Raw genomic sequence first — 72,089 nt, 5'->3', positions numbered from 1 at the left:
TTCCCTAGCAGTGATACAATGGTTGTATTATGTGACGAGGACTCAAAGGTTTCTTGCTGCAACGTTTTCTCTATATGACCTTGGGGAACGTAAGGAAGCGCTGAGTCACCAAATAACTCTTCTATTACTATTGAGGAAAAAAACAAAGACAAATCCAAATTTTCCTTCTCCCAGATTTAATGAAATTAGGCAAAGGAGGACTTTATTCAGGTTCTTATCAGGTCAAGAAAGACTTCTGGTTGGCCTGGTTTGGGAATGGAGCTAAAGGAATTAAAGTAGAATGCTGTAGTGGGGAATTTTAAAAGGTTAAAACTGCAATATATTTATTTTAAAATTATAAAGGTATACATAGGCTCAAACACACAGTGTCTAGCAAGAAATTCTTATGATTTAAAAAGAAAGCCTTTGAACTAAACCCAAATCTCTTGCAGCAAAAGTGAGAAGAATTTTTGTGTTCAGCAAAGGAAATACTTTGTGCGTTTTTCCTTTGTGGAAGCAGCACAAAGAACAATTCGTACTGAATTGAAGTTTTGTGGTGTCTCAACTTTGTTTAAAACATTTTGGAGAGTCCAACTTTATACTGTCTGGTAAAAAATCTATTTTTTCAATCATTTAGCTGACACAGTGTGGTCTCCTTTGAAGGATGCAGAGCAGCCAGAGCAGTCAAAGAGCAATTGCCTTTAAGACAAGAAAAGGCTTGATTCTTTCTCAAAAGGCCTCATCCTTTGTTTATCGAAATACAGAACATTTCTTACTCCCTTAGATGAATTCTGGGCCTCAGAAGTCCTGTAAATAGTTTTCTGTTTTAATATCTAAACAAGGTGAATGAATACAATTCACACATTCAGTGACAAACCTCCTTTGCAATGAAAGACTCCTAAGATGCAACTAAATGCATGATTTTGACTCCAAGTGATGCAGGAAACCTGCATTTAATCCATATATGCACCTGTGGCTGGATGGGCACCTCCAGTTATTACTTCTGCTCACAAAAAACCACTACCTTGGCTGAGCTCAGCATTCAGAAGCCGTTCTCCTGCCTAGGGCTGTTCAGGATTCATACAAAAGGAAACTGCAGCCATAAATTGCTTGATTCATTGGGTGTGCTCACAACACGAGCGAAGTGCACCGAGACCTGCAGCCACAGCCACCTTCATTTAAAGACAGTGGGAAGAGGCGAGCTACACGGTAACAGGGAGGTTATGGTACTTGCTCAAGTAGGAGAGTTGGCTTGTGGACCTTCTAGGATGATAGACCCTGAGTCCATGGCTCTTGCTTCACAGGAGAGAGCTTAACCATGAAGTCACAGGACACTCTGAGTAATGAGCACGCTATCCCTTCTCGTTGAAATCGGGACACTCTGCAATCTGAATTTGCGATCCATGAGTCCAGAGAGACAGCAAAGAGGAGACCTGCAGTTGGTAACTCAGCAGTGCGGGAGCTCTGCTTCTGAAGCAGGGATTAGCTTTCAGGTGCTCAGTATCAAAACACTCAAACTTTTTTGGTCTTTTGACCCTTTTACCTCATGAAAGAGTGAATCTTCCAGTAGTGCTGCTTCTTTGTAGCAGAGACCAAAGTGTGCACTGCATAGAACTGGATTGAAGTGAAGAGCCATTGCAAAACTTGAAATGAAACATAGTTAGGCTCATAAAATTATCCTTTACCCCCCAAAAAGTTTCCTTTCCACCTCCCCCCACAAAAAGATTGACTTTTGTTGGGCATACTTACAAAAGTCTTAGCAACTGCTGCAGACCACCTATGTGATTTCCCTGCACTGGGTAATTTAAAACTAGCCACAGATATAAGTCATCATGAAGTGTCTAAGAATATAAGCACATAAAATTCACAGATGCATTGTTCACTTACCATACAGCATAGTCAAGCATTCCTCCCTGTTATTGCCATCTTATTATTGGGAAAATGCCCAATCCTGCTTATTCTTACAACTCAGCAGTTTCATTTAAGCCAAAAGAGTGTTTCAATGAGAGATGAGCTGCCAAATTCACTTTTAAGTTTTTGTTAACTAATTTCATGTGACCTTGGCAACAAAATACCTGTTAAATAATTTCACATGACTATGATGATCAACGCAGAATGAAGATTTGCAGACAGTGAGCTGGTAGAAATTGCTGGATGTAAGGTTGAAACAAAGACGCTCATTCTTCCAGGGGAAAAAAAGGGATACTACTTTGCCATCCCTCTGGTTTTGCAATAAACTTTTCCATTTGTGCTGTGCTGTTTGCGTCTTCTGCACTGGTGATGAGTTAAATTCAACAGACAACAACAACAACATCCTGAACATATCAAGCAATATTTTATTTTGGTCTAAGTCTATTGAAGTAGATAGTATTAAAGGTGAATGGATGGAAACAAGTGTAATACGCTGAAGAATCAACTCCTTTGAAAGCAGTGAAGAAACAGAAATTGCCATTAGAAGTACTTTAGTAGCAGGCTGGAAGGAGTATTACCGAGACACACAGAACAAATGGAGAACTCATTAGAGACTGACAGCAGTGAGCCAAGCAGGTAGGCTGGTTGGGTATTTCCAGCTCCAGCTCCTGAACTTTAGTCATTCAGGGTACCAGAAGAGTGACTTTTCTGAAGTTGTGTCTAAAATAGACACAGCAAGCTGAGCCAAACTAGCAGATCTCAGTAGGCAGAAAGTCCCCATTACATTCGCTCAACCAACGAACCACTTGATACAAACTGCCTTCACAAAGAAGCGACACCACTTCTGCTATACAGCTCTGACCAGAACAGTTATGACCACTTAATTTGACTTTGCATCAGTGGTTTCTCATTGTGTCTATGTTCACAGCCACCCACACATTGCTACTTCCACCAAGACAGTAACAACAGAGAAGTTCTTTCTAGTCTTGGGGCTGTTTCAAAGACCGGAGTAGCGAGGAACTGATCTGCATTGCCTAGACAGAATTTGGCTTGGGATCTTGGCAATGAGAAATATCATAAACCCACAATACATGTTTGGGTGATCTGTAAGTAAAAAATTTGCATTTTGGCATCTAGTTTATTCGCTTTACTGGTCATTCAGGAACGGGCATAGTTTAGAATCACTAATTCATTCCTCAGTTAGTTCCTCTTAACAGAAGCTGTTGTTTCTCAGCTTGTGTATAAAGTAAGGTTGCAGGCTAGAACGGATATGCCTTGTTTCAGTTTCACCCTGTTACATTTCTCAGGGCTAAGCTAGGGACTGCAGGGAGTCCAGCAATAGCTCTCCTTCAGCGGCGAGAATAAGAGAAGCCTTGGCACTGAAACATCCATCAAAACAGAATTCAGTGATGACAAACATAAAGGGATCCATTATCTGCTTTCCTGTATGTATTACAGACCTTGGACCTCCCTGGTTTTCAAGATCAGAGAGACTAAAATGTGTGGCAGGATATGAGGCCGTAAGTACTACTCAAATTCTCCATGTAGCACTGAAGTAGGGCTGAGGCAGTACCAAATTTTACACCGGCTTCCTGGGCAGGTGTGCTTTTCACCCTGGCTAAAGGACATAACATTTGCTTAACTCCTGACAGTTGTGGAATGCATTGCTAACCTCACCACAGCCCGCCACAAATGCGAACGGCAACCTACGGCAGCATGACAAACCTTCCTCCGTGTCTAGCTTACAGCCTTCTTCTCCTTCCAGCCACACGCAGCCTGGCAATCATTCAGTCCCTTACTGTCCCTCACCTGCTTTTTGTGAAAACAATATAATTTCCATTACTGGCATCCAAACCCCAATGTTACAAATATAAAAATCAGACGGCTATTCCCTCTTTCTTTATGGGATTTTCCAAGATTGTCTTGGATATATTTAGTATTCATGTGTAATGAGTCAGAGTGTCCACCTGTGGTCTCCATAAACCGATTTTGTAAATAGCATTGACTGATGTGACTCAAAAAAAAAAAAAAAAAGGCCAGTTTCTGTTTTCCAGTTTTAGTCTGAATTCAAACACTGTTTGCAGTTCCAAGAACTCTGTGGGTTTCATGCTCTGGGTCAGTGGGTGGGGAATACTGGAAAAGGCACACTCCATCCTGTCCCCTCGTTCCGGTGGGCTGTAGCTCTGTAGAAAGATGACCTTATTTTATAGCACAGCAAACCACCTTTTCATTTAGAAACTGTTTAATATGCAACCTGTAGATGAGGCCCTGGCATACATACTTTCCTGTGTCCATTCCTCACTTGGAGGTTGCTATTGAAAAACATTGAATTTTGATCCAGCGCAAATGAATGCACAAAATGACCTGTGGTCTGGTTTTTATAGGTATCAAAAACCATGGAAGGATGTAAGTCTCACTGACTTTTCAGTAACACTTTGAAGAATACAGCAGAACAACTTGACTTCAGTGTTATTGTATCTAAGCTCAATTTAGCCTCATGCTAATGGAGGTGGCCATGCTCTGAAGTGACACCTGAACTGCTTAGCATGGACTGGAGTCACCTGTGCATGGTTTGAAGCTCTTTAGGGCTTTGGTACTCGTCCTCAGTCTTCGGACAGCTGAACTGTGGGTCTGAAATGCTCCTGTGTGAATGGAGGGGGAACTTCCAGGGAAAGGGAGAGGTTTGGGGCAGACAGTAGAACACTAGCAGCAAAGAAGAGGAGGCAGCTTGTGTCCTGTTAATAACTGAAGAGTTGAGTTAACTGAAGCTTAGACTAACCTCTAGGATTTCAGGATAACTGAAATCAGCTCTGCAATGTGGGCAAGCCCCATCTCCAGAAAAAATATACCTGAAACAGGAACTCAGGTTCCATTTTAATATTTGGCATTTCTTAAGCCATTCTTAAGGCTTTTCTTAAGTTCTTGCCTTAAGATCTAGTTTCATCTGCATCCTTTGTAATCTTTGGACAAAATGAGCAACTAGACAGCTGTCCTATAGTTGCCAAAGGACAGTATAAAACGAGTTCAGATGAAGGTATTAAACGGACACATATAAGTGTATACATGTATACATGCATTAGAAGGCTGTAAATGTTCAAAAATAACCAAGGAAATAAAGTAAGAGGATATGCTTGCTGAGTGCTTAAATAGTCTGTTGACTTTAGTGGAAGTTTTGGCAAAAGCTGAAGGCAGACTGGCCCATTACTAAAGAGAAGTGAATGAAATAATTGCTGATTATGGCAATATCAGCTGTGTTTCTTTCAGGTTTCACATGAAGTGTGCTGTGTTTGGGGCTTAGAAAGAGACGCCTAACTCACAGCACGTGTATGAGAAGGTTCATTAAGACTCACAGAGCTTTTCAACCTGCTCTGAGTTGCAACGTTAATAATGCTGCTTCATTTTCCTTCACCAAAATTTTATGAAATTTACAGTTAGCACGTTTTCATTATGAAAGTCAGGTAATGTGATACTGTGAAGGATTTTTTCATTAATGCTTCAGAAACACTTGAATCTGGAGCTCAAAGCAAACTTCAAGGCTTGCAAAACCACTTAGGTTGGAATGTATAATACAATAAAAGGCAATAGTCTGCATGTCTCTCTGCCAACTGAAACCACCAAGCACCACACAGATCGATTAGGACATGATTCTGCCAGGTGCCAATGTGTCTTGTGAGTCACTGTGTACTCCCAGCTCTTTGAAATCAACAGAACCAACTCAAAAGACACTCAGTACTACCGAGATCAGGTTTCTAAAAGATCAGTAAAAGAGTGTTTTCTGCTATATGCTTTGAATAGAAGAAGAAACTCAAAACACCCACTCTCAGACATCAAAATTAATAAAATTACCAAGGAACCAGCATTTCTCATATTGTAATGAATGCAAAGCAAGCAGCTGAGCTAGCAGATAACACGAGGCATGTTAATTTGGAATTACAGCAGCATTTGATAGCAAGGCAATGGCTGAAGTTCTATCAGCTTTTCCATTATAAGCCACCATAAAAACCTACTGAAAGCAGATATTTGGTGTGTGGTTTCTAAGCCTCAGAGTCATTCTAAAATTTGCATTTGATTAAGTAGTTTCCACTGAAATCAAATCAGTTATTATTATGGTATTCTAGATAAAAATTCAACTGAAGTTTAGGAGAATTAAGTTTATTTCTGCTTTTATTACCTAGCAAACTTTGGTCCTTAACGTTAATTGCAATGCTTATTATTCCATAACTATAAGAAAGAGCTTCGTTATTTTAAAAATAACCTGCAAAGGAGTAGAGTAATTGCTCATTCTTTATGAGTATGTGCTAAGTGCTCCTGATGTAGATACATGTGGCTGACAATTTGCTGGTAGTGTTAAAATATGCACTAGAAATAAAACATAATAACTGACTCAAGCCAAGTATGTCTTCTATGTGGGAATGGCATCTTCTGCCTATTGTACTTTGTGCTCTTTGGTGCCTGTGATGCTATGTAAAGATTATTTTTATTTACTGGCATAGCACAAATTTCCAGTGTTCCTCAGGCTAGCAGTATTCTTACTTGGATACAAACCCCAGTAAGTTGGGCAATTTCCAAACAGGAAAGGCAGTTCAGCTTTTGTTTCAGTGGTGTCACAAGCTAAAAAGGCACAACACAGAAGCAGCAGCTCAGAAATCACTGAAATCTGGCCAGGTCCCCTTGGGCATCAAGCAAAGCCAGTCACCCCTAGAAACACAGCAGCTATTATAACAGTGCCAGCAACATGACACAGACCAAGGGGAAGGAAGTACAGAAGAAAGAACCATAGGCAATTAAAGTAAGCAGAACTTTAATGTAATTACCCAGTTTGTAATATAGCCAAAAGCCAGGATAAATGCTGCTATTCTTGTGAAAAGTGTCATCCAATATTTTATGGCATGGAGCGGTCAGGACTCAGAGCCTCAGTGCTGGGATTCACCTGCAGGAGAGCACCCCAGCAGGGCACGAGTGACTCAGGGTGAAGAATGTCATCTTCTGAATCACAATGCCACTTCCTTGGGCACTTCGTTTTTCCTTCCAGGATTCCCCCTCGCTGCCTGATACTAGGTAGATTGTAAGATCTTTGGAGAGCTGAATATATCTAAGGTCTCGGACCAAGTTTGTGCCTGGTGCAATACAGGCAGCATTGCTGGCTTTGCCTCCAGGTTGAAGCTGAACCATTTAATTCCCTCTAGTCCTCATAAAGGTAGGAATGGTAGGTCTAATTTTAAAATATGCCCTTGTTTTTGTTAAGTGTTGCCTAGCCTTCTGGTTCCATAGTCATTTAAGGAGCAGTCAGTGTTTCCATTACAAACTCCTCTTTCAGGGATTTATCATTGCAATAAAAACATATTCTTATGGCAGAAATACACTCTCTGCAGAAATTCTCTGGTGAAGGAAGGTGAATTTAAGTGTCAAAGATTGCTATACCAGAGCAGGTAAAAGGACTAAGGACTTTTACAAGGAAAAGGACTAAGGACTTGATTCTGAAAAGAATTTCAAATGCTTGGTTTTAAGCACCTCAGGAATTTTGTTGAGTTCCAGACCTTTGTTTACATTTTTAATAAGCAAGCACAGGGACCAGAGTAACTAATAGTTGTTAAAAACAATTAATAAACAAAATAAATAGATAAACAGACACCATACATATGCCTAGCATTCATGCAAGTAAGAGCCACATCTGCCCGTAGAAGAAAGGATGAAGATCACAATCCTAATACAGAAAATAGTGCCATCTCAGTTGTGTAATGAATTTCAGGTGTGCTTTGTACCCTCAGCTCTTGTTCAATTCAACTGTAAGAAACTCAAGCTGTGAAGAAAGAGGATTGTCTCCTACCCTCTGAAGGAGATGGGTTTGATAATGCAATAAATCTTATGCATCTTCCTTCTACCTGCTCATAATATCTATCTTACATAGGTACAATAGGAAAAATTAACATATATTACAGTTATTGGAAGAAGACTAATGTGCGACAGAGAAAAACTGAATGATGTTTCTGTAGATAACCAATTCTTCTGCTGAGACTAGAACTCTAATCCAGCATTGCAACAGTAGAAATTGTTCCATCTCTCATTAACATGCTCACAAAATGGTATCTCTTTTGTCAAACGTATTTCCCTACACAAATCTAACAGAACTGCATCTGCACCATCCTGTGATGCAGGTAGAGGCAGACTTAAAATAAAGCCCGAAACTATTGTCTTCTGATACATAGAGCTACTTACTAGCACAAATTTTACTGTGTATATAGTATGTCAAAGGAAGAGCTGAAACTTTTCCTAATTAAGAGGATAGTTGCAATCCTAATTATATATCTAATGGATATAATAAAATATTGATTTTGTCTACCGTAGATACAAAAATTGTATAAGACATACTACAAAAATTTAAGCATAACAGATGCACAATATTACTTCAAGATGAAAATAAGAGACGGAATACAGAACAGACAGTGGAAAAATATTTCCTGAATTTTAACATCATAACTATAGACCTTGCAAGAAGTAGAGATCAAGAGACATTGATAGAAAAGCAAAGGGAAGCCAATGAAGAAAGAAAGATCCATAGACATTTTGAACATATTTCTAGAGTTTATGGCTCGTAATTAAATTCTCTACTGCAGTTACCACAAACCCACATCAGATATTCAAAGAAAGTGCCATACCCAACAGATTTAGTAAGCTGCAGGCCAAAAGCATATGCCTGTGGAAATCAAAGAAAAAGGTTTTTGACAAGCAAGTGTACCAACATTTTATCATCTCCTCTCCTATTGAATTGAGCTGTAAGTACTGATAAACAATAGCAATCATATCTAAAACCAAAATCCCACTTTCAACAGTATCCATTAAACTACATTTTGAGAATTATTTTCTTTTTTTTTCTGTGCCGTCCATCTTATCTATAGAAATATCAGAATAAGAACGCCCCTGGCATATTAAAATACCACGGCACACTTTAATTACCCGTACTTCCTGAGTGAAATGAGGTGAAGTGACTGCAGACAGACCTGCTCCTGTCAGCCCTCCTCATAACGCTGCATCTATCAGCTCTCGTGCTTCAATCTCATTCCATGAATTATTTTTAAAAGTGCTCATTTTTAGTGTAAAATCACTATATAATGTGGCAAAACTGTTACATAATATGGCATGCCGAAACTTACCTTTCTTTTCTTTTTGTTTTTTTGTTTTTTTTTTTTTTTCCAAGAGAGACGATCCAGTTCTTCATATACTGGAACGGCAGCCTTCTGGGAAAAGTACAGAGTTTTCTCCAACTCAGCTCCTGACTAAACTGCTCTACAAATTCAATTTTAGCAGGCTTTGATCAAACTTACAGAGACCTTACTGAAACAATTTTTTTCATATGTTTGGCCTGCAAGGTTTGAATTACCACAGAAGTTAGTCGTAGTAGTTACTGGCAAATAATTTTGAATAAACTTATAAAAGACCCATAGTATTTAAAAAAAAAAAAAAGAAAAGAAAAGAAAAGAATACGCTGCAAATAACAGAAGTAGCTTCACAAGTAGAAGTGTTGGGAACAGGGTATGAAGAAGCTGGCCGGGCGCACAGAGTATGGTGCTGTGTTTTAACTGTATTGGGACTGAGTCCTATTTTTTGTTTCACATACAAACTTGAGAGGCTGAAGAGTATAAAATTGAAAACAAATTTATCTAAACCTGCTCCTGTTTCCAATCGGACTTCTAGTTCACTGGACAGTCTACTAGAGGTGTTCAGGGAAGTGAGAGTCACCTGAGAAATTTTTATAGGAGCTCTCCAAGATAGAAAGAGATGCCTTAATAACTAATCATTTTTTTCAGCTCATCTTCTTTTTAGCTAAGGGAACACTGCAAGTAAGAGCAAAACAGATAATAAAGCTGACCAGGAAGGGTTGTTCAATGCTGAACACATCAACCCATCCCTGACAGTCTGTGAAATCAGCCAGCTGTGATACTGAACTGACGATTAAAGGGTTTTATTTCCCTCAATTAGGTAGAATAAAGGTGTCTCAGGCTTTCCACCTGCACTTCCTAAGGGGACTTCACTTTAAATGCTGGCTTAGTAAAAGTCATGCAGAGATTCTATGCATGTGGTACCTATTACATGCACTGGAAGCAGTGCTGCTTCTCTTGCCATGGTATATGTTTCTCCAAGCAAGGAAGCTACCTACTTTCATCTTGTACCAAACATGCCTGCTGAAGGGACTAAAGACACAATTTGTAAGAGTTGCTTTGAAGCATAAGGTAAGAATCTGGGTAAAGCCTCATCCCTTTTACACAGCAAAAGTGCAATAGCCTGAGTGCTTTGTGCATGTTTTGCACCCAGTCCCAGGAGTGGATGTATCCCCAAAATAACACAGGGGTGCACTCATTTTGCTGAAATAACAAATAAACCAGCAGAAGATACTGTGGTGAACAAAAAACCTCCTAAAAATTGTCCCTATGGAGGTACTAAGCTGTTTCTTTAATACTCGAATATATCAAAATGGTGCTTAGGCACATTTAGTCTGAAAATGTTGTCAAGTGCCATGCTGCTTCAGCCAAGGAGATATTTTACAGTAATATCTTCTCAAAACTCAAGTCACTTTTAACCAGTAGTTTCTAGTTACAAACACTGGGAACTCACATGCCTTTGGGCACTTGCGTCAAAAAGCTTTTACTGAGAAGGGGTCAACACACTCAGACCCAGCGAAGCACTGCTGATGCAGAAAACTTTGTCATATTTAGTCAGCATGTTACAATGAACAAGAGCCATTTGGGAAGGGCTCTGTCTTAACAATTCAACTACATCTTGGGGAAGGGCTCTATCTTAACAGTTCAACTGCATCTGTTCACTTCCACTGGCACCACAATACACAAAACGTCAGAAACAGATTCTTTGTGGAAAAGGAAAATAAACTAGAGCTGAAAACTTGTAATATATTGTTATTATTGGATTAATCTTAGGGGTAGGCATCCACATGAAGGAAAATTCATAGGAAAGGGACAATCTGCCATAAAAGCCTACTTGGTAAACAAGCAAAACGCTGAACGTCTGGGTCTGCTTGTGTTATGCAACAGCTCAGTGACAAAACCAAAACCAAGGTATAGGTTCGCCAAGCCTCAGCTCAGCAGCCTGGTGTAAGACCCAAAATAAAAAAAGTGTCTTTGATATTTGGTCTTCTTTTTGGCTGAAGCTGCTTTTTAAAACTTCTTCATAATTTGTTTTGGGGGCTGGAGGGGTTATATTCCTATTGATTTTAAAAAATCTGCCAGTTTTCTTATAATTCTGCTCTACTGTTAAGTACAAAGGCTGAATTTCTGCTTACAGCCCACATGTTACTTGCTTTTCTCTTTCCTGTGCCTTGGAGTTTATACCAGCCTTTGATTTAGATACTTGAAAAGTGACAGCTACGTATGAATGGGTGAACTGATCTATTAAGTGCAGTAATGCCGTATTGGTAGCCCACAGTCCATTCGCATCACTGATCCTTTCAGATTACTGGATTCAATGGGAGTTTTTCTGCACTGTTTATTACTTACCAAAGAAAGAGCATTAAGAGATTGCAACATTGGCAAAATTAAACTTTTAGAAGTGGGGAAATAACACATTTGCATTTGCCCAGATAGCCTTAATTTTGACACTTTGTGTGAAGGGCAGGCATGCAAAGTTGCAGAATGAAGGATACTTGGGAAACCCCAGGTTTGGTACTTCCTAATTTCAAAGTGTTGATTTTGAAACCAGGCCGAACTTCATATGAATCAGGGCCCTGGGGAAGAAAGAGTCCATGACGAAGGCAACTGAAGATCATAGCAGAACACACAAACACGAGGCTAAATTTGGGTTGACCAGACAGACAAATATCTGGCATTTCCCAACTTCAGAGGACTTGATTTTCCACCTAAAAAAAAGAAGTGTGAGTTTCAAGTGTGCATTGCTAATTTATTTTTTCAAGAAAGCCTACTCTGTTCACATGCAGCCACCTCATCATCATCAATGGGACATCAACGCTGGCTGCTTATGATAGCTACACAGAAGCCAGCTGCTGGAGAAACCAGATGAACAGTCTCAGCTACCAACCACACACACCTTATTGCAGGTGGAGAGGACTGGTGAAAGAGGGGGTGGAGAGGCCTCCTAGAGTGGGGCAAAGGAGGGAGCCTCTCCCAGCCCCCCTTCCCCAGAGAACAGCTCCAGCATCCCTGTAACCTCTCCTGCTGTGCTGGCTGCGGTGGAGCTACAGGCACACCAGTGTTGGCTTGTGGTGCTGGCAAGCTGCTACAACTTCCCTGAGCTCTGGTAGGGAGAGGTGGGAAATATCTCTGGAAAAGCAATTTTGTGGGACAAAAGAAATGTATTTTTTTCTACACTAAGAGCTCCCTCCTTCTTGTCCTGCCACATATGTATGTGCACACTCCTCACATAGCCATATTTCAAAGCCCTTTTGGAAGCTCCAAAGATGTTAAAACTTACTTTTCAGGATGAAGTAACAAGAACCTTTTATGCTGAAATGGGTCAGGGCTCCCAGGCGTGCAAGTAGGCCAGCTGCCACCCCGATGATTAAAGCGATATAAGATACAGCCTAACACAGTGCATCAGGTTGGAGAAAAATTTCCTCCTGCATTTCCTCCTTTCCTCCAGTGCACACCCACGTATGGGGTGCCCACTGATGGTCCAGATTATCGCAATAAAAGTGCTACCACTGACTTCAGGATGAGAGCAACCCTCAGCAGGTTTCTTATCTGGTCTCCCTGAATGAATCAGAATTTCAAAGCAAATGCTGAATCTCTGCCACAGCTATTACAGGAAGGAAAAAAAAGAATAATGTCACATAATAGCACACTTCTCTCTCAAGAAGCTTTGATGACAGGAAACAAAATACCCAAGTACAACTATTTTTCTAACTTGTTCATCTTTGGGGGTTGCCAGAGGAAGGTCTTTTTTGCCTCCTGATCACCACAAAGTTGAGGCACAGAGAACAAGTGATCGTCCACATGACTCTTCTGTGAAAGTTCTGGATTTTCCAAATGGCCATTTACAGTTACATGTTTATTCATTTTTCCAGTCAGTGAACATTACAAAAATAAAGGACAGAAAAACAGAGGTTATGCTAATAGTTCCCAAGTGACTATCAAGAGCATGCAGTTTCAGACTCTGATAGCAGATTTTCTCAGGAAGCCACAGGAAGACACAGCCTAGCTTTGTGTAATTGCATAGAAGATAGTAATTTGTAAAATTTGTGTCTATAAAGCCCTATCAACAATTGATTTTTAGATGATTCTTTGAATTATTGGTAACATTCATCACATGCTCCAAAAAACACCAACTGTAATAGTTGTGGTGAGGTAGTGAGGAATTTTCCATCAGAGCTGAAAAGCCCTTAGGTGAGCAAAGACATCTATGATTTTAAAAAAATTCTTTCAGTTGAAGAAACAATACCAAATTTCTGATCTTCTGACACTCAGACATATTCTGTAGTCAAGATCTGGCATTTAGACTGTTTTTCTTTTTTATTAGATTTTCTGTCTTAAGGAAAAATCACGTCAAATTAGTAAAATTCTGTGTACTTGACTAAATACTGAGAATGATGGCCCATTTTACTGCTCTTCAACATGATTCACTGAATAATCCAATATGTAGCCTTGCTCCAGCAGTGGTGGAATAAATTATTCCTTGCTTCCTCGTTGGGATGTTGATAGTAAATAAGCTGCTCATCAACATTAAATGCAACAATCCTTCTTTGTGATTTTGCCTTTTTGCAAACCTCAGAAACTTCTGAACCAAACTTAATACAGATTGATGAGCCATGCCAAAATGAAAGCACTCATGGACACAAAATTGTATTGTTGGGCAAAAGCACAGAATTTTCTTCAACAGAAACCTTTCTGCATAAGTCTCACTATCTTTATTGTATTATCTGTCATGTGAATTCACCCTGTATTTTTTCTGCTTTCCGAAGCAAGTGAAAAACAATCACTTGGAATGGAAGGACCTTTGATACGTCCATTCTTATGTTCTTCTACATATACCTGCTCGAATTGTGAGCTTATGTCATCCTGTTGAAGTGAACCTGGTAAAGGGGTGGACTGGGCTCTTCATATTTAAACACTTGATTTTCCATGCTATATAATTCACAAAGGATTTGGTACAAAACTCAGGGAAGTTAATGTGAGGTTTTCTATTTCTCCATCACAAATCGTTAAATCTTAATTGTCTTCCTGAATGTTCACCTGCAAAACTGCTTCCTTGGAGTCATGCTTTTTCATTCATTTGCATTCAAAGACCCACTGCAGAAGCTCACTCCAGTCCTGTAGCTTCCCTATATCTTTCTCTTTACCCTATTTCCTCCTTTCCACAGAAAGGCAGCTTGGGATATTCTCTGTTGCTCCTATCTCTTTACCAATTGCTTCAAGCATCCTTCCCAAACTCTTGTCACGTGCCTCTCCAGTATAACATGGTGGGACTCAAAGAGCTACCTGGCTTTCTTATTATCATTCATGGTGAATTTTTTTTTTCCCCACACATATAGGTACAAAGTCAAATGGTTTGAACAAATCTATGAGAATCAGCTCTCCACAGTTATGAGATACCGCAGCCAAAGGAAAAATACGGGCACAACTCCTTCTGGACTTGAACTGTTCTTAGGAACAACTGCATAAGCAAGATTGTGGCATTGTGCCTAAACTCCTTAGTTTTGCCAGGCCCAAACTGACTCACAAAGGATCATCTTAGCTCTCTCTGTAACCACTGCACTGGTTGATCTGCAAACCAAATCATCTTCCCATGCATAATGGAGAGATGACTTTATCAAGCAAATTGGCTGTCTCATCTAAAAGGTTATTCAGGCAAAATGTTGAGGTTTTGTTGCAAATATCTTAACTCAGATTTTTCTCAAGAGAGACATTAAGGAGCAGCAAATGAGAACAATGAAGGTCACTAAGGACAGCCAGGCAACATCTCACCCACCTCCCTACATGAAACACAGTGGTATGACTAAAGCCTCCAACCTAAATAGCTGTGGAGTTTGTCAAGAACACTATATGCTGCAACAAGCTGAAAACAGGGGGACCTCAGGACTGTTATCTAATGGAAAGCAAACCAAGAAACATGTATTGCTGTGTGCCGAAAAATTTCACTGGTAAGAAGTGATCTTCAGGATGAGAGATACTCTCTAACTGTGATAAACCGTGTCATAAATCAGCTTGTAGGATATAGGATGTAGAACTATTTGGCATTTGGGCCCAAAAATGATAGAAAGTTATAAATACTTCAAATGCAATGGTTTATTTAAACAGGGACACATATTAAATACACTTCACTAAATATGCATTGCAGAAGATCCAGCGGGTTACAAGAGGAGGGTAACTAGGCACTGGAACGGGGTAGTTCTGTTTCACTCACTTGAAGTAGTTAAATAGAGATGATACATCTTCCCATCACCACCAGCAGCTGTGAGCAGGAATCGTTCAGTGAAATTCCAAGGCCTATGTTATGTAGGAGGCCAGCCGGGATCATTGTAATGATCCCTTCTGGTTTTAAAAGCTCTGAATACCATATGTAATCCTTGTAATTAATCTAGCTCCATAGGCTTCTGTTTACGAGTCAGTTATTTTGGCTGTCTGTATCAGGAGAAATAACTAGTTGCAGCCAGTCAGGGTTTATTGAAAGTAAGGAATTACTATTTGGAGCGAAGTCTGTTTCTAAAAAGCCTGCTGTATAAGCCTATGCTCTTTGGAAACACCGAAGTTGATCTCTATGACACATCCTATTTGCCGAAAGTTTACGGTAGATTGACTCATGCAGTTTTATGTTGTGCTCTGTTTAAAATACTATTTTTTTTTGGTTGAGTGGTAGCTGTTTCAGTGGTTACCTTTTGGTTTGATGGTTTGTTTTTATAGGGCAGAGAAAGTTTACCCAAATTACGAGCAGTTGCCAGTACTGCCTGAAGAAAAATGTCATCCTGACATTGATTTCTTTGGGGAATGAATCATGCAGCCATATAACTTTTAGCAGTGCTGTCTGTCTAGATTTGTGATCTTTTTCCTTTCTTTTAGTACAAAGTTTGTCACTTGAAACAATGCGTGATGTCTCGTCTTAAGCATATTTATAGTTTTCCCTCTGTTTACTAACAGTTCTGTTCTGTGTGTCACTCGTGTCTGGCATATGCATCATCAGTAGTTCCATTTCAGTATAGAAACCCATAATTTCACTTTATATTTTGTCCATATGCATCATTTTTGTGGCTGTGTTTTATCCATGATGGGGCATTACAAGGAGGCCTTCTTAATGATAGAAACCATAATGTGTCCCAAACATAGCACAGTATGGATAATTGTAGACAGGAGTTTAGGGGTATTTTTGGTTTTGACAATTAATGACTGCCTGCATGAAAGTTTTAATGCATTGCATCACATAAAAAACCACCAACAGAAAACCAATGGCACATTCCTTTGGAGAGTTCCCTTGAGCTCAGCTAATCCAAAGAAAATCAAAACAGCCAAATCTTTAAATCAGCACAAACAGAAAACCTAAGTAATGAATACAGCTTTATGGATTTCTTCAGGCCAGATCCTGCTCACTTGAAATGTTCCACTCAGGAGGAAAGGGGTGAGGAATCCCAGGCACAGCAAAATCAAAGCAGCAGATGTTTCTAGTCTGGTTCTAATCCCATGTAATTAGAATAAGAGATAAAACATAACTTCTCATTTTCTCATCCCTGCTTTCTTTTTAAGATCACTCAATTCCTTTGTTTCCTTGCTCTATTACTGCGTGTCCTTGTTACTTGCTATTTATTAAGTGCTGGTTGATGCAAGTCTTTGGAGGTATAAAGCCATCATGCCTTTGTCATGATGTTTAGGGGCTGTAGTCAATACACCTCAGCTCTTGCCTGTTGTCTCCTTGAAAAAGGGCAGCTCAGCATTCAATTTGTGCCTCCATTGCCCTCCCCACCACAGCATGGAGAGACACCCACTGAACACGTGCCTGTCCGTATGGCATAGCATGACAGCGGGTACGGTCATCACATCTGAGGGAGTCGGCACTGAGGACACACTGGCACCCCCACACAGGGAAAGACTCGCAGTTACTGACTCATTCTCTGCCACAGATCCTCCTTAAAGAAAAACACGTGCTGTCTGTGAATCTCTTCCTAGTGCTACCAGACAGTAATTCATTTCCAGATCGATTAAGTCTAGAAATTAAAAAAAAAAAAGAAGTTATAATTGAAAAGAGGCCAGTTCCAGCTGGGGAACTGGCATAGGCAGCATCGAGCAGGATGCCAGTCTAAATCCAATTCCAGTGCTCATCTGTACCCTTGTGAAATTGGCTTCCCACCTCTTTGAGCAGGCACCACGCCAACCTACTGCATGGGTACTAGAGTAGGCAGCCAAGCGATCATGCACACGCACTGACTGCGGGCAAGAAGGGCACGAATCCAAGTCCAGGAGTATGGATGCAACAGCATGGCTGGAGCCTCTGCACAGATTCAACAGTTAATGGATGGTGTCAACAGCATGAAGCTGGAATCACCTCCGAGATCCGCCAAACAGCCTCCTCCACTGTGTGAAGTCATTTTTGTTGACAAGGGATCAGGATATATATTGCACAGAAAAAGGAGAGGGAGGAGAGGAAGCAGAAGAGCAATTGGAGGTTTCTTAATGATGGGCTGGGCATTCAAGTGCCTGCCCTTTGCACAGTCCTTATTCTTTTGATTAGGTTGTTGGTCTTTGGAAAGAAAACATCTGATCAGTGATGCAACACTGTGGATGCTTTGCATGGCAAATGTCTTCTGTGCTATAAAGCCAAGGGCCAGTTAATATTAGAGGTAACCTCTTACCATTAACCGAGCTCCTCACAAGTTCAAGTTTATTCTTAACTGCTTCTGGCTGGTTAAGGCCCAAGGGGTAAGACCTCTCCACCACAGCGTACGACAAAAGCCTGCCAGGATCTACCGTTTCCTCGCAGCACATGGTGCTCTGACTGAACTGCAAGCACCTATCAGATTGTGGCAATGTCTCGTCCCTTAGCCTGAAAATTACTGTGAATCCCATAATAAAGTTGGAATCTCCAAAACCCTTGGAGAAATTACAATACTACATAATGTTTAGCTGACAGTGTTGGACATAGTCCGATGCTGTCCTTGGAACTGATTTAATGTTACTTCTAAACTCACAAATTCTTTTGAACACTGTCATAAAAGCCCACACATTAAACAAAACCATGCACCAGTTTTTGGTGATGAGAAATACTGTGCTGATTTATGAGTCTTTCTTCTATATCTATACTTCTATTGCTGCAGCCAGAGAACAGGTAGATTAAAAAGCAAAGTACCCAAGCAGGTGTCACTTCCTATGTGGGGATGAGACAAACAAAATCTTGACGTTTGGGGGAATCCTGCCTTGAGGGAAAAATGCTCAAAACTCAGTGGTTCCCAACAGTTCTCATCAATCTCAAAATAATTACTATTCAGAAATCTTTTTATAAGCTCTGTAGCTCAACTTTTTCCTTGCCAGGGGTGGCTCAGCAGTAGTTCCAAGTGATGTGAATTACTCCAAATGGTAGAAGTCACAGCAGTCCTTTTATCCAGTCTGTTAGTGCTGTACTTTATATGTTAAACTACTGTTAAACTAAAACTCAGCCATAATGACACTACATTTTACCCCTAAGCAAGTATCCACAATTCAGAGACATGCATATGAAGTGGGGACTGGAATCCAGCCTTCCAGTTTCCAGATCACAGGTCAAAAGCTCCAGAGGTACTAGCATAAATCAGAATTGAGCAGAAAAATAACTTCATTTTTTTAATCTTTCTTCATTACACAAAACTTGAAGTTGTAAAAAGTCTAATTCATTAGCAGGTTAAAAAAACGCAAAACAAACAGCTTTCTGAGTATGGACTGAGTGAAGGGTTTTTTTCCCTTTGGTTTTGTTAGGCTGTCAAGCAGAAAATATGCCACCACCATCACCCTCCCTCCCCTTCGCTAGCAAACAGTCTGGCAGACAATAACTAGGAAGGTGGGACAATGAGGTTCAAAACTTTCTCTTTCTTGCCAGAAAGACACCCACGCAGACATGAAACCAACATTACGATACACATTACACAACACTGTGCGTCCCCAAACACCAGGGAAGCAACTCAGGAGGTAAGATAGAGTTGACGGAGCAGGGCAGATGTCTTGAGACACATTTGGTAGCAGGGTTCAGGCAGTGACCAAGGCCAGGAGCTCTGAGAGCAGCAAGTCAGCTCCGTCAAAGCAGTGAGCAGCCACTGTCACCACTGATGTTGTTGAACAACACAGAAAAAGAAAAAAAAAAGTCTGGAATGCCTGTTTTAGACTATGCACGTATTATCACATACCTATGGGCTAGGAGGGAGGTCTTCAAGCTTTCTCTGGTTTCCTGTGGATCCTTCCTTGTTCACTGTGTTTTCCTCTCTCTCATCTTCCTCGCACCCTTGCCTTCCCTTTTCACTGGATGAGCTCATAAACCTTCCAGGGCAGGTAGCTGCCTCCTGGTTTGTTGGGATTTCTTTTGCAAAGTGCTGAAGAAAGTGCTAAAAGCTGTTTGGCTCTGGCGCTGTTTCGAAAGTGTGCAGAAGAGTTTGAACTGAAAAAGAAAAAAAAAAGAGAAACCAAATAATTATAAATCTATATAATCTATAAATACGAGTGTTCAACAAGAAGGTCAAACGGGTAATGCAAGGCACAGCAGCTGAATGCTAGGACCAGGAGACTAAGATCCTGTGGGACTGACAGAGCTTGTGCTTTGAAGTTTTGTCATTGCTCTGCATGATAAACAGGTTTCATATAAAATCCACAGGTCAGCACATCACCTAGGTACCACTTACTCATTTTCATGTTTTATCCTGGGCACAAGCTTAGCGTCTGCCATCTCTTGTGACTGTGTCTTCCACCCATCACGTGGCTTTCTCCAGAGCACCCCACGAAGTTCACCATTTCATGGAAGGGTTGTGAGCATGTTGGCAAGCAAAGCTCAGCTTTGCACTAATACAAGGCTTCGTACAAGGATCTGTCAGTCCATACTTCAAGGTCAGTGACTTTTCTGTTCTCTTAAAAAATGTTAAAGAGAGCAGGATCAACCTTTTTCCGTTTGTTGTGGTGGGGACTATACCCATTCTCTTGGAGCAACTTGTGCACAACTTTGAAACTAATCTTTACCATAAACTTAGAAAGCAAACTCAAAAGACTGCACTCCAGTTCTATTTCAGTTCACAGCAGTGTGTTTAGGTTTGTTTGTAAATATAAATACTTTCATTAGCCATGTAATGCTCTGTTTAATTGCTTACATGATTTTTTTTTTTTTTAAGAGAGGCGCCTCAAACCAGAATGGGCATAACTGGGCAGGACAGAAGTGTGATTCCAAGCAGAACATTACGTTTGGTCCCTATTTCTGCAGCCCAGAATAACAGCTCTCCAAAGAGCATTGGGGATGTTCAAATTCCAGAGCCAGAACTAAGCTCCGTGGCTCAAGACATGATGCTATCTCTAGGAGGAGAGCGAAGGAGAACTCTAAAAGACAGAACTGCCTGAGATAAGAATGTAAAAATCCAAGGCTGGGTACTTGCCCATAATCTCTGATGTGTAAACAAACAGTTAAATTTGTGTCAGGGAGCAGCATGTTCATTTTTCTGAAGAAGACATGTTTCCCAGAAGGAATTACATAAATATTTATGAAAATGAAGCAGGAAATATTTTCCCAGGGTAGGACACTGTTCAGCACTGCATCAGGTCAGCAGAAGCCGGGGTTTATTTTGTCAGTCTTCCCCTGGAACTGAATCATTGCCCTCTTGTTTGCAAAAATCTGTTCTGACACAGGAAGAGGCTGCACTTAGATAAACACAATTACAAACCACACTGAGTATTTCACTTTCTATCACATCTCTGAATGCATATGTGAATGCCTTACTTTTTTGGACAGCTTCTCCAAGCGATTGCATGGAACACAATAGCCATAGGTATCTGTCTCAGGCCTCTCGGGAAGGCTGATGCCATATGAGTAAAGTCAAAGCCATCTTCAGTAGAACTGAAACCCTACAGGCTAACTGTCAGAGAAGTATTCTCAATGAAAGTGGTCACAATAAAAGTGCTTATAACACATTCACTGTGAGCCGGTAAATTTTTGCAAAGTGCAAATGTTAGAAATGCAAAGTTGTAATGCAGTGCCACCTGAGTGAGCAGAAGTTACACACAATTGAGGTCTGTTTAAAAAACGGGGAACAGGGTTCAATACTGCACCTCATAAAGCATCCAGCAGCTCTCTGAATCTGTGGTCTGCAACGCAAGCTCCTTCTGAGATTTCGGTGCTGACCAGCCGTTCTGCTCCCTGGGCACCAGCTGCCTCCAAATCCCTCCTGCCTCGCAGCAGACACTTCCAGCTGGAATCTGGGTCAGCTTTTCTGTTTAAGCGCTAAAAGCTGAGGGGCTAGGAGTAGGAAAGGAGAGGTAGGAGTATCCCAAGAAGGGGTTGTAAGCTGTAAAGCAGAGCTAAGGTTCTCCTAGAGTGCCATCCCTGTGTCAGACCAGGGAACGCTCATGCTCATCCCTCAAGGTACCCAGCTCAACAGAGAGTCAAACTCATTAGCAGGAAACCAGGGAGATCATAGTTTATAGGGGAACATATATTTCTACACTTCTGAGGCTGATGAAGTCCCTCAAATATCCAACAAGAATTACCTAAAATCATTAGAGTCCTACACGCTGTTTACTGAACACAGAAGCAAGGAGATTTTTGAGAATTTTGACCTTAGTTTAGTTCTTTTTGTCAGTTATTCAGGCATATCAAGGTCTAGTCATTGTTTATATCTTACTCAGAGGAACAAAAACTGATGGAGACTGTGTTTACAGGGTCAAGTAGTCGTTACATGGTGACCAAAACAAAAATGACGTTTTACAAAATAGCCCTAGAATTACTTTCCTCTCTACACTTGGCAAACCACATTACTGCTTTTCCTCTTCCATTCTCTCTAAGCTTTGTCACCACGATTGATGTATCCAGTACGAAAGGCTGAAACACTCCAAATCGTCATGACCTCTGATACCAGGAGAATGGAAACCATCTAGGATCCCAAAGCAGAGATATATTGTACTTTTTTTCTTTTACATCAGATGCCCCCAGGTTTATTCAGTATAGTAAGGTACAGAAGAGGAAAGTTCTCTTAATACTAAATTTGGGTTAGAAAGGATGTCAGCAGACTCTCAGTGTTTGTGGCTGAATCAGCCCATGGTAATAGGCAGGATGTATTAGCCTGGAGTCCAACCACAGGATCTGGGACTCTACAAATTATTAAAATTGGCTGTAGATCTGGCCACCTTTTGACAGGCACTATTTCAGGATGTTGTCTGTACTCCTTATAGTCTATTGACATTTAACTACTAACATCTGAAGAATAAGGAAGTGAAGGTAATACAAATTACCAAGGAAGTACGTGGACTCCACGGAGGCAATGCACTACACAAAGGTTACCTGACTACTGCTCAACTCAAAGCAACAGAATCTTTCAGGATTTTCTTTTGTGTCTTCTCAGGGTTTCCTTGTAATAGCAAATGCTTGCTTTATGACTTTTATGTCTGGACAATACTGCTTAGTTTGTTTTTTCTCTCTTGCCTACAGACATTTCTCTAAGCCTGATTCAATAAGAATTAACATGCACAACAGGCAATGTGCCTCATTAAATCTCCATCACCAATGAAGCTGCTTGAAGATATTTCAATGAAACTGTTTTGATAAATACCTAATTGCCAAAACCCAAGCTTTTCATGCTAGTATATCAGTTTTGATGGACTGCCTGTTAAGGCAGGTTTCCTAGCTCCAGGACAGGATTTCTGGTCCAACATACAGGAAGACATAACTGATTAGCAAACAAACAGCCTTGTAATAAGGCAATACAATCTTAAGGCTCTAGTGCAAACACTGGTTTGAATTAGGCAGAGAAAGAATTTGAATCTGGATCTCCTACATTTTAAGTAAGTGCCTTCATTACCAAGCTCTTGGATATATTAAGCTTCATTTCTCTCGGTGTGTTTAGGGGTTTTGTGACTTTCATGGAGGAAAAAAGAAAAAGTAGGGTCTTGATTCCTTTTCTAATGTGGAATGAGAACATTTGAAAATGATCACAGCAATTGTAGCATAAGAAAAATGTTCCCTGCTTAGTCCTGGTCAGTGACTGAACTGGTTAAACTGTTTCCTCTCTCACTTAGACTTACCCCTCTTTATCCCTGATAAATAACAAAGAAGTCACTGTAAGTCTCTCAGTACTGTGGAACAGATAGCATCATTCACGTCAGTTTGGCAACATTTCCCAAAATGCCTCCTCCAAAGCTAAGTACACTAGCTTCCCACTCCTACGCTCGCTATTCTTGCTCTTACATTGACCTTCTGCTCACAAAATGGAAAGTGAACAGAAGAAAAAGATAAATAAAACAGATTTACAGTGTACAAGTCAGAGGCACAGTGCCCAACGCAAATCACAGAGGAACAAGTTTATTCCTGGTACAACTCTATCCATCTATAATCCTGGCTTTCTCTTTCCTCCCCCTCTAGCTGTGGTGTATCTGTTATTAAGGCCACATTTGAGGGTGTTAGTTAGATGACATTTTTTAGGACAGAGACCACTATTTATTTCTGAAAACTACTGCATATAGTTTAACAAAAAAGAAAAGTGTTTTGAAAAGTGGGACAGTCTGTGACCAGGATAGAAAGAAAGAGGGAGAGGACTGCATTGACCCCTCTAGGGACTTTGGCCAACATTTCATCCTACATGAAAGCCTGAAATCAAAGCCTTCCTTCAGCCTTTAAGAAAAGGTACTCACTTTTACATCAGTGTTGCTACTTTTTCTGTCTACCAAAAGGCTGAAACGTTGTAGGGCTAAGGAACTAAAACTCTCTTAAATAATGAGGAAAGCATCTCAAAAGCTATTATCATAGGAAATACATTTTTTGCCTAGAATGGAAAGCAAATGTGCTCTCACACACTAGGCAGTTCAAAAGCATAGTTCAGCTTTTTGAGTAGCTGTGTCCTTCATTGTGTAAGAAAGAAACCAGAAGTTAACAAAATTCCTGGAAAGATTACAAATACTCATCTTCCCTTTCCTTGCTGCCAGGCTACCTCTAACAGTCTGCTGTCCCTGGTTACAGTGTCCTCCCTAAAAGAAAGCTAGAGGTTTTTTTCTAGGAAGGGATTGCACATGGACAGATTGTCACAGCTCCATCCAAGAGGACATATAGTGGTTTTGCATGCTATCTCTTCCCCCGTCCAGGAGGTCTCTCCTACACCTGGTGTCAAAGTCCCAACACCCAACTGAAAATCTGACAGCTACCTCATGTGGATTTGAACCAGCAGCAGCTTCCAGGACAACCCAAAGATGACGTTCTGCTGCGACCTGTGCTATACCACTGTCCTGATACATGGTCTCTCCCAGTTAGCAAGTAGAGGAGAAAGGTGGTATGGGAGGAGGTACCGCAGTCATTCAAGCTCATCCTACTCTGTGGCTTTGGTCCTGAGGTCTGTCCTGTACTGTGTCTCCCAACATAATCTGGGCTTGGAAGAACCATTCTGGAGCAATCTGTAAGCATAAAACCATCATTTGTGGGTTTCTGGCTCAAACACCCATTGATAACATCAACTTTTCATTTGCTACTCTGGGGGCTATGGGTACATGGCACCCAAAAGGTGTGAAATAGCACCAGTGACTTCCACCCACAGCAGACCTGCAGCTTGTGCATTGTCACTAATGGTCTCCTTGGAGGAAAACTTTTGTGGAAAAAAGTCTCCCTACTTGTTACATGGAGTCTGTGCTACTCTTTCAGCACAAAACCAGCCACAAGTGTCCTATAACTAATTAGTACTCACTTGGATACAATACCGAAGTGTTTTGTCGCTTGAGTAAGTGAAAAGCTGGGCATGAAGAGTCAGTGCCGAAAGGAAGAAAAAAATGACAAAAGAGATATCCCCATATACTGAAGAAATTTTCCATGGCAAAAGCAGCTAAACATCTCACAGATAAGAGATAAATTGGAATAAACAGCTGTCAGTGTTAAATAAATATCCTGGATAATGTGCAGGACAGAAATAACTACAGCATCGTCAAACTCCTTTCTTCACTTTATTTAGCTGTTCTTGCATGTAGCTCCCAATCTTTGCACTGCTTCAGTTAGTGGAGCATTTATTTTTGAATCAGCTGCATTTGTTAAGACTGTAACAACGAAAGGCATTTCCTGAGAAGCTGTAAGGATGAGCAGCAAGAAAGAACAACAGCTAAGGAAATATGGGACCCTAGTAGTGCTTTTCATCTTCCAAGTTCAGATTTTTGGTTTTGATGTTGACAATCGACCTACGACAGATGTCTGCTCGACACACACAATTTTACCTGGACCAAAAGGTGAGGAATATCAGGTTGCTAATGCTGAGACCAGTACTGATAAAGGATGATTTTTAAAAATATAGACATGTGGCACGGCTTGCGGCGTGGGCTGGGGATGAAAGATGTGAATTATCGTGGACTGTACAAACATCCAGAAAAGTGGAACTGTGATGGGGGAAAGTGATGAAGCAAGGAGATTTGAATTTGCCTTTCTTTAGTTTCAGGAACAGTGCCACATAGTCTCATATAAGTTAGAGGTGTCCTTTTGCATCTTTCTCCAGCTACATAAATGTTCTCCTACTTCTTGTATTCATCACACAACCAGTACAGCTAGCAGCCATAAATTGAGTGACTTTGTTTAAAAGTAGGCACCTATCATGAACTGTTAATGGTTCACTTTGCACGTATAGGTAGGGAGAGATATGAAATATTTAAAATTACTGAACTGTCATTATTTCCAAATGCTTACTTGTAAACACAGCTCTGCTGCCTTCATGAGACCTGATCCAGCAGCTCCTGTTGCATTAAACAGGACCTTCACTACAGATTTCAACAAGAAGTAGATCAGCTCTGGCATGTGCAGTTCTTTTATCTTCAAAACACTTTGCAAACATCTGAAACCAACTTTTCTGCATTAACTTACTTTTTGTGTAACACAACTAACATCAGTGGAATTGCCTGGAGGGTATCTCAGCCAAAAATTAGGTCCATGATGTACAAATCTATCTTGCGGTGACAGATCTAAAATATATATTCCACACCATGGCTATTGCAGTTCGAACTATTGCTTTCTTTTTAGTAATTCATTGTATTTTTCTATAGGCTACAGACTGAGAGAAAAAAATGCAACTGATTTAAATTTTAAGCAGAAAAAAGATTATCAAGTCAAAAGCACTGCTACAGACTCATTTGTTTTTATGATGGATTATTCAAATGTGTGTTGCTTAAAGGACCATTTTTAATCAGCAAGTTAATTTCTTTATGATTACAATCCAAGCTTAAACTTTTGCTGCCACAGCATAAATGCAGAGAGACGTAATGATCCCCAAGGGAGCTAGTGCGAGTTTGTTTAGTTAGTATCTGAATAATGGCAGGCTGGAGAACAAAGTTTGACAGAACTGTGTTTAACAAGTCACAAGGCTAATGAGGTGGTCTGGAGACAACATAAGAGTAGCTGGAACTCCAGCTGGTTTCTGTGGTCTAGCTTGTATACGGAACATTTAAAGGTTAGATATTACAGTTCTTTGCAAGCGCGATACTGAGAAATTCAGGATTTAGTCATTACCAGTCCTACTGCCTCCTGGCTGACACCAAGACACAAGAGGAGTGAAGCAGTATATTGGCACAGTCCTCACTACTACTTTAAAATTAGATTACGATGCCCAAGACCCATGATTGGTAAAAGGAGTACCAAGTAATTACCTCCAAATTACTCGCTCACATCCATCAAAAGTCATCAAATACATTTTGCAGTCTATGTGGTATGATCTTATAGGCTAATTTCAGTTCCTACCAGATCTGAGCCCATCCAGGACAGTCACAAGCAGCTCTCAATGGCACTGGTTGTTTTGACTGCCAGTCAGCTGGGCAATTAAAGACTGAGCAGGCTGGGTGTGTGAACTACCCTGTTACTCCTCAGGCATCCCTTGTAGTCAAGGATGAAGCATGCTGACCTAATATGGCAGAAGAAAGTCTGTCCTGCTGCCAGTTTTCCTCTATCCATCTTATGTCTACGGACTCAGAGCACGTAATCCCCAGCCTACGACCACACCACAGCCACAGGCAACACTTTGCTGCTCAAACTTTAACCCTGACAATCGACAAGCCTCTCTGGCTTTTGTTGCTGTAAGTTCTATTTTCTGTGCTACATCTGTTGTGCCCCTTTGTCTGCCATTCTCCCAAAAATGGGTTTTGACCCACCCTGCACAAGTTTCACTCCCATCTGCTCAGCATCTTCAGCTATGGTCAAACACAGTGATGCTCCCACAAGACGGAGATGCTGAACTCGCACAGTATGTTGGCCAGCTTTTTCTACCACCACAGGCCAGATTCGTGTTGTGGCAACTTCCTCCTTCCATATGAACATGGGAGTGTCTAATGGGCCAAAGCACCTAGAAGCACAAGGAATTAAAAGGTATTCAATAGCTATAAGACTTCCTACACTGTCCCACCTCACCTATCCTCGTGCAAGGCACAAATTGTCCTGTAGTCCACAATTGTCCACTGATCCAGTCTGTGGGCTACAAGTGGGATGGTCCCTGGTGCTTTGCAGCAGCAATACTGCCGTTCCCATCACACAGCACAATGGAGAGGAGAAAGCGGAGGGAGAAGTGAAGTTGTCTGGAGAGGCTCAGAATTTACAACCCTTTATTTCTTGCACTGTTGGAGGTTGCATTACTCACTTCATCATCTAGGCATTCACAGTTCTACAGGAGTAAGCACCCAACCTCTCTGCAGGCTTGCCCTGAAAATCACCTGTTGAAAGAGGGTCATTAGTGTTGTGAAAATTGGCCAGTTCTTGTACAAGCCACATGTAACTTGTCCAAGTTAATTTGTGCAAGCCAAATTCTTCCCCTTCAAAAATATACTCTTTGTTACGCTCATACTTGAGATGTCACAAGAGATATATGATTTGAGTGATGAGATGAAAAGAAAGGGTAATTCCAGGCTGATTATCAGGAAAGTCTTCAAACCATTTGTGACAGTCCCACCAGCTCCCAAAAAGCATGAGGCAAAACCAGAAGCCTTTGTGTATAACACAAAGAGCTAGAACATACTCTGGAAGAATGCAGTTTCCCAGGAACAGAAGGAATGCAGTAAATGTCCTGTAAGCCTTTTGCACTTTCTGTTCCAATGACAGAAGTCAGTGTGAATTAAACTGCTCAGCGTTAGAAACGAATAGGAGTTTAAGTCTGACCTCTGGCGGTTCTGCGTGATGCAAACCAGGCACCTTGCAATCCCCTCCATCTATCTGCTGCTTTTCCATCCCTGGTGCAAGCAAATGAAAGTTGAAGTCTGTTTGTAAAGAATTATGCAAAGAAATTTTCTAAATAGACACTCCAGAATAAGGGAAAAGAAAAAGAGTAAGAGAAAAGCAGAAGCTGGCACTCCTCTCCCAGTTTCCTTTTCTAGGCAATGCTCAGGTCTCTTCTCAAAAAGAGGGGATTCTTCTTAACGACATAGTCCTGGTGCAATAGCTGTCTTGTTCTGCCTTCCTGAAAAAGTTTTTGAGGTACACAGCAAGCTGGCTTATGTAGCAGTTAAAAATACAAATGTGTGAGGCATTTTCTAGGACCCTTACTGAAATACCCTAGGAAACCAACAAAGGAAAAAATATGTGCTTTGGACAAAACCAGATTTTCAGTGTTCGTAACTAGTGATTTTTGGTGTTTGACCTGAGATGTTTAAGGAACAACTTGGTCTTAGCTGGACTGCTTTGGCACAGGATGCCTGAAAGCTTAGATTAGGTAATGCTGAACCACAGCTGAGTAACAAGGGCAATAAAGGCCAAGTTCCGTACTCCATCGACTTCTTGGGTCCAAACAGAACGAGATCAAGCATAAACAAAACAATGAATTTCCCAGAGCAGCCAAGTGCTTGGCCTAGCAAAATTAGTCACAGCCCTGTTGTCTACTTTCCACCCTTCCAAACCTGGAAGCAGGCTGGCTGTTGCTGCTGCTGAGAGAGCAATGGGGTCTGTGGGGAGGCAGCAGCTAGTGCGGTGAGAACAAAAGCACCAGTTGTTGGTCCGTGCTGTGGCAGCAGCAGCAACACCAGGCTCTGCTCCCCTGGGCTCTGCCTTCGACCGGTGTCCCACCCTGTCCTTTCTTCTAGCCTGTTTTCGCCTGGAGACTGCAAGCACAGTTTTGTGGAACCTGCAAAGGACGTTTTAAATGGGCTGTTGACATCGATGACATGGGATCTGACCTGGTCTGGGTAAATCAATAAGCAACAACATGAGGGCAGAAATAAGCAGAGGGCCCAAAACTTTGACTCCTAAACTCCCATTAAAAGCACGAGCAGGGGGAGAAGACGACTGGGGCGGGGGCTGGCTCTGCAGAAGCTGATTTCACAGGGATTTGTGGGAGCTCGGTGTTTCAGAAGACTGGCTCTAGATCTTGCTATCTGTCCAAGGTCCCAGCTCATTTCCTTTGAAATCCAGACACAGGAACTTCAAAGGTCTTGAATCAGATCCAGGTTGAGAAACTGTTAGGAGATGAAATCTGAAGAATACCGGGAGTTTCCCATAGCAATTTAGATGTAAAGCGTTTCCTTATTATTATTTCTGACAAGTGACGCTTATAAACTCTATGACATTGGCTGGCACCTCAAAATAGCATTTACTGTGGTCTCCAGTATAGCTGTCCATCTCTCAGCTTTCATTGTGCTTACGCAATTCCACTCCTGGAAAATCTCAAGCTCGCTCAGAAACCAGATACGCTGCTATCCACATTTCCTTCCAAAAATATAAAATGCCTTACCACATCCTATAGGCTGTTCAAACCTATAACTAAACTTCCCTCTTAGCGCCTCATGTGTGATCTGAAGAGCCCTTTAATTTCCACACATAACTCTATTTTTCATGTTTTTTAGACTTCTTCATTTTAGTGTACGTTAAGTTTCTGAAGTTTATCAGCCTGAGCTACAAACCATGTATGTGGGGACTTAAGATACAAAAATTCAAAAGATATTGGGTCTGTATTTCTTACCAATGTCTGTTTGATTCCTCACTGAAGCCACCATAATCCATGAGTCTCTGAGATCATGTCAGAACGGCAAGGGAACAGGCTGGGAAAATTAAATTGAGCAGAACAAGTGAAAAGAGAATGAGGAATAATTTAAATTATTTCCGTGCTATTAAAAAAATAATGTATGTCCCAGTCATGCACAAAGGCCCACACTTTCAAATAATACAAGTCAGCAGAGCTTCACTGAGCTTACTGAAGGCTTGGGTCTGGCTCATGCAATGTAAAGGGAGAAGAGGGTATTTCTACTGAAGTCAATGGATGTTTGTAAGTGGAAAGTGGAAAAGTGAGCAGAGAATCCAGTTTATTCTTGCAGATTCTTTCCATTTCAGCAGCGAAGGTGACTGGGCCCCTGTTGTCTAATTTGGAGCTGGGTGAAAAAAGACAACGTGTCCAAGAACTTGTGAGCAAAATGCTTTATTTCTCACAGTGCAAACTGGGGAGTCCTGCATGTTCCTGCAGGACACCTGGGAGAGTGGCTATGGGTGCAGTTGCACACTACAGCTGCACTCGTCTGTCAGGTTTTTTGCCAAAAGGCAAGGGCCAACATCTTTTTCATCTCCCACCCTGACCATGTGGTCCTACCTTCACCTTGTGCTGGCTCGGCTATTTACTCATCAGACTTTTCACCGAGCTGACTCAGCTCACTCATTAAAAAAGGGTATTATTTGCCTTATTGATATTCCTCTGTTTAGTGAGTTGAATTCCTTCAACACAGGGTCAGAAGAGTGCTCAACATGGGGCAGAGGGGAGGGAGGTGTGCGGGAGGGAGGTGTGCAGGTCACTGCTGGGGGCTGAAAGCAGGAGGAGGGACAGGGAAGAGGACATCGTGTCAGATAGGCAGAAGATGTCAAGAAATCCTGTCCTCACTAGCCATATATAGCTTGAAAGCAAGAATCCCCACTGCTATGGGAAATTTGTTAAGGATCTAAAAGACACTGAAAGTGAAATTAGAGGAAATCTTGAGGCTTTCCATTGACGTAGCTATGACGTGCTCGTATACTAGAAAGATAAACAGGGCTGTATTTGCTTATTTCTTGGAGTCTGCGACTCCCTCTGGTGACAAAAACCTCTCAATAGAGACTGTGCATGTGCAAGTGCTGCCAAGGTTCACTGTGCTCAGTGTCACTCAGTGTCCGCAGGCTGCAGAGCTCATCCTGTGGCTATCTCCAAGGCTCTTCCAGGAGGGCACGGCATTCAGTTGCTCCTGGAGGAGCCTCAAAGCTTCAGAATTATGCACATGTCCTTATCCCTTTAGTTTAACACCCAGGACAGGCAGAATCACCTGTACTCTTCACGCTCTTGTCCGTGGAGGTGGGGAGGGTCCCTACACCACTTCAGGTGGAACTAAGAGCGTGAAACATGGTGCTCAGCAGAACTGTGTCATGCATGATCAGACGGTAAAACTGCACAACAGATTCCAACAAAGCCTCTGTGGTGGGACATTGGCTATGCCTAGGAATGCTAAATACATCCAAGGCAAGCAGTGCAAAGCATCCATGTGCATACTAATCATGATTAACCATCCTTCTCCCCACCTCACAGCAAATCAGTCATGCCCCCAAGGTTTCTCAAGGACTTTTTGGCTGGTGGTGGGCTTTTTTCAATTCAGAGTATCTGATGTAGAAAGGCAACTGTGCTGTAGCCCAGCACAAGTGTTGTTTCTATCATTGGAAAGGGTGGGTAGGCCCTGGAGCGTGGAAGAAGGTACATGGGGCTGGGGTGTGTGCCAAGCCCGCAGGGGTAGTGGTAAAGTCCGGAATACAGGGAGCTAAACGTGGGACAGTCCCACCCATACTACCTGTTGGGAGGGCCACTACAGTCAAGGGTCTTTGCCCTTCTTTTGCTTCAGAGGAAACAACTTAATTGATTCACTGCAAAAGAGAGGCTTAGAGAGCATTAACGTTTCTGCAGTATTTTTGATCAGGAGACAGGCACTGGAGCTTGCCAGCACACCTGGTGAAGTGTCTCAGTAAAACCCTGCATTTTACTGAGACCCAGGGAGTCTCTCAGCAGAGCTCTGAGTGAAAAGGCTGGACGCTGCGTGCTCCCAGAGAAACACATGCATAAGCCCAGCCAGGAGTCTCATCCCAGTTTTAGCCTTTAGGCATCCTGCAGACATCCTCTCACTCCGATGCAGGGCAGCCTCTATAGATAAGTGTGGGCTCCGTAATCCCCAGGGATTACACCTTGATTCTCCAAGAACCAGGGTCAGCCCTTGATCACAAGACTTGGAGAGTCTCTAAACATACGTCAACAGTTTAACTTGAAAACTTCCTCCATTTGTGAATACAAACCAGATAAATTGCCTACAAAAGATTCAGCAGGAAAATCTAAGTCACTTGAAGGTCAGTAAATTCTTACTAATTAAATTCTTACCAAATGTAACCTCTCAACATTGTGTTATTTAGTGAAACTCCTAAAAAGGCAGAGCCCCTTTCAACTGCCTAAAAATCCTGCTGATTATTAGACCTTCAGCATTTTCCTGAGCTTGTTTATAGGAGAAGGAAGGACTGGGGTTCCCTCTCAATTACAATTAAAATTTTCTAATGGCTGCAAAAGTCATTTACTGCTTATGGCTTCTGCTTTCCTTCTGTCTCGCACAGTCCCAAGCTAGAAGAGTCTGGTAATTTATTGTTCCATGTGTTCACTTTAATAGTCTGGTATTTTAAATCTGTGACACAGAAGAAGTGAATCAGCTTGAGGGAATACTAACAATGTTGACAAATGGTCTTGCTTCAGCTACTGGCTGTAAGTGCTTCACCCATGCTTCAAATGCCAGTGCAGTGCATTATCTGACATTCTTGCAACCACAGTTTTAAGGTGACAATCTGCTAATTAGGATAAAACTTATCCTGACACTCCCCAAGGTGTGAAGCAACACAAAGGAGAGATTAACCTCTAGGTATAGACTACAAGCATATGAGGTTAGGGATCAGAGGGCTTTTCTTCTGTAAGAAAACTCATGTTGCACAAAGCACAGTAGTACAAAATTCAAAAACCCAGTCCAGAGTACTGGCAAGGTTTAGATTTTTTTTTTGGCAGATTACAAAAAAGTGGCTAATACAGTGTGATGGCCTGTCCACATGAAGTCCCAGAGGAAAGGGAGGGATACTTATTATAAATTAGAGACGAAGCCAACTCAACCCCTGCCCAAAACAAAGTCAACCCACCGCTCACAATCCCTCCTACCTGGTTGCAAATCATAGCGAGACCACAAGGGGGGAGCATAACCCAAGAGTTCACGTTTCTTGCCAAAACTGGCAATCACTACATACAACAGCTAAAGGGGGACAATGCATTTATAATTATAACACCACATTATCAAGCACTGAGCTTAATCTAGTCTTAAATTAACAATGAGGTGGTACCACTAATTAATACTGTTTGCTTCTACCCTTGCTTTGTAATTGCCTACCCATTCTCAGATGCAATATGGGGAGCAAAGCAGGATTTCCCTCCCTTACAGATAGGCGAATTGTTATTCTTCCCATTTTCCTAGGTAGGGAAACTAAGGCAGAGTGTGGCAGGCTGCTTTACACCAAGATGAAACAGGTGATAGACCTTACTTCCCTCTCCCTTGGGCTTTTAGAGGGCTTGAGCAAAAATTGGGCCTACACAAGGTGTTAGCAACAAAAGCTGAGACACTCCCTAATCTCCCAAAATCTCCAGAACAAACTTTCCCACACCTTTTACCCCTTTCATCTGTCAGCTCTCAGTCTGATGGCCCATACAGGGCAGCCTAGCTTCATCTCCAGCAGCCCCATGTGTAAAAAGCTTGCTCCAAAGTCTCTCAGAAAAAAACATAGCAGCTTTTAGTGGCTCAAAATGTTGAAACTGAGATTGGAAGAAAACACCTTCAGTAAGTAATCAGAGCTTCTCCACTGGTATATTGACTTTCTTTCCTGGGCTCTATTTCTAAGATTAACTGTCTAAGCAATGCTTCTTGCCAAAAAAACCCCATCTTTCTCGCACAGAGGTCTTCCTTCTGCAGCAAACAACAGCCTCTCTAGAGCATTTAACCCAACAGAGCAGTCCGCAAGCCACAGGGAATGTAACTGGCTGGCCTGAGAGAGGTGATGAGGACTGCCAGGGGGACAAGCCCTGGTTTGGAAGGCCAGCAGGAATCTGGTTTGCTCTCCTGCATGACACAGGCCAAAGAAACTCCCTCAGCAGCTTCTACACCAGACCCAGAGTTACAACATATCTTACACAAAGGAATTCATTGCACAGGGAAAGGCTGGACATGAAAAGCCTCCTATGTCTCCCTCCCCTGCCAGAGAGCGTGGTCCACTTGTTAAATATCCCCATGTTGCGTTTTTAGTCAGGACTCATCCAGCTTTTCCAGCCTTCAAATCACACCCTGCTTCCTTTCTATTATCACACATTTCTCCCCCTGTATGGGTTTGCAGACCGTGATCAGATCAGCTCTCAACCTTCTCCCGGAATTTCATTTCACAAGCCTTTTGTCAGCCTCTGGGAATCTTTTCTGAATTTCTGAACTACTGAGAAGTGACTTTTACACTTTTCTCAAGGGTTTCATAGATGGGCTTGGAAAGGACAATTTTTTGGTTTCTCAGTTGTAAATGTTGTTAGCACTGAGGTCAACAGCAAAATTAAACCGTACATTCTCTGGCTCTGCTGTTTGACGATCGGTAGACAAGAACCCAGTACAAGCGGGCATGCTTCCATCAGCTCCAGGCTCAGACCCACAGCTTCAGCTGGATATTTAAGGAGCTTGGCTTTTGGAAATATATACTGACATTTCCAGTATTTTTAAGAACCAGTGAAAATAGAGATGTTTAAATAGAGATGTTTAAAATTTCTATTGCTGACAGCTTATAGCCTTTCCCCTTCCTACTTTGTCCTGTAGCAGCTAGCATTAAAAACAAAGCGCCTGAGTGAGCGAGCACACACACCACATCATGCTTCCTCCTTGTCCATGCCTCTGGCAAATGGTTCCTCCCTCCAACGTGGACTGAAGTTCAGCCCTTTATCTTCCTCAGCTTGGACCACTGACCACCCCCCCCAAAGGGCATCCTGACCAACGGGGTGAGTCTGCCCTCTGCAAGAGAGTCCCAACACTTAAGTTTTTTTGGCATACAGGGGCAGACTCAGCCCCGTCCACATAACTGACATGGAAAGGAGCCAAACAGCTAATGCTACATTTTATTTGCTGCAATTAATATGCACCACTTCTTATGTGTCGTCACCCCACGGTACAGCCCACAATATGCTACCTATGGCTACAGAAGTAGAAGGTAAATCAGGAACGAGTGGGCAGTATTTTTCAGAAAATAAGAATGAGATCCAATGAAACGATCAGTCTGAAAGCAACCATGGGAAGCTAGTTTCTCCTTCAGCACATAATTAATTCATTGACCTCTTTGCCACAGGATATTACAGGGGCCAAAACTATAAATGGGTTTAAAAGGCACAGGACTAATCTGTGCAGGGAAGAATCACTAGTGGCTGTTCATGAGTGGTCTGGCTGCAGTGCTTGGCTCAGGCAAGCCCTTTAAACCACTGCTCGTGGGAGCCTGGAATCGGCTGCCTGGGTGACAGTCACCCTCAGCACACTCAGTTCCTTGAACACCTTCTGCCAGGGCTGGAGGCACCATCCTCAGTCAGACAGGCTATTGGTCTTGTCACGTAATGCTGTTCTGTCCTCACTTCTCTTTTGCTGACATCCAGACGGACTTCCCTCCCTTGGGTACTCCGTGTGCTGAACTGCATGCTCCCTTGGGTACCTATGCTGAACTGCAGCCTCTTCTCCCCTTCTGGGCTGCAGGCACAGACACAGCTGGCTGCCACTCACACCTGAGATCCTGGCGTGGCCAAGAGACTGAGGCACGGCTTCCCACCACACAGCAAGGCTTCCTGCAGACAAGGGTAGGGGACGGGGGGAGAGGCTTTGGAAGGCTGCCTGTATTCAGTGCTGGTCATTTAGTGCAAAGGGGAGCAGGGGTCGTCCCCCCTCAGCATTTGTCTAAAAAAAAAAAAGAGGAAAGATGTTTTTGGGATTTGGCTCAAAACCAAGAAGTAGAAGATAAGAAAATCCATTCCAGTTGTGCCTCTAATTTCCTGCATAATGCGAAGCAAAATTGTATGCTACATAAGGAAGGAGATAACATTTCTTTCCTACTAATTGCTGTCTTTCTTCTTTAGACTGTAAGCTGCTCAGTGAGAGACTGTCTCTTACAATAGTAAGAGTACTTACACAGTACTATACAGGAACCTCTGTGATAGGGTCTTGATCTCATTTGGAGAAATCTCTGCACTACTGTAATAAATGCAATGATTTTACCTCTTACAGATACTCAGTGTATGACATTTTAAAAATAAAGCATTGGAGTAATTGCAAAATGCATTTGTTATATTAACATATAAATGTCAGCAGTCAAAAACTAAAGGCAAGACTTCTGCCATACTACGTGCTAAGGTCTATGTTAGGATCAATTTCAACATATTTACATTCCTCCCATTTCAAAAGCATCTGCATACCTTGAACACAGAGTCACTATGAACAGAGTCACTAGGAACAATTAATAAATTCCTATTGCTGCCCCTGGCAGTTCTTCCGTGTACAGGTTTCCCAACAGAGAAAGACAGGCTTATATATCAGCTTTATAGCTAATAGGGCTTAAACAGTAGGACTAGAAATTGGTGTTGTGTAATTCTCGTGTTAGAATAGCCTCTCCAAAAGGGAGAGGATTTCCTAATCATAGAATCATTTAGGTTGGAAAAGAACTTTCAGATCATCAAGTCCAACCCTTAACCTGTTGCAACCAAGCCCACCACTAAACCACGTCCCTAAGCACCACATCTACACAGCTTTTAAATACCTCCAGGGATGGGGACTCCACCACTGCCCTGGGCAGCCTCTTCCAGTGCCTGACTACCCTTTCGGTGAAGAAGTTTTTCCTAATATCCAACCTAAACCTCCCCCAGTGCAACTTGAAGCTGTTTCCTCACATCCTATCACTTGCTACTAGGGAGAAGAGACCGACCCCCACCTCACTACAACCTCCTTTCAGGTAGTTGTAGAGAGCGATAAGGTCTCCCCTCAGCCTCCTCTTCTCCAGGCTAAACAACCCCAGCTCCCTCAGCCGCTCCCCATAAGACTTGTGCTCTAGACCCTTCCCCAGCTTCACTGCCCTTCTCTGGACACGCTCCAGCACCTCCATGTCCTCCTTGTAGTGAGGGGCCCAACACTGAACACAGTACTCGAGGTGCGGCCTCACCAGTGCCGAGTACAGGGGGACCATTACTCCCCTAGTCCTGCTGGCCATGCTATTTCTGATCCAAGCCAGGATGCTACTGGCCTTCTTGGCTACCTGGGCACACTGCTGGCTCATGTTCAGCTGGCTGTCAATCAGCACCCCCAGGTCCTTTTCAGCCAGGCAGCTCTCCAGCCACTCCTCCCCAAGCCTGTAGCATTGCATGGGGTTGTTGTGACCCAAGTGCAGGACCCGGCACTGAGCCTTGTTCAACCTCATACAGTTGGCCTCAACCCATCACTCCAGCCTGTCCAGGTCCCTCTGTAGGGCCTTCCTACCCTCCAGCAGATCAATGCTCCCGCCCAACTTGGTGTCGTCTGCACACTTACTGAGGGTGCACTCGATCCCCTTGTCCAGATCGTTGATAAAGATATTAAACAGGACTGGCCCCAATACTGAGCCCTGGGGCACACCACTTGTGACCGGCCGCCAACTGGATTTAACTCCATTCACCACAACTCTTTGGGCCCAACCATCCAGCCAGTTTTATATGCAGTGAAGAGTAAGGATGGTCAGATTCATCTGCTCTTCTATGGAAATTTATCCCATGGCTACTGTGCCTTCAATGTGAAATAAAAAGAAAGTAGTAGAAATAAAAAACTGTGAACTTTACTTTCTGAGGACGTATAGTTGCACCTACTGCACTGAGAGAAACGTACCATGATGCTTTATTTTCTGTTTTTTTGGAAGGGGATGAAGGTGAAAAAGGAGATAGAGGAGAAGTGGGCAAACAAGGAAAGGTTGGACCAAAAGGACCAAAAGGTATTTATGACAGTTTGTTGGCTATTACTGGTATATGAATATCATTATACACAACTGTACTGGTGCATATGATCAGCGATGTTTAATGCTTTTCATTCCTGTTGCACCAGTGGATTTCACAATCCTGTCAAACATTAATCAGTGAACCTAACAATACTCGGAGAGCTTGGTGCATTTCCTACCGATACGTAAGACAGCTATATATGGCAGAAGATTTAAAGAGTCATGTAATAAAACAGTACATTTACTGCTGCTCTCCCAAGTGGCTGTCATGAGTGTGATCCAGAAGACCCAGATCATATGTATAATCATTATGCAGATCATATGTATAGTCAGAAAGATTACTGTTCTTTTACTGAAATGATCCTTTAGTTGAAACTGAATTTTGAGAGTTATTTCCTAGTAATACATCAGGATGCTCAACTAAATTCGGTCTCAGTTGTCCCTATTTTGCAGAAAAGCAAACGGGGGCATACACTGAGAAACAAAGTTCCTCTGATCAAACAGCATCTGAGCTGAGAACAAGGAGTCACAGATGTCTCTGGACTCGGCCCTATTAAACATATCCCATATCCACAGTGTGAGCTGCGCAGAGCATTTGGAGACACCAGATGTGATGGTGTCAGCCTTGTTTGCATATTCTAATTCAAAAGCTCAATTTATCATTAGATTTTAATGATAATGCAAATCCATGGGCTTTCTTCCTTTACAGTCATTTAAGACTCATCAGGAAAGCTTTACTTTTATAGAAATTTTAAAATTATAATAAAAAAAAAATTCAATTCTTAAATGCTTCATATGACTTCTTTGCTTATTACCTTAAAAAGAAGATCAGGTAAGATACAAGGGAATCGGGTAACCAGCCATTTAGGAAGCATCTTAGTGATGTTAAATTCAGTGTGCAAACTGAGAAGGATTCCCAGCAAAGCCACGAGGACTTTACCTCAAGGAAGAAGGAAAGGCTTTTGTCTGGGGTGGAGAAAAAGAAACCCCAGATAAAACCTGCTGTTGGCCTGGTATGGCTGTGAAGTAAAATCAATATTTGAAATGCTCAGGAAAAATAGCAGCAGTAGAGACTAAATAGTGCCTTGGGAAAGAAATGACAGAAACCATCCATACTCTTTTCCTCTTTATTTCTTCTCTTAGGAAACAAAGGACCTGTGGGGGATGTTGGTGACCAGGGAATGCTTGGGAAAATTGGTCCAATTGGTGGAAAGGGTAAGCTCTGGTCTGGGAATTTTCTTGGTTTTTTCCCTCAAGGTAAATATGTGTTTTGTGAGAGTTCCAGGTATGGAGTAATATCAAATAACAGCTGTGACCAGTGCTCTCCAAATAAAGTTATGCATAAATATTGGTGACGAGAGCTAACTGAGATATTCTTGTTTTACTTCCCATGTGCAACATATCTAACTTATTGGCTAAAACAATTTGCTTTATGAGTTAAGAAATCAATCCTCTTTGATGCTAAAAGAGGAAGGGAGAAATCTGGCCCTTGTGAAGTAAATCCTCTGAACGCTCTAAAAGAGAAAGCCAAATTTATGCCTCTGCTTTGGACGCTGAAGGCCTAAGTCAATATTCCGCTGCTGCTCAGGATGCCACACCTTGTCACCGGCACTGCTGTGGGACACGTGAGCAAGCAATGCACAGGACAGCTCGGGAAGGAAAGGATTTTAGGAGTTTTAAGAAAGAACTCACATAACCAGGGACAACAACTACTTGCAAATCAAGGTAGACTCCAAGTCTACCTGGACAATAATTTCATGAAATTATGGTCTAGTCATCTGAGAAGAGGCTCAGGCGTTCCTTTCCAGTATTCCTAAAGAGCTCCTTAAGAAGGAATATTACTTCTGCCACAAGGAGACCTGCCTCAAAAGCTGAGCAGGGACTCCACCATCCCCAGGGGAACTCTGTGGTCTCTAACCAGCGCATCAACTCAGGCATGCAGGTGAGTGGGTGGAACAACGTCTCTGGGGAGCTTCTCAAGCCAATGTTTTTAATAAACCTTTGGTGGCCTCTAGCCAGCCTCAGTATCAGAGAAGAACAAAAGAATTTGGCTTAAGGGACTAATTTTCAGAAGTACCTAGACAACTGAAAACACAGATAGTTATCTCCTAAGATGTCTTCAATCACCAAAGGAGACTAGAATGTAAGAATCCCACAAATTGCTTATCTTTATCTGTAAGTAAACCAATGCTCTAAGCCTTTAAATCACGCTCTCTCTCAACCTGAATGTACAGTTTATTGTCCCCTTCTAGTTTTTCTCATTTTCTTTATTTGCAGAACCGAAGGTCACTAAGTCACTGTTTAAATCTACCATTAAACATTCAAGTTCTTAATAAAGCAACCCTGAAATTTCAGCTTGTAAGTGTGCAGTGTCAAGCAATGCTAATTAAAATGACAGCCAACCCCTAATTTCTTTAAAAAAACACAATCATATAAAGGAAAAAGCACATCAAAACACGGCCATCAACAAGGCAGAGCAAGCATTAGTCTTTTTTGACCTCTGAAGGTTTTAATTCATAAAAGAAGAGCTGACATGAATTTCAGACAAAGTCCAGCTGTTCCTGAACCAAATTACAGCTGAGATTTTTTTAAAAAGCTAGTCACCTCCACTTATATAGTAGCACAGCATTTGGAGAAGTATTTCTATCATTTTTATGATTTACAGAATAAGAGGAAAGCAGCTGGATGAAAATAAATCACATGAACTATATCTGAAATGAAATGCTGCTCCTTACTGACCTCATTTCGTGCAGGTGCTAACTGCTGCCCGCACACGTAATCTGTTGCACACATGAATTCAGTGGCTTAGTGCACATCAGCCTCATCTGGTGCCTCATCCCATCATGGAGCCACCGAACCCAGGGGAGGGCTCTGTCCTGCAAGGCAATGACAGGTCTCACCTCTCACAGATTTCTTGAGTGCTTTCAGCCTCTCAGGGTCATTTTGTAGTTTATATTTAAAGTAAGTGGTACCAGGAACCAGCAGCACACAAGATGCCTGTGTTATCAGTGAGTTAGCTATTAAAAGGTTTTCCTTATTTCCATACACCAGAATTAATCATGGTTTGTTTGACTTGGCACATCAGGGCTTCCTATCAGGAGCACACCGTTAACATATTATTAAAGAGGTTTTTCAAATACGCTCCCCTGACATGTGCACTGTCTGAGATCTGAGAATGTATTTTCCTCTTCATTCAGGTGACAAAGGAGCCAAAGGCTTATCGGGGGTTTCTGGAAAAAAGGGAAAAGCAGGTATGCTACGCATCCTTCTCTGCAGAATGGTCAAGTCTGCTGGGTCTTTGATTTCAGGGTTGGTTTGTCTGGAGTTTCATAAAATTTTAAGGCCTACAGAAAAACTTGAAAATAGATGAAATGAACAGGAAGAGACTGAAAGTTTTGTTTAGCAAAATGAAGGCTCGTGTAGGGACATGACTGATGCCTATGAATATACCAACATACACAAAATATGGAGAAGAGTTACATAAATTAATGGGCAATGTTTAATATCATAAAAACTAACACATAGACAGGCCAGTAGTACATTTATACTGGAAACTAGAAGGACGTTTCTGAATACCAAAGGAATTAAGTCCTTTAGGAATTTCCTAATAGGAGTGTGGGGACAAAAAAGTAAGTGATTTTAGATAGAGCATAATCAGTTGTCAAATGAATGCAATGCATTTGCTTACAGGAGGAGAATTTTGATCTGATGACCCAGAAAGTTCTTCTCAGTCCTACTGACCTTGAATGTTTTCCCACCTGAAATGTACAGCTGTGTTCATTTTTAAGAGATTTCATATGCAATACCAGTTTGGTTCTTAATAGGAAACAATCAGCAACTTATTTTCTTCCTGAGAATAACAGAGGAACAAACAAAACCTATACCAAGCCAAATTTCAGTTTACCAACAAAAGTATAACTGAGACTTCAGTGCTTGAAAGTTATTATTTGAGTTGGTATCAACTATTACTGCTGTACCACAGCTGCATGCAGCAATTCACTGACATAGTCCTTCTACCAAAGTTTCGCAAATCCTCTCTCTATGCGTACTCACAAAACTCCTTCACTGAGAAAGCAGCGGTTCCCTGCTTCATTGATGCTGTTGTTTCTGTTAGAAGGCTGGGGAACACGTGCTGTTTACGGATACAAAGGTAGACCTGTGGCATTCAGATGTAACGCTGTAGTGATCACCATGGCAAGCCACATCTCTGCAGCTACATGGAATCGATAATGAGAGGGGCAGAGGATGTGCAAATCCCACACTGATATGGGTGGAAAGAAGATGGCAAACTCTTCTATCCACGTTTTTAAAAGTAGGGATTCTTAAGCCAATTAGCAAGGGAGTGTACAGAGCCAAAATATTAAGTGCTTTGATCAACAAAAGTATGGCCAGCAGGGCAGGGGGAGACTGGCTCTCCACAAGTGGAGGTCAAGTCTTCAGAAGGTTTGGAAGTGGGCTAGAGATGTCCCTCCATGCACACACACAAATGCTTCTAAACAGATAAATCCTCTATTCTTTGTATTGCATCAGGCACGGTTTGTGACTGTGGAAGATATCGCAGAGTTGTGGGACAACTGAATATCAATGTTGCTCGTCTTAACACGTCCATCAAGTTTGTAAAGAACGGTAAGGATCCTTATGTATTTGATGTGATTTCTTTGGCTCCTATAACATTTATCATTGCTGTTCTACCGTTGCTGCCCCATGGCAGCATCCATAGGTGACCCTGAGAGAGGGTCCCACTGTGCGAGGCACTCCGAAAACATACAGAAAAGAGACAGTCTTACACCTGTAGGGATATAAGCAGCAGATAACAAGAAACAATACAAAAATTATCAACAGCACAACAGAAAGAATCATGAAAAGCACAAAGCACGGCTCGCTAACCGCCTCTGCACTGTCACTCTGCTCAGGCTCAGCAGCCACTCAGGCAATAAAAGGAAAAGGTTTGTGCCAATCTGCTCCAGAGAGGGAGGAAAAGCAATAGGAACCTCTTGATCTTTCTGCTGCACAGGAAGGCTGCAGACATGGTACTCCTAGTGCTCCCCTCACTGCAAGCATCATTTTCCTGTAACAAAGGACCAGCACTCAAAGACATGGGTTTTAAGAAGCCATGCTTGCAGGCAGCGCTGTCAGGTGGACAGTGCAAACTGCCCCCACTGAAAGGAAGGAAGAGCATTCCCTGGCATAGCAGAGATTTTGAGAAGGCTCCACCGCTGCTTCTAGGACTAGGTCTGCATCAGTAAATTAAATGTGTTTGAGACTGTTCTGTGGCACCATGGGCAACCAGCACTGAACAGCACTCATCTATATTATTAAATCCTACAAAACTGAATGCCATATTATCAGGAGTGTCCCTCTACTAACTCCTAAACTGTGCCTGGGGTAACTCCTGAATTGCTTGGGAGAGCGTTAGTTGCCCCCGGCCAAAGCGCTGCTCAGGACCATTCCAGCAATCCATCAGCAGGGATAATCAACTTCCAGCTGCCCAGACATGCTCCTTGGCACTGCTTAATTCACTAGGATATACGCTGGTTGAGAAGTTTGCCTTTTAAAGCTGCTGACCAGCCATAGTCTTCTCCCTAGTCAATGCCACTTAGTGGTTACAGCAGCTCTGAATATCAGGCTGTATTTAAAATGTCTCATTTTAGCAGTCACATTGATTTTCCTCTGCACGCCCTGACAAGCTATCTATACCCCTGTGTTTCTATCTTCCACAATCTGTATTCAAAAACATGCAATGCAACAGGGGTGATCCAGAGTTAGACATTGCTGTTTGACCATTTAGCATGCCTTAATTTGATCAGTACTAGATATCTGTGAAATAAAACTTAAGTGTCACGGGAGACACATGCCAATCAGGACTGAACAGTTCTTGTCCTAACGTGTGCAAGGTGCTTGTCAGTCCCGGTAATAGCGTCAGTCTCTAATCATGTCCTCATCATTCATCACACATTCAGTGGTGGGAATACTTTTCCTCTCTCCCTTTTATTAATTCTAATGTAAAAATCATCTCATTGTCATATTCGAACAGAAGAACCTTCAATATCCATTAACATGCCATTAAGCAATTTTCTTCCCCCTTTAAAGTTATAGCAGGTATCAGGGAGACAGATGAAAAATTCTACTACATTGTGAAAGAAGAGAAGAATTACAGAGAAGCCTTGATCCACTGCAGAGACAGAGGAGGAACACTGGCCATGCCTAAAGATGAGGCAACCAACGCCCTAATTGCTGACTACATCTCCAACAGCGGCCTCTTCCGAGCCTTCATTGGGCTGAACGACCTGGAAAAAGAAGGACAGTTTCTGTATGCAGACAACAGCCCACTGCAGAACTACAGTAACTGGAAGGACGGGGAGCCTCACGACCCAGCTGGTCGTGAGGACTGTGTGGAAATGCTCAGCACCGGAGAGTGGAACGACTCTGAGTGCCAAGTCACCATCTACTTCGTCTGTGAATTCCTCAAGAAGAGGAAATAAAAGTGGTGCAGAATGTGCCTGGCACCTGCTGTACATAGAATAACCCCTCCTCATTCATCCACTGTAGGGACAGCAGACAACCAGCGATAGGGCTCAATCCAGCCTTCACCTCACTGGGTTAAGCAAGGGCAACTATCATTAATCATAGAATCATAGAACCGTTTAGGTTGGAAAAGGCCTTTAAGATCAAGTCCAACCGTTAACCTAGCACTGCCAAGACCACCACTAAACCACATCCCTAAGCACCACATCTACACATCTTTTAAATGTCTCCAGGGATGGGGACTCAACCACTGCCCTGGGCAGCCTCTTCCAGTGCCTGACTACCCTTTCGGTGAAGAAGTTTTTCCTAATATCCAACCTAAACCTCCCCCAGTGCAACTTGATGGCCGTTTCCTCTCATCCTATCACTTGTTACTAGGGAGAAGAGACCGACCCCACCTCGCTACAACCTCCTTTCAGGTAGTTGTAGAGAGCCATAAGGTCTCCCCTCAGCCCCCTCTCCTCCAAACTAAACAACCCCAGCTCCCTCAGCCGCTCCCCATAAGACTTGTGCTCTAGACCCTTCACCAGCTTCACTGCCCTCCTCTGGACACGCTCCAGCACCTCCATGTCCTCCTTGTAGTGAGGGGCCCAACACTGAACACAGGATTCGAGGTGTGGCCTCACCAATGCCGAGTACAGGGGGACCATTACTCCCCTAGTCCTGCTGGCCACGCTATTTCTGATCCAAGCCAGGATGCTACTGGCCTTCTTGGCTACCTGGGCACACTGTTGGCTCATGTTCAGCTGGCTGTCAATCAGCACCCCCAGGTCCTTTTCCACCAGGTAGCTCTCCAGCCACTCCTCCCCAAGCCTGTAGCATTGCATGGGGTTGTTGTGACCCAAGTGCAGGACCTGGCACTGAGCCTTGTTCAGCCTCATACAGTTGGCCTTGGCCCATCACTCCAGCCTGTCCAGGTCCCTCTGTAGGGCCTTCCTACCCTCCAGCAGATCAACGCTCCCGCCCAACTTGGTGTCGTCTGCACACTTACTGAGGGTGCACTCGATCCCCTTGTCCAGATCGTTGATAAAGACATTAAACAGGACTAGCCCCAATACTGAGACCTGGGGAACACCACTTGTGACCAGCCGTCAATTGGATTTAACTCCATTCACCACCACTCTTTGGGCCCAACCGTCCAGCCAGTTTTATATGCAGTCAAGAGTAAGGATGGTCAGATTCATCAGCTGTTCTCTGGTGGTTCTTCTGTGGTTCACCTCTCCTCACAGCAGGAGATGTCAAGAGAAACCCCAGGGCCCCTGCAGTGAAGGTCTATAAATTTTCTTTCCCACTTGACACTAAAAATGAAGGAACAATATCTGGAGGCTAAGGAGAATGCTAGACACTAGGCACAGTGCAGCAACGTACCCTGCAGGTCACTCTGAGCACCAGCTGCACATAGTCTTCCTCTGGGTATATGAAAAGCCAGACATGCCATGAGGTAGTAATGCAGAGGATCAGCTCCAAGTCTCCCTTGTATTGCTGCATACAGCACTGCAAAGGCAACTAGACAACAGTCATACTTCCTCAACCTCACCCTCAACAAGAAAATCCTCCAAACCATTTAGGTGGTTGTTAGTTTGACTCCAAGCTCATCTCTGAGCAATGACCAACGCAGGAACATCCCAGGAGACTCTGTGACTCAGAACCTCTTGTAATCCAGTTTCTCTGCCACTTGTTCTTCCAGAAAACCAGCTGTTGCTACCAGCAGTAAATTATCTGTGTTGCTACACACCCTCCAGGGAGCTATTCAGACCTGTGAATGAAGCAGTGGGACCACATTTCTTTTGATTGCTCCCCTACTATGCTATGAGAGTATCTGGGCAAACAGGTTCACTTAGCACAACATAACTCAGCCTGAATTGTTCCCTTCCTGGGAATTGATATTCCCCAAAATTAAGCAGAATTACACCTTTTTGGATCTATAGTAATAAACTCATTAAACTAAACATTTTGGTTTTAGAATCATTAATGGGTAATGATAAAGAATTAATGACTAATTCAAGGCAAAGCTTCTTGAGGAAAAGTAATGCCTTTTAGAAGTTCAAGCCCAGGGCTGCTAGCCTCACTCACAGGTCAGTTCTTAGTAGTCATGCAGAAGTAACATCCCTGTGGGTGGGCACAATCACGCTGATACCCTCTCCACACCTTATCTTTACTTCTGACCCAAAAAGTCACCAAAACACGCTTGACTGGGGGTCCAAACTCTGGAACCCTCTGGCCATACTGAGACCACTGGCTGACAAAATCCAGAGATGTCCTTAATGATACAATCATCACGAACAGGCCATTTTCCTGGTCTTTAGGAGGAGACTCAGAGCTGGGAGAAGGTGAAAGAGAAGCAGTACTTCACTGCAGAATCAAGCTCTGCCTGAGACTGGACCAGGCACTCTCCTTCACGTACAAAATCAGGGAATACATATCTAAATTGAAACTCTGGTCTTTTTTAGGAGACCATGAGTTATAAGTAATCCTGGAGCATGCTCCATGTACGGGAAGGAACAATCGTCGCAGTCTCTGGCTGCGTGGCTGAGGGAAGCGAGCGAGGAACTTGTGATGCGTTTCTGCAATGGAAAGGCTGGAACTGCCCAGTTCCTCCATCTTCCTCCTATCCTACCACACCAGCTTCATCCTTTCTTAAACAGAAAAAATAAACAAAACCAACCCTTTTACCCACTGTGTATTCATGTAACATTGGCCAACCCTTTGCTAACTACAGAAGAGGGACAGTAGAGGAGCACAGATGTTCAAGATAGCCAGGCATAAGTGTGATCAAGTGCTTGTGCAGCCCATTCCTGCAGCACTAGGTCCCAGTTAATAAATCTTGCCAAGAAGCCTAACTCATAGGCCAAGCCAAATAAAAAAGGCTGTCCCACACAGGAAACCTGGCAGGTAGGTCCATACACCTCTGCACCGTGCCATGCGGACACAAGCTTGAGCCTGCACTAACTCAAATATTATAGCTGTGTTTTGCAGAAAAAATATTCTTGTTATAATTAAGAATTTGGGCTATATCACAGGTTTCACTGCTAGCCAATGAAAATTTACTGTGGTGGGTAAAGTAGCTTAGGTTTCTACATGAAGTGGATGGAGCCAGGAGCTCAGGAAATGGTGTCTGACTATTCAGGATTTATGGTCTGTTAGAGCTCGGTACCTAAACCATTTTACCCAATCCCAATATTATGTTTTTCCCATGTTTTTCTTTTCATTATTCCCACTCTGAACCTTTCTTGTTTTAATTTATGCCTGCTGTTTCTTGTCCACCCACTTATCACCACTGTGAAGAGCTTTGCTTCGTCTTCTTGAAGACCTCCTCATAGGTCCTGGCAGGCTGCTATGACGTCCACCTGAAGCCACCTCTTCTCCAGGCTGAACAAATCAGGTTCCCTTGGCTCCTCCTCACACGGCTCGGGCTCCAATTATCTTGGGGACCCTCAGCTGAACTTGGCTCCAATTTTTTAATGCCTTTCCTGTACTGGGGGACTCAAAAAGACAGTGTCTAGATGTGGTCTAACAGGTGCTGAGCAGGAGGATAATCCCTTCCCTCAAGCTCCTGGCTGCACTCCGTCTAGCACAGTCAGGATGCTGTTAGCCTTCTTTGCTGCCAGGGCACACTCCTGACGCACAGGCAGCATGCTGTCTGCCAGGACTCCCCAGGGCCTTCTCAGTAAAGCCAGTCAGCTCCAGCCTGCATCAGTGCAAGGACTTGGCATTCCCAGACAAAGGAAACTTTGCATTTGTCCTTGCTGAATTTCGTAAGATTGCTGTTGGGCCGTTCCTCCAGCCTGCCCTGCCCGCCAGCGTATCCTCTGTTCCCTCCAATTTGGCATCATCTGCAAACCTGATGAAAGTGGACTTCATCATCTCCTCCAGGTAACTGATAAAGATGTTAAACTGGACGGTCCCAGACCCCTGTAGCACTCTATTTGTCCTCTAGGGAGAGTACAACCCATTAACCACTCTGCTCTGAGCCCAATCATCCAACCAATTTTTACCCATCTGGGTGTCCATCCATCCAGACCATAACATCCTAACTCAGATGCAAGAATGTTGTTGAAGACAGTGTCAAAAGCCTTGCTAAAGTTGAGATAAGTGACGTCCACTGCTCTCCCCTCATCCACAAAACCAGTCATTCTATCATAGAACACAATCATGGTAGATACACGTTAATTGTTCCCAGTCAGCTTCTCCTCCTTCATATGCTCAGAAATGTGCTCCAAGAGGACTCGCGCCACTAAGCTCCATGAGGACCAAAGTGATGCTGATCAGTTTATAGTTCCTGAGATTGTCTTTTTGGCCTTTTTGAAGGCTGCAACATTGACTTATTTCCAGTCATTAGGAACCTTCCATTATCTCCATAACCTTTCAAAGGTGATAGAGTGGCCTTGCAGAGACATCAACCAGTTCTCTCAGCACCTTGGATGTGGTCTGTCTGGTCCCATGGAGCTTTCCAATCAAACTCTCTCAAGTAATCCCTGACTCAACCCTCAGCTACTGCTGGTAGTTCTCTCTGAACCCTTGCCCTAAGCAGAGAGGAATGGGATAGCTTGTGGTTAAAGAAGGCAAAGAAACCTTTGAATACTTCAGCTGTATCTGTCTGCTGTCACTACATCACCTCCTTCATTCAGCAATGGTCCCACATTTTCCTTGCACAGCCTTTTTATACTAAGATACCAGTGGAAGCTCTTCTTGTTACGCTTCCCATGCAAGTCTCAACTGCATTTAAGCTTTGGATTTCCTGAGGCTAACCCTACATACTCAGGCAATGTTTCTAAATTCTTCCACTGTAGCCTGTCCCTGCTTCCATCTCCTCTATACTGCCTTTTTGCCTTCGAGCTCCCCCAAGCTCCCTGTTTAGCCACACCAGCCTACTGATACAATCTGCTTGGAGAGGTACAGTGAACACAAGACAGCTGCCTAAGAGCTTGCTACTTCATAGCAGGAATACCACAGTGTTCTTCCTGCTCTTGGAGAGCCAGGATTTTATGATCTCCTATATTCTGAAGATTGTCATCTCACTCAGTGAAAGCATTGACTCCTGTTCTCCCCAGGTTCAGAATGCAGAAAAGATACAGATACCCATGTATATGTTAATATAATGTTTTTAAAGCTAATTCTAATAAAAATGATCACAGAATCAATATCCCATTAAGAATATATTTTCCTCAAACTTTTCAAACAATCTCACATGGGCATTAAGCAGATCCACATCTTTCACTGCCTTTAATCTGTTCAATCACTTAAAAAAAAATAAAACTAGCACCTAGAGCAATGGAGTGCCACATTCTTGACCACAGCTACTAGAATATACAGGCATCTCTATTTAGTTTCACATACAGTCTTAAATAGTGCATTGTCGTAGTTCAACTGGCTGAAATGGTTATTAAGAGATGTAATTTGACACTGTATGATGATAAAAATAGTAAATGTGTCACAAAGAGAGGGATAAACTTATGGTTATTTGGAAAGCATTGCTCTAGGTTGTCTTGCTTGAGTATGTTTGCACAGGTACAAAAGCCATGAATTGCCATTTCTTTTTTTCCTCTCTCTTTTGTTATTTACTGAAGTCATACATAACCTACTCAATGTGTGTGAGAAAGAATGAGCAAGATCAAAGCAACAGCTTAATCTGGGTTGCTTTTCTGCTTGTGTGGTAAGGGAGAACAGCAAACGGTAGAATTCTCTGCCTACCTGCTGCGTGCAGCGCGGCCGACTGCAGCCCCGCGGCCCCACCCGCTCCTGGCCTGGGAAGGTTTCTCCATGCAGATGTTTCAACGGGGAGGAAAAGTTTCACTTGATTTCCATTAGGTGGGTGGGACCAGCAACTTGCATCGCCCTGTTTTGCAGACAGAAGTAGCAGCCTACCGCAACATAAGTCGCTAACTACACAAAAATCTCCATAGCTGGGAAGCGTGCGTGATCATGTGCATTTCTCAGTTCTGAAACCCTAAGACCCTCAACATCCCCAGTGCTATACCTATGCTTAAATCCCATGGAAGTCCTGTGCCTAATCAAGTGCAGATGTTGGGGCAGTAAAGGGGCAGTAGCTCCTCGTTGGGATGATGCACTACAGCAGGGGCACATCTGCAGAGCCGTGACCTTCTCATACAATGCAATTTCATTATGTGTCTTCCCTTTCCACCCAGATAAGAGCTGCATTTGTCTTCGCTTATGTGTTTTACAAAACGGGCATAACTTTTTAAAGGTAGCCAGATGTCAATTATTACTTTGGTCTTATTGTTTCTGACATAGTTCAATCCTTAAAGAGTACAACAAATATAAAGAGTACAACAAATATAAGTAATGTTTTTGGAAACAGAATTCAGTCATTAATCCTCTGTTCATCTTTTCCCCTTCCTAGATATTTCAAGCCTTTGCTGTCTCATTAACCTCTCGGCAGTGAATTGTCTAGCAAGAGATGCTCATTTTCCCAACTTCATACAATGGAAGTCTTTCTGTCAGCTGCCCCACAACATTCCCTGAGCACGTGGGGCACTCTACCATGTGGAGGGTGGAGGGAGCAACAATGATGATCAGTCAGTCCGTAGATTACATAAAACTGTGCAGAAAAATGCGAATACAGAGTTGGCGGATGCTTAGCATGTGAACTGAGGAATTTATTTCCCACTGTGAGCCAGTTGCTAGGCCTTGAAAAATGCGTTAAACCTTGACAGAGGACATCTAAAAGGTTGTCAGTAGATCCAAAAAGAAATCTCAGTTCAATAGCTCAGGAACCCCAGAGCTTTCTGTAAGTTCACATACGCAAGAGTTTTCTCAGGACCTGAAGAAGCAGAAATAAGTTTTCTGCAAAACCAAAAAAAATTACAAGCCTTTCCTTGTGAAAGGCACACTTTTTCCATTCCTCCTTTCTCAGATATGAACATTTTCCAGTGTAAGCACATACCAGTGGACCCATTAAAGTTTAAGCAAGGAATGTATATGACTGCACTGCACTGTTTTCTGCTTGGACAGGATACTGTGTGACAGATGGTAGTGACCGTGCATGCCATGCCACTAAAAGACTCTCATAAAAGAGAAAATAAGAGCATAATAATAATAATAATAAAAATAGCAGAAGAACTCTACATCAAAGCCATGAGAGTTTTGAGAAGCAGAGGAGGGAGGTGACAGAATAAAGATAGGCATCCTTGCTTATCCTCCTCAGTTGTTCTAATTACACATAGCTCATTAACTTCTGAGGATTCAGGCCATGGTTCCTCCCAACACACAAGGATCTGATTCGTATCTTAGAGATGTCACACTGCATATTCTATCATCAGTTCCTATATTCATCCCCTTTTGGTCGTTGCAGACAGGTAATTTTCTCTGTGCACAGAGGAGGGTATTAGCCTCACCAGTGGAGGTGAGGCTTACTAGAAAAGCTGGAAATGAGGGCTAGCTGCTGGTATTGGTCAGCAAAAAATGGAAAGTAGAGGAGAGATTTGGAAAAGGTGGAAGAGAGCCCCTCAGAAGCACAGCCCTGCGTTGTTCCACCCAGAACAGCAATCCCGGGGGAAGGAACTGGAGAAAGCCTTGCAGGAACACAAGACAACCCTACACTCAGAAAGATGTTTTCATTTTTTTGCTAATAAGGTTAGCAAAAACCTGAAAATAAAGATTTTCTAGAGAAGAGACAGACTGAGACATGCAAAGATGTTCCTGGAAGGAAAGAGGTTGTTTAGGTTTAAGGTAAAGCATGCCATTCAGTATTGGGCACCCAAAATGTGGGCAGATGTAGATTCCACTGATCCCCTGAACAACTGCTTCTGTGGGGCTGGAAGGCCTCTCAGCAGAAGACAATCAGTTTAGCATGGTGGAGGTTGGAGAGAGCTTTGTGTCTGCCACAGATCCAAGAAGGAAGGAAGGTCTTATATTTGCTTTGTGTTTACCTTACCACAGACCATGTGAGACTGTGACTCAGCTTCAGAGATACCACCCACACCACTGACCAGCACGAGAGGCTGAGAAGCTCAGAAGTCTTTAGAAGGAAGCTAGGGCAGGCTGATACAGCATCAAGCCTGGATGGGTTTGCTCTAGGAACTGATCCTGCTCGGCTTTGACAGAAAAAAAAACACAGACTTGGAGGGCAAAGAAAAAGAGCATAACAATATTTTTCATTCACTGTGTCAAACATGCTTGGAACCAAGTACACATGTATACGGCATACAGACTCTCTTCAAGTTACATTGAGTCAGTCCCTTCAGTCAACCAGCCCAGACTGCTATTTGACTCATTTTAAGCAGCCTTTATATTTACTTCCAAATCACTGCAGAAAACACTGAACTAGTCTGGTCCAGGGATTTCTCTCAGCTGCTTTAGTTATCTGCAAGGTAGATGTCCACATGATGTCCACATCAGGCCCAGCCACCATAAACTTCCTTTGCAGTTGAGAAGCAGGCACAAATGATTCATATGATCTATTTTCAGATACCCACTTTAGTACGAAACAAATTGTTCCTCAAATGTGGCTATTTCTTTCCTGTTTGTAGTGGGGGGTCTAGCCAGGTAGCTCAGAGATACACATAGACACACTTGGTCAGCCGAATCCCACACTGGTTTCTTTCACCGTGCACAAGAAACCCAAAAGGATTTCATGCAAGGTTAATTACTTCTTTCAGAGTATAGCTAGATATAGAAGTGTATGAACACATTAGTCCTGTACAACAAACTACATCTTCAAAGTACCATATAAACAATAACTACACAGCAATTAGGTGATCCTATTAGTAAAATAATGCACAGAATACTGACCTATTTATTCTTTTGCAATTATGTAAAATTAATGAGCTGTGGTTTTTGACCACTGATTCATCCTTCTTCCAAATACCTGTGGGTTAAAATTTAAGCTACTTAAATAGCTCCACAAAATTACTCGTAGGCAGAAAATGGCAAGGCAAGTATTTGAAATGCACTGCTACGTACTGTAAACACTCAGAAGGATATGTGAACATAATGTCCCATCCCAATTCAGACTCCAGAGTAGAAGAATAATTTTATTAAAAGTTGCAGGGAGGCTGCTGTTTTTAAGTTAGGTTTTATTTTTTAATTACTGCCTTGCAAATAAACTACAAAATTTTTCTGGTAGCTAATTCATCGTCCTTTCCCCTCCGCTCATCCAGCATCTCTGAGAACAACATGCAAGTCCACTGTGAGGAGTTATTTACTGTAGAGGATGAAAACACTCACTACGTAAGAGGAGCATGTACAAGAAGTGGAAAGATGTCAGGAAACAAAGCACGAAGTCAGACACTAATGAACACAAGAAAACATGAGCAGCTGTAAGCGAATTAAAATATTCATTAGCATTATCTGTGTGAGTAAATTCTGTAGTTGTCACATTGAAAATCATAAAGGGAAAATGAGATAGTTGGTCTTTAACTTATTTTTCATACTCTAAACCACATCTTAGCAGAGCGCCTCAGTGTGAGGACAGCACGAACCACTTCACCTTCCTTAATGATTCATAAGTTAAAGGATGCTAGTAGAACCACAGATTGTTTTCTATCCAGAAATGGCATTCACACATACTGTGTGTAATACTTATTTCTTCACAAAGGATGCCAGGCTAACAGGAATGCAGTTTAGCTGGTTTAGGATTTATGAAAGAAAGGAAAAAAACCTCAAGTCTGTTTGCTTTCCTATGAATCAAAACCTACTTGATCAAATGCTTAAACTTACCAAAACATTGCGAAAGAACCTGAGGCTGGGTTCAGTAGGAACTGAGTAGTTGAGATAGGCCTGAAGAAATATACTCACAGTAATTCCCTGTTTATAAATACTTGTCAGTTCATTGCATTTGCAGCTGAGATTCCTCCAGCCTCTTGCCCAGAAGGGGAATCCCTTATGCAGGTGGGAGAAACCACAGATTTTCTAAAACTCACAGTCTTCTGAAATAAAGATATTGTTCTCATGTGTTATATTAACTTCTGATGTTGCTTCAGCGCTCGGTGAATCAGAAATAGTTACTATTCGGAACTTCCCACCAGTATCAGGGCCGGTTTTCAGAGGATGTAAGCACATCAGTAGGCAGCATTTCTCAATCTGGCATCAGAAAATCGTGCATTAGAAATAGGGCTCGTGTTCTCTAAGGGGCATCCAGCTCCGGCAAACACCTGAGTGCCCTACAGGAGTTTATCACTGCAGAGGACACACAAGCTCATCATCCAAAGTTCAAGGTTACAGAACATGTACTTGTGCTTACAAAAATTGAGACAAATGCTAATATATTGTGACCCATTCATGTCTACTGAGACTCTTGGAGTCAGGCAGGACGTAAAACACAGTAAACTTGACTCAATGAAATACATTCCAGATACTAATTTCCCTAAAATCACCCATACATAAGAACATTCAAACACCTCTTTATGAACAATTTGAATTTCATAATGAAATCAATATCCTTTCAGTATAAATAGATCACTGTGATGATCTGATTTTTCCCTTTACTTAATATGGACATAGCAGCACACAGTGTCTAGAGGTGTAGAAGCATGGCTCAGACCATGTGAAGGCTTCTATAGGCTGCATCATCATTTCTTATCTAAAAGAAAAATCATAATAATGGTTTTCCATCTATCATCTTAAAAGAGAAACAAAGTCCATATACTGTACATTCCACAAAGAAGACAGAACATGGCAGTTTATCTGGCTCATAAGTTTTGAGTTTATTTTTAAACTGATCTGTTAGTACTGGAAATTAATTAATTTCAGCACAAGCCTAACCAATCAAAGAGAAAAAAGGAACAGGTTTGCCTTGGCCTAGCCCACTCTGCACCCTCACTTTTACTAGTGATGCAAAGGAGGCAGAGGGAAACCACAGCTGGGGGAACAGGATCACTTCATTTGGCAGCAGCGCAGTTACACTGGCTTATGCGCAGCTTGAACCACCATGAGCAAGTTCGTAAACACCAGAGGCGTAGGATTCTCAGAGGCCAGGGTCAAAGACAGTTTTAAGATGAAGCATAGTCAGTAAAAGGATTACAGGTCTGCCAGTGATGCGGTTGTTGAAGAGCTCCCTCCCAGCCTTATAACTCCAATAGTTACTGTAAGTAGCAACAGATGCCAGTAGAATAAGACCTTGCTATTTTAAGCAAACTGAAACTAACTACAAATATAGAGGTTACTTATGATTCACTTAATGATGGCCATACTTACATTCAAATAGCTCTTTACCACCCTACTAATAGTCATCAGATAAGGCCCAATTATGTGTATACATTCTAACACTAAGATAAATCCTTTTCATTTACAACTGAATAAACTCAGAGTGCTTTGAAACCTATAGGCTCACTCCTTTTGCAGCAGTGTTTTTATGCTATTTCAAAACACTACAGAGATTTTTTATACAAGCATATTTTAATATGTCTACCTGCTTCTCCTTCCTGAATTCATTCATCACAAAATGAAGCCACCGTTGTCTTTTGCTTAATTATCCTTTGCCTTCTATTGGATTTTTAGCCAGGAATTCGCTCAATAAAACAAACAGTCCCCAAAAAGCAAACAAACTGCAACTGAGAAAAAAAATTACTCCCTGTCAGCAGTGATAGTTCACCAAAACACTAGATACATACTCCTGACCAGCGAGAGGTACGATCGGAGGCCAACAGGTTGTCATTAAAGATTAGTTCGTCAAGCCCTGACTGATGACACAGTGAGAAGAGCCCCATGCCAGCAGCAGCCCTAACGGCTCAGCGCTGTGCTGCATCCTGCGCTGGCAGCACTTGGATGGCATGCCCGCCTGCCCGTTCGGGTTCCTCTGCAACCAGCTGAACTGCTCCTCTTTTACACCACGGAGCAGGAGGGGGACAGGGCAGCAAAACCAGCAAGTATTGCTGCTGTGCAGTCTGTCTGCTGGTTTCCCTGAGCAATTCTGTCCTAAACAACCAGTGCCACTTACTCATCCCTCACCTAGAAGAATGTTGGAATGCATTCCAGCCTGTACTTCCGAGACTTTCATGTTCCCCGGTGGGGTCGATCCATGAAACCCATTTTCCCTGCTGGCTCACCTATGCCAAGAGCAGCACGTTGACTTCTTGCAACATTTTCCCACTTGGTAACTTTGCTCTGTGATGTCCCTCCCTACCCAGCCTCCTGCACCATGTGAGTTCAGGATCCTCCTCTCTGCTATGACGAGATTTTGCGTCTAAGAGGAATTTCTCAGTGTAAACGAAAGGAGAATTGGCCCTTTGACTGCACATTATACTATACCGCTAGAGAACTACAGTGCCACCAAGTCAAACAAATTAAGTGTTGGCATCCTTAGGCACATGGAAACGATGTTGTCGGAACAGGTCAGAGACGTCATTCTGATCTCAGTAACACCAGCCTACTCCGGCAAGGAGGGTCTCTGGCTCGATGCCAGCCTCTTGGCTGTGTGGTGCCTGTGTGAAAGGACCCTCAAACTCCCTTAACCAGCCAGCTAAGGATTCCCTGCTTTAAAAAGCATCCTGGGACCATGGAGAGCCAAAGTAGCCAGGTCAACGCCTTTCCTCTCACAGCTCTGGGCACAGAAGACACTCTGCGGGAAGAGGCCGTATCCAGAGTACCACCGCAGCCTTAAGCGCCAGCCAGAAATCACTCCTTAGAGCAGCTCTGAGTCCACTTTAAGCTACTCCGGGGACTGACTTGGTAACCAGCCATCCCTGGGACTGGTGGACCAAACAGGTGGCACATTTATCTTCATCTCCTCTTTCCGGCAGGCATCCCAAGCTCAGTTTAACTGGATCAAGCAAGTGATTTCAACAGCTATTTTTCCCTTCGTTTGATGATGCAAAAAGGGGTAGCATGCAATCAAAAGCCTGGCCCTGCCTGTTAAAATAAAAACTGCCACACTGCCTCCCAAAAAACCGCAACAATGTGGTGGTATTTGCACACTAATTCATAATACGCACTGGTCCAACCATGACACTAAAGTGCTGTTACTACTGAGTAAATACACTATACAAATGACGCTAAAAGGTGTCCTTATCATTCATCTTATGCAAACCAGTTTTATGCCTATTTAATTTCAGTGGCTAAGGGGGAATGACTCCTGAATTTGCACCAGTATGAGATCAGAATCCTGCATGCAGTTTCCAGGAGCATGTTAAATTAATTCATTCATAAACAAAACAGACTGCATTTTATACCATCAGCTTCGGGTTTTCTATTTTTGATATATAACTCACTACGGGATTAAGAGAGTCTGCGTTCTTTCTTAAGAAAGAGCAGCTTTGCAATTCTAAAAGAAACACAAAGGGCTTTTGAGGGCAACTTTCTCCAGATCAAGAAAGTAACTGGAAGAAAGCAGCAGGTCCTGATACTATCAGAAAAACCTTGCTCAGCTCTGCTCTGGCTTAGGGAGATCTGTTTGTGCAGATCTGCTTGTGGGTAAGCAAAGCCACATAGGTAGAGAATGAGGTTACTGTCATTTATTGTTTTTAAACTTTCCACCACTTTGGCCATTTTGGCAGACCACCCTTGTGCACTGCAACACAAGACATGAGATTAGCAGAGTTACATCTGCTTCCAGAGCGGATTCTGATAACACACTCAGATAAGGTGTTAAGGACCACGAATTCTTATATTGACATTACTTTCACCTATTAGTCTACTACCCTTAAAAATATTCAGCTCTTCCAGAAGCGTTATGCCATACATCACAAAAGGTAGTCTGAATCTTGCTACATAGGACCGCTGTATAAGTAATTTTCATATCCAGCACAATGTATGTCTATATTTTTTCAAAATATCAATTTATCTCTTCTAATCCCTAGAGTTTATATGTGAATGGTTAATCGCTGACTACAGATTTCCATAATTTAATGCATTTTTCTAATGATTGGTCACTTAGGGGAAGGGGAGAATTACAACATTCAGAACCAGATACTTTAATTTCAATATATATTAAAGATATGCACATATTACATCACTATACTTGGATTTTAAATCATCAATAATTTTCATCATCTAAAAATGACAGCAACTGTTTCTGCAGTTCTGTGACAATGCCAACCTTATGTTAGGCTGCCATGAGCATAAGAACACGAAAGGGAAAAAGTTTGAACTTTATATAACAGTTATTTAAGAGAGGGTTTTAGTCCTTCTGGTTGTATAGACAGACCTTTCTATGTACAGTGAATCAATATAGTTCTGTCTGCTTCTTGACTGTGGTGGACTTGAAGCAGCACCAGTAGTTTACTCTGTAACATGCCAAGATGCAATTATTTACATTAAAATGGTATTAAAAAGCAGTCCAACACAAACACGTTCTTTTGCCATGGAAACTTAAAAATGCAATCCTGCTACTAATCTCTTAAAGAATCTAGATTTTTAAAGATCCAAACAGTATACGAATCAGTGTATGAAGAATCCCCACATGGCATTGAAGCAAATCCTACCAGTAAAAATAATTTAAACAGCTACTTTCATTTAAATGATTAGGATTTAGGAAAAAGTATCGCCATAAATCTATTTTAAGGCTATTTGTGTATATGTACATCTAACAGTGAAACTTAGACTTCACTATGAAAACCTCCTAAAATTCAAGAAAATCAGTGTTAAAAGGAATGTACAGGTTAAAATGAATGGTATTTACAAGGAAGAAAAAAATGACTGCACATGGTATGTAATCATCAGTAAAATCCACTGCTGATGGAATTCACACAGGTTAATTGTGTGACTGGATAATAAAACTGGAAATGTTTATGACCAAGTGTTATATGTACTTCCTCTGTGTAAGATAAGGATAATCACATTTCTTGTTCCGAATCATAAACTGATCTACCCGGTTTTCCACCCACTCTGATTTCTCCCTCTGCAGGGCAGTCTCAACAGATTGAGGGCCAGACTGTGGAGTTAATTGGACATACGGTCTCCAGAATGCAACCCCAAAAATGAACCACGTACACCTCATTGCTTAGGCACAAGTCTGAATCCCATTCCCTTCCAAAACACACCTAAGGCGGGACCTGTAGGCATGCGCCTCCAGAGCCTAGAGCCCTTCCCTGAAGATAAATGGATGGGACACAAGGTTCACTTTTAAAATAAGTCTAGAGGAGGAATAAGAGCTATCCGTCTTGTTATCTGGTAACTGATGGGGTAAAGCACTCAGAAAAGAGGGGAGGCCAGGCTCAGTGCCTTCCTTAGCCTAACTGGGGATTCAATCCCACACCTCCCGCTTCTTAAGAGTGCAAGAGGCATCCAGCTACAAAGGGTGCAGGGACGAGGAAAGAGCACAAGAAAGAATACTAACTGTTGCTTCTTCCTCCTTTAGCAGCCATGATTTCAAAGCTAAGCAGCTATTACTTTAGAAGTGCACCAAATCTATTTATGTACTAGGTATGCTAGAAGCACGGATGAGTTGTGTTTAGAGGAGCTGACTGCTCCCCACCTAGAGCTTGGATTGGGGTGGGGAAGACTGACATCTCCGGCTGAGGCATTTCTTCTCATCACAAAAGCACAACTGAGAAACATCACGCATCTAAAAATAAAGGAGCACAGTGTTAACGCCCTAGCTGGTTCAACCTCCGGAGCAGATGCATACACTTGCATGAACCCGTCTTAAAATGTTGTCTTTAAAATTGCAGCTGTACACATTGAGGATAAACACCCAGAAACACTGCATGGGATAAGACTGGCTGAAACCATGCCTTGTCATCCCAGCGACAGGACACCCCAGCCTAAGCCACAGAAGGAGAAATAACAAAACTGCTGGATGATGCCACATCCTTCATCTGGGGAAGACACGGATACTAAGAAACACGAGAAAATGCATTATAAGTGGTCTGATGAACATGTACCTGCCTAGACCCTCACCTACCCAGACCTTTTACATCAAACATTTTCTACTACTTTTAAGTAGTTGCACACAGTTGAGTCAGAGTGAACGAAGAGCAAGCACACATGAAATATTTTTAGTATCTTGAATGGGCAACCCAGTTGGAGTCTTTAAAAAAAGTGCAACCTCGTAATTTTGAAGCCTGAAATATCTGTCACCAGAAGGTAAATAACAACCTTTTGCACGCTGGCGTTAGGAAATAACGCTGGGTAAGTCTGGCTGATCTGACTCAGGACTCGCGAATGAGGAGCTCCGCACCGCGGGGAAGCCGAAAGCCCCGGCGGGGCACGGCACGGCTCCTCGGGTGCGCCGGGCGGCCCGGGCCGGGGCGCAGCGGCCTGCAGCCCGCCCCAGCACCGGGCACAGCGCCCGGCCGCCGGAACCCGCCCCTGCCCCCCGCACGGCCGCCACCTCCCCCCAGGGCGGCCCGGGGGCCGGGCCGGCGCGGTGCAGCGGGGCAGGGCCGCTCGCCAGCCCCCCGGGGACGCCCGCCCAGGCCCGGGCGAGGCGAGGCGGCGGGGCGGGCCCGGCGGTGGGGCGGGCCGGAGGGAGGCGGCCGGGGCGGCGCGCACAGCCTGCCCGCACCTGCTCCCTCCTCCTCCTCGCCCACCTGGCCGCGGCTCGGCCGTCCCCGCCGCGCTCGGCAGCCGCCGCCGCAGCAGCAACATGCTGCCCAGGGGATCCTCGTCCATGCCGCCGCCTCCCAACCCCGCTGCCTACTTCCCGCCCCCCCGGGTGACTCTGCCCTCCGGCCTGGAGATCCTGCGCACCTACTCGGGAGCCGTCATCTTCCTGGAGATCGTGAGTGCGGGGGGGGAGCGGGCGGGCGGCCGCCGGCCTTCCCGCGCTTTTCCCTCCCCTCAGCGCCCCGCCGCGGCTCCGCGCCCCGCCGCCTGCTGCCCGTCTCCTTCCCGCGTAGGCGGCGGTGCCCGGAGCCGGGGGGGCCGTGCCTCCGCCCGGGGACGGCCGAGCGGCAGCCCCGCGTCGCCCGCGCTCCTCACCTGCCATTTTGTGAGTGGGAAAGGTGCGGGCGGCCGAGGCTGCGGCAGGGGGGAGCCCCCGGGCTGCCCCGCTCCGGGGCCGGGGTCTGGGACGCGGCGTTATGCCGGGAAGGGCAGCGGGACCCGTCCCCGCTCCCTCCGGCCTGCCCCGGCGTGTTTGCTCACCTCCGGGCGGTCGCCCTGGCCGGGCGGCACCGGGAGGCCCGTGGCGATGGGAAGAGCCCGAGTCCCAGACCCCGAAACCCGCCATGGAGAGCGACACTGGGTTTTGCCTGCGTGCGTGCGTTACCGGTCCCGTGCAAACTCCTGCAAGTGTCTTTAATGTCATGTGCGTGTGAGACCTCTCTGGGCTGAGGACCTTTGAGCTAAGGCTGAGCGTGAGGCTCTGCAGAACTGTGGCACTAATTAGTAGGAGAAAAAAAAAAAAAAACCAAACTTGGCAGAATTCATCTGATTTTATTATTTTTTGGGGGGGGGGTCAGAGCTGAAACTGCTTGGGTCCCAGTCTGTGAAATGGATCCTACCTTGCAAGCTGGAAAACTGCAGCCGAGCAAAGAGCTCAGAGCACAAGTCCAGGCGCTAAATGAGGCCCTGAGTCAGTAGAGACAAAAGGTTAATTAGGTTGGCCAACACACCTGACAGCCAAGCTGAAGTGGACAGGTGTAGTATGAGGGAAATGGCACGACAGTGGGCACTGAGATTAGCAGTCTACGGTACATTTCTACATTTATTTTTAAAGAAGCATACAAGGTTGCACATTCAAAATACTGAAAGTGTTTCATATGTCTCTGCTTTTTGTTTAACAGACACTTTCTGCTATTCCTTCTGCTTCCTCACTGCCCATCACTATCGGGTCTCTGAGTAACAGACTTGCACCTGCAGTCTTGTGAAACTAGAGAAAGTTTGGTTCTTCACAGCAACTAAAAAAGGAACCCTAGAGAACAACTTGAAGGCTAATACGTAAACCCTTGGGAGTTTTGAATTGAGACTAGCAGTGCATCTTTACATATGTGCTGCTGCAATGTAACACGGGAGAGGAACTAACTAATTTTATAGCAGGCATCTTTTGAAAGGTATCTCTCATCCAACCTTGATTCATAAGAAAGTTCTCTGAATCTGAAAATGTAGCCTCTGACTCTGTAGTTGTAAATCTGTAGGATTTAAACAGGAAAGTAGTAACTTGCTTGGAAATTGCTTGTAGCTGTCGCTACACAGCAGGTTGGATTATGAAGTTAAGTCTTGCCACAATAAATGAACATACTTCAGACGGCAATTATGATTTTCTCCAGTTATCCTTTTTTATAAAGAGGCAGGATTGCAAGGAGAGATAGTACCCTTCATTAGGCCAAGAGTTAAATAAACCAGGCAAGCCTTAGAGTACGTAAATTCTGCATCAGCCCATCATAGAACAGCATCCCCACCACTCATTCGTTGCGATCAGTATGCTGAAAAGAAAATTGGCAGTGCTGAATTCTTCCCTGGGTTATGATAATTCTGGAAAACTGTATGTTTATCTAGTCGTTACAACATACTTTACAACTCACCTTATTCTGTATTCTAGTTTTCTCTTTCATTTTATTCCTTAATGTGTTCTCTTTCAGCATTTTATTACAAATGCATTGAAAAAGAGGATGCAGTTTCATCTCATTTCTGTGTCTCATCTGATTAGGACTACAAAACTAAACACTATGAGATTGAATCCAAATCTGACGTACATCCTTGTCATGCTAACTTTAGTGTATATATAGAGAGAGATTGTGTATTTGTGAACCATGTTTTCACATTTCTTATATTTCCCTCAAAATGAGAGCAAGGGTAAAATTTTCAGCAGAAGCATGCAAGTCACCTGCGTTTGTAAATCCCATTTTCAAGGCTATTTTAAGAGCTTTTAAGAATTTCAGAGTGGCTTTGTCTTACCGCCACGTAGCACCTGTCATTTCTGAGAACGGCACTTAGGCTCTCTGAGTGCTTTTGAAGTGTTTCCTCTTGGTTCCTAATAGTAATCTGAGGACGCGTTGATGTGGGATATTAGTTCTTAGGCAGAAAGGACTGAATAAAAGTTATCTCTCAGTTCATTGTCTGTATTCCTTTCCTTGCAGCTGTTTGGAACAATAGTCTGGATTTTGGTAGCTTCTACCCGAGTTCCACTGCCGCTGCTGCAGGGATGGGTAATGTTTGTAGCAGTGACTGCGTGGTTCCTGTCCATTGTGTTCCTGTGTGTCTTCCTCTTCGGTTATGCAAATAGAATTGCTGTCAACTGGAACCAGACGGTAAGATTTTTTTCTTTATTTAAGGATTCCCTCTGTTTTATAAACTGAAAATCATTTAATGAGAAGTACTGATCCGAAGTCTTAAGGCCTGGCCTTGTGTTTTAGTGGAAAGTTTTTCAAAACAGAGGAATTCAAAACTGGAAAAAGAAGGAGTAGGGCTACAAGGATGATGGAGAAAATACAGGACCTGTTTTATGATGGAGGTTGAAAGAGCCCAGCTTTTGAAACTGATTGAAGGAGTATACTTGTCTTCTGTGAGCACGTAAAATGCATGAGTAGCAGGAAGAGGACTAGTTTAACAAGGCATGACAACAAATTGGTTTAAATGGCCAGAAATAATTATGGACTGGAATCGGAAAATATTTTCTGACGATTAGAGAAGTGGTAGTAACACCCTGTGAATAATGGGGGGTAGAAAGTTATATCTAATATTGTAAAGGAAGCGATACACTTGTGAACACATCGTGTGATGTGGTTGTCTGAGATAGCATGGACTGGACTAAAGCACCTGGGAAGTCTCCAGTTCCTAAGAAAGTCTTTTGCTGACTTTTGGGTCAATTCCTTAAAGCTGGGGCAGCATTGGTGAGTGGCTGTTAGACCGTAGGTAGTCAAAGACAGCACAACCTGCTGATATAGCCTAACATCTTTTTAGGAGACGTAACATTTATCTTTCTTAGAGGAAGCCTGGTGAGACTACAGATATTATTATACTCTGCTCAGCTTTTCTTTGTTGTGAAGACAAGACTTGGTTCTTGCTGTAATGGATTGTTACGGCTTGTGCCGGTAGTTCTCACAGACTGTACCTTCCTATTAAAAAAAGGGAAGCTGTTGGCTCCAGTTTTTACCAACCACATGGATTCCTCAGGTTATTGACTGCTAATTTATGTACTCCTTTGTTGTCATGAACTGTTTTTTACTTTGAGTTTTTAGTGCTCAAGTAGTTGAGTATGAGATAGTATCACACTCTTATATTAGTGAATAATAAGAGGTAGCAAAACTGCAATCAGAATGGGAATTTCCAAAAAATCTTCCAAAAAGACCAAAACTTCTAAAATATTGAAGTATGGCTGTTTCTAACTGCTGATCACCTTCACCTTGCGTGCTTCAGTATCGCCATCTGTGGTTATTTATCTGTTCAAGTTATTCATGGACAGTCCCTTAAAACAAAAGGTCTTTAAAGCAAATCATAGAGCTCCATGAGTTTGGGGCTCTAACTGATAACTTCAAAGCCTATCAGTGGTAACCCACTGGGTTCTATTAAAACAAACTTTAGCACTTTGATAGCGAACACACATACATACAGTCTCAGCTTTCCAGCACAATACAGGCAGTAATTAGGCTAATAATGAGTTACAAGTACAGAGACCTTTACAGGGATTTATGCTGCAACATCCTCACAAGTTATGGTGCAACAAAGCCCTTGAGCATGTGCATAACTTAAGTAAATTAATAGTGTCCTGGGTTTCATTGAAACTGTTTGCCAATTTACAATCATGCGTCTGTTTAAGAGTTGCTGGGTGAGGGCATAGCCTTTTATAGATTGAAAATGCTATACAAATGTTCATCTTATAACAATTGTGTAAGTGTGCCTTACACATTGGCTACTTGATGCTGGCAGTGATTTGTTGTACTGTTAATTTTGTCCCCTTGTATATGATAAATTACTGAAAAACTTTCTATGTCAGGAAATTGCTACATGACTTGTATACAAGCTGCATCTGTGGGACTCTGTAACTTAATCTAAAAAGCTGTCATAACTAAGTCAACATCTTAAATAAATGCAGAGTGAATCGTTTTATCTCTAACATGGTAGCTGAAATCCAGCCCCTTCCAGCTGTCAACAAAAATAACACTAGATCTTTTGATCACTATTTTCAGGTACCCAAATGTTCTGTAACTTGTTGGCACTAAACTCTTTAGCAGTACTGCACAAAGACTTTTTTACCTTCTGTTGCAAATAAATAATTAGTAGAAACACTAAAACTATTTTTATTACTATAAAATAAAAAGGTGTACCTGTTTGTTTTAGGTTGGCATGTATTTAGATAAATACATGGGGTTTGCTATTTCATAAATGAAATTTACAATAGAACTCAGAAGCTACAGGTCATTAGATTAGGTCAAAAATAGGAAGAGTCATGGCTTAGTTATATTGGAGTACTATAGCTTTATGTAGAGATTAAAATGTGGTTGACGTAGAGATAAACGTGGTTTAAGACTCCAGGATTTTAAATGTAAGTTTGAAAAACAGCATGCGATTCTGACAGCCCTGCATTTAGTAATACCTTACATCATAAGTAGCTCCATTGATACTAATACAGATACTTAAAAAATAAGGTGCTACACAGTGAAAAGATGGGGGAAAATACGGACCTTATGGAGGTACATTGCTCTGTACATCACTGTATTAAACCAGATGGCATGACAAATACTGTCCTTAACAGCCTGACTCACAATACACTCATTTAAAAAATTAGATGTGAACTAACATATCATGCAGATGTGGTAGTGTTCTACATACACTTTGTATGAGGTTTCAATGATTATACAAGTGTGGAGGCAATGGAGAGTTAGGCACCATGCTAACAATTACTAAAAAACAAAAAAACCTCCCTCGTAAGGTCTTGGGTTTTTTAGTCACAGAAACCATAACCATACGAACGTGAAACCTTACCGATGCTACATAGCTTCACAGTAATTGCTGCCAGGAGAAGGAAATTAGAGGGTTTGGCAGGAGAATGAAGGAAATGAAAGAGTTTGTCTCCTGAAAGTACCTCCCCTGTACGCAGTCAGCACTGTCTTCCTCATGGAGCTATTTGTGCTCCTTCACGAGCAGTGATGCCAAAAGCTGGTAACACTGACGTAGTTGCACGCTAGGTGTTAAGCAGCCCAAGAATAATGGACGTCCTTGATTACCCATGGGTTTACGCAGACCTTTCAAGTTGCTGGAATCCTGTGCTATAAAATGGGTCTTTCAGGCCATGGTGCGGGGTCCAGTATTTGTCACGCAGCGAACACACACCTGCATGCAGTCTGACGTGGTAGGCGGTAGCATGGAAGATGTGCGTGTCTGTCTGCCAGCTCGAGCGAGCCTGGGGAAGCCACAACGGTAAGCATCTGGTGGGGAGAAGTGCCTCCCCCAGCTGTAGCAGAGCACCACAGCTTCTCTGATGCTTCAGCACTCTCATGCTGGAGTAGGTCCTTACTATTTTTTTCTATGAGGTACAGACGTTACAGCAGAGCTGGAGACTGAGGGAATGTGTCATACGCCCAGAGCTTGAGATCTGGCAAGCCTAGCACAAAAAGGCTATCCAGCTGGGTCAGGAAGCCACCCTCTGCCCCTTTCTCAGTGCTGTTGATGTCAGCGGGGCCTCCTGGTGATAACTCCAAGAAGTAATTGTTTTTAAAAAATGGGGAAAAAAAAAAAAAACCAACAGCCCAGCCAGGGTGGAAAACTAGAAGTTGGGAATTACTGTAGCTGTTTTGCCAAAACTTGGATTCCCAGTAATTAGCAGTCATTAAGAAAAGCAGTACACTCTATGACCTAACCTCAAATGATCAAATGAGTCTTAATTAAGAGAAAATTATTTCCTGGTCTAAGCAGAATGGGAAACTGTAGTAGCAGCTTATATTGTAACTTATCAAAACTGACTAGGGTGTGATTTAAGTAACTTTAGCTGCTATCAAATATGGAACAACTGATGAGTTTGAAAAGAAAATTCTTTCAATAAAAGTAAAATCTCACATCTACAAAAAACCAATTCTCTAAACAGGGCAATGCAGCACGTTCTCACTCTGATATGAGACAGTCAGTAGGTAAGGATGTTGCACAGTGATCTCTAGTGCACGTGAATGCTGTCTGCTGTTGTGACCGACTCGCACGTGGTGCACCCTGGGTTCTTACTCCTGACATACTGGTAGTCCATTGCACTCAAGTGAATTAAAAGTGCATAAAGAATTCACTAGTGCTGGAGATAGGCTATATAACATGGATATCATCAAAAAGCATACATATACCTGTCTATAATTTTAAAAATTGTGTCTATGGCTTTTGCAGACCTGCATAAGTATATGTTGTATAGACTCAGGAACTGAGTGGAGTGCAAATGTCAGCTTTGCAGACTCAACAACAGAAGGGGATGTTGGAAGAATATTTTAGACATTTTAAAACTGTACTGGAACATGTCATGGATCTTGCTGCATGGAACACTGGACTCTGAAATACAACCCGCAAAGAGATTTAGGCACCAGAGCTGCTTTTTCGTGTGCTCCAGTAGTAGAATCCAGAAATGAGAATTAGATGTTTAAACCTTGTGTTCAGCTAGCATTCACCACAGAGGAGGGAATCGCCTAGAGAAGGCCAGGAGGGATGCATTTTTAAAGTAAATCCTAACTCCTGTCCTCTCAAGTCTCAGGCATTTTATTCCACAGTATCATAAAGTACATCCAAATTACTGTATTTTGCGTAGAGCCAAGTCAGAGTGAGTTGAGGAAATGCCTCAGTTCTTGGATTCTGATTGTATCAGGAAGTAAACTTCAGCTGTGTCAAGGCTGAGGTGTTTCTGGGCATTTACAGAAGCAAAATATAAGTGTCGAGGGGGGACTTCTGGAGCTCAGGTTGTAGCTGAGAAGGGATTTGGGGGACTGCAAGTTTGTATTGTACTGCTGAAATTGATAAAGTTGGCCTGTATGTCCCTTCTTTTTTATCTAAGCCGTATGAAGGAAGACTTCTGTAAGCTCTAATAGCTTTAAAGTGATCTAAAAGGTCAGCATGTATACATATAGATGAGCACGTGCCCCTTAATTTGAAAGAATATAGGGCTTGGGGAAAGGGAGAGTTGCCCTTTATCACTAATTATGTTAGTGAGTTGCTTGAAATTGCAAGCAGCTGTGAAAACATGTCCAGGTTAAGCTCTTGGATGGCTTTAACACTGTTATCTAAAGTTGCTGTTATCAGTGCTCGTTTCATGTTTCAGTGTTGGGTTTCATTTGTACTGAGACTAGAAGAATTAGATATGTATTGCAGCCCAGACTGATTCTGTTGTTTGCTTTTCAGGATTTTCTTTTCCATGGGGCTACTTTTGTCTTTTATTTTGGAGCTTTTCTACTGCAAGCAGCAACTACATCTCTGCATCACTTTCCCCGCAAATTCAATTCCACCACACAAGAGAAGATTCTAGCTGATCATGAATATAACATAAGCATAGCAGCCTCGGTATGTATTTCACATATTTGTATGCGAGGAACAGAAGTCTGTTGTAAGCCCTTGTAGCCAACCATTCAACTTGGGAACTTAACAGCAAGCTGGAATAGAAGGAGGAGCTGTGAGAGAAAGGATTGTCTTTGAGAGCAGCAAATAGTGTCTAACAGTGACATGCAAAAAATATTGGAATAAGCTAATGCTAATGTGATAGGTGCTCAGTTGCTAGTCTTCACTATAGTGTTTTAAATATATGATTACTACAGCTTAAAATTTTTAGATGAGATATTTTGTAAAGGCAATGTTGGTTATTAGAATAGAAGAAAAAGATAACAACTGAGCCTTCATCAAAGCATCAGTTGTGAATTTCGTGCCTGCGCTTAAACTTTCAGTTCCTTTTTTATACCAGTTAGATAGTCCTGAACATGCTGTGGGGAAAAAAACCTTGGACTAGCTCCTTGTGAAGCTCCAGATATGTACTTACTACGTCAGGCATAAAAGTTATCTGTAAGGGCCCTGCTGTCTCTTATGGCAAGGATTAGAGTGCTTTTATTGATAGCCTAAGCTCAGGCTGCATTTTTCTCACTGTGGTTGCATCATCACTGAATCACTGTATCTGGTGATGTGGGTGTGCATAGCTGAGTCAGAATATGTACCAGGCTCTAGCTTTCTCCCTGGCTGGACTCCTGAAGGGCAAGTAGAGGTGTGCCAGTAGGCTTAACTTAAAGAACTGAAACTACTGCTCTTATTTTTTTGTACCATCCAGAGGGTCTTGCATACCTTGGGGAACTGCATATATTTATTAAGCTTCTAAAACCCCCTGTGGGTATCTGTTGTCCTTAAAACTAAACACACCATAAATTTTGCACAGTAAACACCTTCAGTTCATCTTAAGATAAAACCAGATGAATGTAAGGTGTAAGGTTCACAGTCTTTCTGCAAGAGGAGAATAAAAAGGAAAGGCCTTTTGGTTTGGCAAGCCAGTCTCTGAAGGGGTGAGGTGGGCACGTCAGTCTCCAAGTCCAGAGTGCCTCACCATTACCCACTTGGCAGTAACACGCTTGAGCACATCTGATCCCTGAACGGCCAGATGGCACAAGGACAGAGGCGGTGCCTCAGAGCTGTGCCTGAACTAAGGGAGGGCTTTATACTACGCAAGTATCTCAGATTCTACCCTTAGGTGTAGCTCTTCAATCCTTGTTCAGTGTGTTCAGATCCCCCTGAATATATGGTCCCTTCAGTCGTTTTGTCTGACAACAGCATACTGGGGACTCTGAGAGACCCTTTCCCCCTTCCATACTATTTTTCCAAGGGAGAATTCAGTTATTCAAGCCCCTCAAATCCCTGTCAAGATAGGGGAGGAGACAACTCTTTTGTAACTTTCCTCAGTATTTTTAATTAAGAGATGCTGGGAAATGGTGACTCAGATAACTGTACTCTTTAGTGTCTTTGCATTTTTTCCAAAAGTATATAATTAGAAAGTCAGGACACACAGAAAAAAATTGTAATCCTTTGAAACACTTCATTAAAACAGTCCTGTGATCTACATGGAAAAAAATAAAAGGTTGCTAACATTTTGTCTTTTAACATTACTTTTGTATACTGTGATTAAAAATATATATGTTCATTTTATATGGGTGTTAGATGCTACAGCATAGAACTGTTCAAAACTTTAATTGTCAAATTAACACTTGTATGGAAAGCAAGGGATATGTTGTTATGACATGATTGAGTTTGTATGTTCTAAGAGACACAATCCATCGTTAGCACTGGACAGTATGAGAAACTGGTTTTTTCAGCAATCAGTTTCTCATTTCTTCCTTCTGGTTTACATTATATAGTCAAGTTTGCTGTGGCATGACCTTCAGTTCAAATCTATTCAATTCAGTTGTGGAGCAATAGCAACTTCCTGGCATTTCTCAGGAAGTTGTTCTAATGGCTGGTGATCTGGTCAAGGAGGCCAGATTTGAAGCTGTTTCTGTATTTCTGCAAGAAAAAGAGTTCTGCTGTTGAGAGGGATGTCGTCTTAGTTGTTTGCTGGTAAAGGCATTCACTTGGACACAAAGCTGAGATTAATGTTTGATCAGTCTAGATAAGAGAAAATTGAAATACACGATGTACATACACACGTGATTACTTTGTACCATAACTTACGCAGACATTCTGTTTCATATTCTACTTCAAAATGTTTTCTGAAGCAAGCAAGGTAAAAGCAGTAACATGGGGTTATTACAGAGAGGTTTGTGAGAAAACTTCAGAGGATCCCAAACCTATCTTTACCTTAAGCATTTTGGCTGGGGGAGGTAACTTTTGAATCATTTGTGTTGCTGTATTCATTTAGAATAGAAAAAAATGTAGAACAATATAATGTGTGATTCACTTTTTTCTTTTTTCTTCTTTTTTTCCCCGCTCCTCCTCTAGATTTTTGCCTTTGCAACAGCTGTTTGTTATGGTTGCAGCACAGCCCTGGCATTAAGGAGGTGGAGGCTATAGCAGCTGAAGAGAGGTTAATGCCTGAGTGTTCCACTTCAGATCACATTAAGTGCTACTTGTCTGTTTTACTGTAACGTAATTTGAAAAAGACTTTTTTTGCTTAAAATCCGTTTTAAAGTGCTGAAATACAACTGACCCCCTAATCAGGATTTCCTTAACAGAAAACAAGTTTCCATCTCTTCCCTTTCTAATTTTTACTTTTATTGTGTACTCATTAGAAGCTATTCTAATGAATAGTGCTAATTCCAGTGCTAAGTTCTCGTGCTAAATCAGAAGAGGAAGAACATGGAAACTAAACTAACCTGTTAACTGCACAGGCAGCTACAAAGCTCTCCCCTCGTTAAGTCCTGGGATTGGGCCTTAAGCGTTCTGCAGCGTTACATTGCGTTCCACACAGGGAGGGCCTTGAGGCTCCTTGTAGAGTCATGGGTTTTCTGTGCGCTGCTCCCCGCGTGATCAGAGCCCAAGCTGACTTTGTGATGGCAACTTAGTATATATATTATTAACTTTGATGTACAGAGAAAATATTTTAAATATCCATCCAGTGAAATCTTTTGATACTCTTTTATAGCCATATCCACTTACGGTCATCTGATCCTTAAAGCTTACCGTATTCCTTAGTAGATGGAAACTGTTTGGGACTGTTAGTCAGTAGTTTTAGTTTTAGGAATTTAGCTTAATCAGATCTATTTATACTGCAAAACAAAACAGTGCATTTGTGTTGTGTGTGTATATACATGGTATATTTTTGTTTAACAGGA

At 42.5% G+C, this 72,089-nt stretch overlaps 2 protein-coding genes across 2 annotated transcripts; both read left to right on the top strand.

Annotated features, from left to right (window-relative positions):
* Positions 1-25,102: 25,102 nt before the first annotated feature.
* On the top strand, positions 25,103-44,504 carry COLEC10 (collectin subfamily member 10; the record flags this gene model as incomplete). The annotated part of the gene is made up of 6 exons (XM_082304258.1): positions 25,103-25,250; positions 37,948-38,019; positions 39,166-39,237; positions 41,220-41,273; positions 42,553-42,648; positions 44,113-44,504. The coding sequence occupies 6 exons, from the start codon at positions 25,103-25,105 to the stop codon at positions 44,502-44,504; spliced, it is 834 nt and encodes a 277-aa protein (XP_082160384.1).
* Positions 44,505-61,030: 16,526 nt separating this feature from the next.
* Positions 61,031-71,328, top strand: MAL2 (mal, T cell differentiation protein 2; the record flags this gene model as incomplete). The annotated part of the gene is made up of 4 exons (XM_082304340.1): positions 61,031-61,165; positions 63,465-63,635; positions 68,692-68,850; positions 71,257-71,328. The coding sequence occupies 4 exons, from the start codon at positions 61,031-61,033 to the stop codon at positions 71,326-71,328; spliced, it is 537 nt and encodes a 178-aa protein (XP_082160466.1).
* Between the last annotated feature and the right edge of the window lie 761 nt (positions 71,329-72,089).

Source organism: Platalea leucorodia, assembly GCF_965183815.1.
Source record: "Platalea leucorodia genome assembly, chromosome: 1".
Lineage (NCBI taxonomy): Eukaryota > Metazoa > Chordata > Aves > Pelecaniformes > Threskiornithidae > Platalea > Platalea leucorodia.
This window is presented reverse-complemented; position numbering and strand designations above follow the sequence as displayed.